General features: G+C 34.5%; 3 protein-coding genes and 2 pseudogenes across 7 annotated transcripts; 2 read left to right on the top strand and 3 right to left on the bottom strand.

Annotated features, from left to right (window-relative positions):
• Positions 1 to 37,474: 37,474 nt before the first annotated feature.
• Positions 37,475 to 40,765, bottom strand: LOC143585422 (protein-tyrosine-phosphatase IBR5-like). Its single transcript, XM_077067215.1, has 5 exons — positions 40,388 to 40,765; positions 39,598 to 39,697; positions 38,311 to 38,368; positions 38,086 to 38,192; positions 37,475 to 37,974 (listed from the first exon to the last, which is right to left on the bottom strand). Exons 1-5 carry the CDS (start codon positions 40,625 to 40,627, stop codon positions 37,664 to 37,666), a joined length of 816 nt encoding a protein of 271 aa, XP_076923330.1. The 5' UTR covers positions 40,628 to 40,765; the 3' UTR covers positions 37,475 to 37,663.
• Positions 40,766 to 43,439: 2,674 nt separating this feature from the next.
• Positions 43,440 to 49,205, bottom strand: LOC143587400 (transcription initiation factor TFIID subunit 6-like). Its single transcript, XM_077068704.1, has 13 exons — positions 49,113 to 49,205; positions 46,789 to 46,971; positions 46,596 to 46,682; positions 46,372 to 46,473; positions 46,176 to 46,284; positions 45,923 to 46,026; positions 45,708 to 45,845; positions 44,794 to 44,889; positions 44,601 to 44,722; positions 44,378 to 44,510; positions 44,174 to 44,293; positions 43,965 to 44,079; positions 43,440 to 43,894 (listed from the first exon to the last, which is right to left on the bottom strand). Exons 2-13 carry the CDS (start codon positions 46,912 to 46,914, stop codon positions 43,509 to 43,511), a joined length of 1,638 nt encoding a protein of 545 aa, XP_076924819.1. The 5' UTR covers positions 46,915 to 46,971; positions 49,113 to 49,205; the 3' UTR covers positions 43,440 to 43,508.
• A 7,518-nt stretch (positions 49,206 to 56,723) lies between these two features.
• Positions 56,724 to 61,075, top strand: LOC143587381 (uncharacterized). 3 transcript variants are annotated; one of them, XM_077068695.1, is made up of 8 exons: positions 56,724 to 57,207; positions 57,548 to 58,103; positions 58,951 to 59,067; positions 59,172 to 59,350; positions 59,443 to 59,536; positions 59,628 to 59,705; positions 60,588 to 60,689; positions 60,775 to 61,075. In XM_077068695.1, the coding sequence occupies exons 2-8, from the start codon at positions 57,627 to 57,629 to the stop codon at positions 60,907 to 60,909; spliced, it is 1,182 nt and encodes a 393-aa protein (XP_076924810.1). In that variant the 5' UTR covers positions 56,724 to 57,207; positions 57,548 to 57,626; the 3' UTR covers positions 60,910 to 61,075. The 3 variants fall into 3 exon arrangements, with proteins under 3 accessions (XP_076924810.1, XP_076924799.1, XP_076924805.1); XM_077068684.1 differs by having other exon boundaries at positions 56,724 to 57,331; positions 57,425 to 58,103; XM_077068690.1 differs by lacking the exon at positions 56,724 to 57,207 and adding an exon at positions 57,282 to 57,300 and having other exon boundaries at positions 57,425 to 58,103.
• A 2,859-nt stretch (positions 61,076 to 63,934) lies between these two features.
• LOC143587372 (BTB/POZ domain-containing protein At2g04740-like) lies at positions 63,935 to 67,201 on the top strand (annotated as a pseudogene). The gene is made up of 5 exons (XR_013144880.1): positions 63,935 to 64,385; positions 65,617 to 66,368; positions 66,457 to 66,491; positions 66,571 to 66,705; positions 66,782 to 67,201. The product of XR_013144880.1 is annotated as a BTB/POZ domain-containing protein At2g04740-like (transcript).
• On the bottom strand, positions 67,141 to 71,666 carry LOC143587359 (fimbrin-5-like; annotated as a pseudogene). Its single transcript, XR_013144878.1, has 14 exons — positions 71,580 to 71,666; positions 71,316 to 71,486; positions 70,518 to 70,768; positions 70,246 to 70,417; positions 70,041 to 70,079; positions 69,893 to 69,961; positions 69,697 to 69,813; positions 69,412 to 69,623; positions 69,160 to 69,318; positions 68,256 to 68,455; positions 68,019 to 68,172; positions 67,755 to 67,851; positions 67,561 to 67,652; positions 67,141 to 67,468 (listed from the first exon to the last, which is right to left on the bottom strand). The product of XR_013144878.1 is annotated as a fimbrin-5-like (transcript).
• Positions 71,667 to 72,089: the final 423 nt, after the last annotated feature.

Genomic DNA, 72,089 nt, shown 5'->3' with positions numbered 1-72,089 from the left:
TTTGATAGAATATGGTCAAAACCGATTCTTAGTTGAGCCGGTTCATGTTAAAACGGTTTAACAGTGGGGAAACCCAAACCGGATAAAGTTTTTTTTATTTACTTTTTTAGAGATTATTGATGGTCGGTTAATTTGTATATGTTTTAGCTTGTTTATTATTTAGTTTTAACTGTTTATTCTAGAACTATCGATACTTCATACGTGTTTTATTGGATTTCAGGTCACAGGCGTTAAAGTACTCTGTTTGGACCTGTTGTGACACGGAATGAAAACCCGGGATGTCCAGCACGCGAAACGATGACATTTTGTGAAGTTGGCTGTATCAGAACCCATCGTGGTACGCGATGGGTGTGTTGAAGATCCCATCGCGTACCGCGATGGGAGGTTAATGAAGTTTGACTCATGGTCAACAGCGGTATGCGATATGTTATAGTGTGCAGACGGGATTTTTAGTTTATAACTTCTTTTTCATCAAGAAAAAACCCTAACTTGGTTTTTACGAACAAAAGGCGATTTCCAGCAGTCCTATAGGCGATTTCCACTATCATAGCTCGTGTCAAGATCCTACATATGATTTCTATCATCCATATAAAAGATTCAATGATGTCTAGGCTCGGCTAATCTCTTAGAATCGCACCCGGGATGTATAGTTTGTAACCATTTACAGTTTTTCTCATGTGATTAAGAATACTTATCTTTTGTTATTGATGATTGATATATGATTATTGATATTTAGTATTTCTGTGTGTTCGGTCGGTTTAGGTTTACGTTAGTCTGAACGATCTGTTACCAGTTGCTAGGTAATTAGTCCTATAACTGTTTGGTTAGATTGAATACGATAAAACGTACAATTACCCTTAACTGAGTCACACTGGCAATAACTGTTTGATAACCAGTGTCGTGTGTAAAGTAATTGTTGACGTCTAAGGTTTTGTCTGGTTGATCAGTTTTCAGTTAATCGTTGATAATAAATATGTTAGGTTGCATGAGATACTGTTTGGTTGCTTACTTGAATTCCCGGGTATGGTTTGCTTTGTTAACTGCTTAATACTTGTTTGTTTGCGCGTTGCTTAGTTCTCTTAATTCAAACTATTGCTTGTGTGATCAGCACTAAAAACCAGTACTTCATAATATTAAAGTTGCTTACACGAATACATTGACCACATACTCCTTGTGATACGATACCCTACTTGCTCTAACTATTTAGAATAATTAGGTTTTTGATTGACTCAAACGACGGTCATCAAAATGGCGTCGTTGCCGGGGAGTTAGTGCGCTTAGTGTTTTTCGTGTTAATTGATTTTTGTGTTTATTTTTGTTTTAATTTTAGTTTTTAGTTATCTGTATTTTACGCGGGTTGTGTTAGTTGTGCAGATTACAGGTTTATGCACACCCGCCATTCGGGCCGACAGTCTCCATTAGCTTACGAGCCCGAAATCGAGAGGTTAGCTCGGCAGAACCGAGTACAAAACAGAAATTCTGAGATGGAAGACCAAAACCAAAATCAGAACCGAAACGAAAACCAGAACCAAAACCAAGACCCACTCTCACAGAATAACCAGTTTCACCCAGATAACATACCTCCACCACTCAATTTCAATAACCAAAACGAGCAAAATAACCAAAACGCCCAAAATAACTCAGCTCGTGCATCCAGAACCCGAAAACAAACCCGACACCGAAACTTAAACCTCAACTTTGACCAAGCAGGACCATAAGTTCCAAACAATAACCCCAACCGCCGAGTTCGGATAAATACTGGCTATGTTCGATCGAGTGTTCCGACTGAAGATGAGGATGAGAGGGAAGATAATAATAGAAACGAAGGTTTTCGGGCAGCTAATGATGAGGTAGATCGATGGGTTAGAAGGAATCGGGCGGCTGAGCCCGAGAACGGGTTTGGTGAACCAGAGATTGAGGGTGATAATAATTATCAAGATGAGGTGGAGGAGCCTGTTAATCGAAGACGGGCTGAAGCAGACAACAGAAACGGGAGAGGTCGAGAAAGGGTAAATCGGGCAGAACGGCCCGAAAAAGTTCGTGGTATTCCAGTTAACTGGGGCGGTATGGGAAACCCCGGGGGGCAGAGGAGAAGTTACATAGCCCCGGCTCATGGTGTTAACAGTCGGTTCAGACCTGCTATCTCAGATGGAGCATCCCCGTTGGTTCCACAGGAACGAGTGCAGGGACAACCAACTTTCAAGTCCCGGCCATCTTACATCAACATCGTTCTTCACTTCAACGGGATGGCTTCGGAAGACCCGTATTTACACTTAACTGATTTTTCGGCTATCTGCGGGTCTATCGGTGACGGTACGTTTGATCAAGATGAAGTCCGGTTGCGGTTATTCCAATTTTCCCTAAAAGACAAAGCGAAACTTTGGTTTAACTCGCTGCCGATGCACAGTATCAGAAACTGGGCCGAGATGCAACAAGTTTTTCTAAACGAGTTTTATTCAGAGTCAAAGACTACCAAGGCCCGTTCCGACATTCGTCACTTTTCACAGTTACCTCACGAAACCTTTACTAGATACAAAGACATGATCAGGAAATGCCCACATCAATTATAACAAAAAAATAAACCGCTACACATTACAAAAAAGTGAAAAACAGAGAAATAACAATACATTGTACTTTTTGATGTTAATTGTTGTCGACTTTGTTTGGTATTTAGTTGTTTAGTTGGTTTCATCGGAAGTATTAGGTAGTTCTTCACAAGCGAGTTCTTAATAGGTAAATGTGTTCCTCTCGTTACCTCGTTTACACTTCTATGCTACAAGTGTCTTCAAATGAAGATGTGTGTTGTCTCCTTTCTACCGGATTTAAATGGTCCTTCAAACAAACGCGTATTTCCATCAGCTTTGGGGTTTTTTAAGAGATATAAATCTACCACTGGCAGATTCCACAACTACCTTAGAAGCTTGAACAATTAGCAGATCACAGGCCATAACGGTTAGAATCGTAAATTGGAAAACATATTTAATAATTTTTGGTTAAACTTGCCATTTTCGTTTCTTGTAAATTTAGCGTGTTTTTCATACACAATTATTCTTTCAAATAAAGTTTCAACCCAACAAGATTTAGGCATGAGTTCAATGTGGGACATAAGTAATTACGAGAGACATGATTAAAAATTAAAATAATTCATAGTTTATAGGTGGTATCATTGAAGGCAATATATGTCCTCTTAATTTATACACGGATAATTTCGAACAAGCTAAAAAATATGTTTTAAGTGCTAAAGAACTCGTAGGAAAACAAAACTCCTAATAAATAAGTAGCTGAATTTTCAAAACCTTAGCATGTAGATTATATGTTCGATAATGACTGAACTCTTTATCAGAAACTATGTAACTATATTACGTCTTGCAAGGAGGTCAAGAAAGATACCTGAACTTTCTCTTTTTCGTAAAATTTATACAAACATATGAGATATGTGATATAATATATATTTTGTGTCATTGTGTGCTATAACGTATGAACTTAATGTTTAAAGCTTATATCATCACGAAATTTATATTTTATAAATATTGTGAACATTTTCATGGTGATGTTGGAAATAAAAAAAATAACTATCATATTTGACTCAACAAAATATTTATCAAAACGTAAATAAATCTAAACACATTGTATCGATATATTCCAGAATTTTATGATGCTTTATATTGTATTTTAAGGATGGCAAAGAAAAGGTAAACGACGCAACTTTATACCAAAAAACATAAAAGCCATACCATGAGACATGTTTGTTGACACACATTTGTGTTTCGACCATTTGTACATTACTATTAACAACTCGTTTTGAACAGTTTATATCAAAGACGTAAATAAAAAAAGCATGTCACGACGACATCGTCAAAACTTTATAAAACACACTGTCAAAAAATATACGAGAAAAACAAATTATACTAGAAATAGTTATAATAAATATATTAAAAATCTCATGCGTTCTAAAACTAAATAAACGTGTAACAAAATGATGGTGCATTAAAACACTAGTGCTATTAGCATAAAAGAGTGTATTGTGAAAAGTATCAAATAATGTTTCTGTCTAATTTTAATTCTCCGTAATAGACTTAGTTAGATTCTATGCGATATTTAAATATTTTTTTTAAACTAAAAATAATAGACAAGGATTCTATATCCGACCAATTAAAGAAAACATATACAATGAGCGTTAAAGAAATTCAAGGTTTTGTTGGATTTCTGGATAAGAAAGAATTCCCGACAAGGTTGGCACCTGGTTTTGACCTTTTCTTCTCTAAACTCCAAAGTCTGTTTAAGTAATATTTTAAGGATGGAGTTGTTAAACTAAAGTCGTCTCAAAGACAACCTACCAAATCAAATTTTCAATTGCCATAGGACTTGACGCTTCAGGAAACTAAATCATTCAACACACATTATTTTACTTAGTAGCTTCAAAGTCACAAAAGTGACATTAATTGATGTTTTAACAAAATGGTTGTAAATTATTACTGCTCCATTGATTTTGTTGGCACTACCGCTGGATAAATGGATTACCGATTTAATCTGTTGGCACTATCGACCGATAAATGGTTTTCCAGCTCGTTCATGTCTGACGTGTTAGCTAGATAAATTTACTGGTTTAAAGACTTTGAAATAAAAACTAACAAGATAAATTGTTAATTTTGAAATTATAAACAACCGACTAAATACTTTTTTCTATAAATAAGAAAATCTGGATTTTATTAATTTAAACTATTATTCATTGATCCATAATAATGATATTGATAATGTGACCAATGATACTTTTATATTCACTTTTATCATCCAAAAAAATCTCACTTTAAAAGAGAAATAACTCTCGTGACTTTTATATATGCCATTTCAAAACATATTATAACCCCTAATATAGAGGAACATCAATCAACTATTCACTATAAGCATACACAGTAACTTTTTTGTTAAAATGAAATTGCTACTAGCATAGGAAGTTACTTTTCTATTAAAATAAAATTGCGATTAACATAGGAAGTAAAAGTTACTATTATGAGAGAAGAAAATCACAGTATAAATTATTATCATAAAATGTTAAGTTTTATCATTGAACTTCAAAAATACAAATTTAAAAATATTGCCATTTTGCATTAATTTTATAATTCTAAATAACTAACTATGAACCAAAAAAACTGCCTAGGGCAGTGTGACTTCTACACATTTGAATGGCCTAGCTATTTCAAAAATAATTGCAAGAACTTAAGAACAATCAATAATGTCGAAGAACACTATATTAATTTGTATCCAAACAGACGAATTAAATGCCTTTTTTCTGGAAAATTTACAAAAACAGGCAAATCACTTACTTTCTGTAATTATGACTAATTAAACCCTTGTTACAAATTACTCAAACTCCCCATACTCCCCATATCCTTTCGCCAATGAAACTCACTATCTTCCGTACCGAACCACCCTTTTCATCTCCACCGTCCATCTTCCTTTGCTCTATCTCCACCAGTTCCTGACTTGTGTTCTCCACCGTACACGGCGGCGCGTGTAAGTCAATCGAAGTGGTGGAGGTAGGAGAAGCTAAAGCTAAAGATGAAGAAAAACACTTACTATTATTAATAATATTAATATTATTATTAATAATAATATTATTGTTGTTGTTGTTACTCTTTCTTTCCTTCTTGTTCTTGCCACTTTTCTTATTATTATTATTATGAGCCAATCCATCTTCATAAGCATCAAGAATCTCATGTATCACTTTCCGGTTTGGCGAAGCATCCCAACGAACCCAAAAGCTAGTATAACATCTAAAGCAGTTGCACTTAAACTGCGGCGCGTGGTCTCCACTGCTGCCGGACTTGGTAGTAACTTTTCCGGTGGGGTATTTGTTGTTATTATTATTATTATTGTTGTTGTTGTTGGTGGTGGTGGTGGTAGCAGAGATGGACAGAAGATAAGCCAAGACCTGTTGGTCTTGTGGTGGGAGAGTGGCGGCAAGGGTGGCTATGGCAAAAGGGAGGAGTGAAAGGTGGTGGTCGGAGGTGGTGGTGGATGACGGTGATGGTGAAGGGTGGATTTTGCCTTTGGTGTGGTAGAGTTTTCTCATGGTGTTGGTATGGTGGTGTGGGATTCTTTTGAAAAAATTGTGGTGGAATAATGATATGTTGTTATGTGATTCTTTAACTTTTTTTATTTTTAGGTTACCAAATAAAGAGCTTTACAGGAAGGTTAGATATCAGAATTAATAAAATGAGTAGGTAGGGTTACACCCACTTCGATGCTTACTCGCACTTGGGAGAGTGGACTTCAGTTTTTTGTATATTTTGTTGGAATCATGTCTTGAAATAAACGTGATTATTATTTAATTTCAAATTGCTATATTCTATGTGTAGATATTCTTTTTTTTTAAAAATTCACCACTTATAGTAGGCTTGGGTTTGTACTGAAGACCTAAATTCGATTTTTACTTGTATTATTTTTGGTGGCCGGATTATGACAATAAAAGATTTGAATTAGATCTTATGTAATGTTGTCGATTAGAATCCCAAACTCACCTGGATTTTCGTCACACAACATATTAAGCTTGAGAGTTATGCTTTTGTGATGACATAACGATTGACAAGTGACAGTCAGCGGTAGGTTTTCCAGGGGAACGCTGAAGCTAAACTTTAAAGCCAACGTGGGTCGGCAACATAGTCTAGCCATAGTAGGATAATGACGCTCTCCAAAATAGTGAGTATGGTGGCCTAATATACAATTAAATCGTTGTTTAAAAAAATAAAAATAAAATTGGGTTTTAATAAATTCAAAATAGTTATAATTTATAAAATTATATTATCTACAATGTATTTTTGTTGTGTGATAAGTTGGTGTATGCCAGTTATAACTTAAGTTGCGTATTTAGTAGCAAATCTGCATAAAACATATATTTGTTTATGTTTATATGCAGAGCTGGACTACTGGAATTATGATATACGTTACGAGATATAAGGAGAACGTGAGAAGCGCAGAGAAAGTGAATGTGTTTGCGTTCATTGATGTTCATTCGATAATAATATGTATACACGACTTATGAACATAAACTGACACAAGTGGATATAAATAAATGAACACAACATAATATAGATAAACAAACATAATTGAACAGAAACCAATTAAAAGTAAACATGAACGATGGATATAAAAATTAATAATAGTACTATAAATTATAAATGTGATACTTTTAATTTCCTAAAACTAGAGTAAATTATAATAAGCTTAATTTTTTGAATAATATAAAAATGAAGGAGCTTAAACCGATATAAACTAACAAAAATAAATAAACCTGAACTATGTTCATAAATATAGATAAATGAATGATAAATAATTACATATGTTCATATCCTTTCTTTCATTGAAATAAACCTGTAGTTTTGTTAATATTAATTAGTTACTAAAATCAAACAGTTCGAAAAGATGATTTAGTGAATATTTAATTTGTTTACATGGTATCGTAAGAAATACGATATGAAATAAGAAGTATGTTGGTTGCTAAATAAATCATTAAATCCGTATTGCAAGACGAGAGTGAAGTGGAGACGTGAGGTGGCGGCGCGTGGGAGTGGAGTGTGAAAGAAGAGGGAATCAAACATTTTTGAGGAACGACCAAAGTAAATGGATGCCTTTCGGCGGGACATACATAACATAAAACAATGTCTTCTTTTGTATCTCTTGTCTTAATTGTTTTTCTACTCTTTTGTGAAACTTACAAAGTTTCTACTCATAGGGCTTAGACTGAGGGGTGTGGGGGCTTCAATGGGGGCGCTAGAGCCCTTTCGCTCGCGCCCCCATGCGCTAACACCACACCACCAGGGGCGCTAGCGGGCAAATAAAGGCAAGCGTGAGCTGGTTAGCGGGAGAAGAGAGAGAGGAGGCACACCTTTTGATGTTTTTGGGACCGTTGGGGAGCCGAAAAAAACAAAAAAAAAATATATTTTCTATATAATTATACTCCATTTCACCCATTTTAATACCAAAACTTCAAACCTTCACAAAAAATCAATTCATCTTCTCAACTTTTTTTTTAAAAAATGGCTGGAAATTGGTTCCCAAACCTTGATTCAGATTATATTGACGACGATTTATGGTCGTCACCGCACCAACCGATGTTTTATTCGGAGCCGCAAGAATCATCCGGCTTTCAACCATCCAACACACAACCGTCTCCTAACTTTGTTGTTCCGGAGATACAAGAATCACAAGGTGAAGCTACGAGACCAAAAAGACGCGTCCACCGGAAAAAACCAGTTGCAACGGACGGGTCGGAACCGGCTTCGACTCCGAGGACGAAACGGAAAACCACTCCGTGGTCATCGGATGAGAAGGAAGCCTTGTGTCGGGCTTGGATAGTCATTTCTGAGGATCGGCGTTGCGGTAATTGTTTTAACGTTTTTAAAAAGATTTTTAATAAAAAAGTTAAATGGAAATCTAATTTATTTATTCATTTTGCAGCCGACTACCAACAGAGAAAGATTTTTTGGACAAAGGTTAGGGAGACGTTCTACATGCTCGTTGGGAGTACAGAGCGGAACGCCGATATGATTTCGGGTCGGTGGTCCGAAATCAGAAAATTTGTCGGCTTGTTTACTAATCTTTTCAACAGGAACAGCGGTCGTATGAGACCAAGTGGCAGTGATGATTTGGCGGTTTACAATTTCACGGTCGAAGAGTGGAAGCAGGAGTGTTTGCGGAGGTATGGGATGGTGAAGACGTGGGACGATTTAAAGTTGTGGGACAGGTTGAAAAGGTGTTCCAAGTGGGTTGAGCTGGTGGCGCCGGACTTTGATGCGGAAGTAGGGCCGAAACGGACTAAAACTAGTTCGTCTGGAGCGTATAGCACTTCAACCGGGTCGGATTGCCGCGTTAGATTCGACCTAAACATTGCGGAGGAGGAAACGTCTTCACCACCGAGGAGGCGGCCATTGGGAAGGGACGCCAAGGGGAAAAAACCGGCTGAGGGGGAAGCCGTAAACATCGCCAATCTTGTTGAATCCCTCAATAAATTCAACAAAACCATGGAGGTGGTCTCTTATGATAAAAAGGAAAAAACTCGAATGAGAGATTTGGACTTTCTTACTAGAGACTTCAGTAACCTAAATCCGGTCGATCAAATGCTAATGGAAAAGCAAAAGGAACGTATCCGAAAGAGGTTGATCGAAGAAGACCAAGCCGAAGAATAAGAAGAATGTTTCTTTTTAGTACTTTAATTTTTATTTTATTTTTAGATATTAATGTATTTTTTTATTAATGTGTGTTTTTTTTAATAATTTATGAGGTTTTTTAATAATACGTTGTTTGAATATATTTATAAAAAAATAAAAAAAAAAAATTTCGCTGGAGCCCCTGCTGGAGCCCCTCCACACCAGGGGCCAGGGGCTCCACCAGGGGCTCCAACACCCCCTTATCCAGTTTCTCTCTCTGCCACACGTCATAATATTATTGGTTCTTGGCTCTGCTGGAGCCCCACTAAAGCCCCCACACCCCTCAGTCTTATAAAATTATTTACGTTCTCTTTTTCATACTCAGGAACTATGAACTAAATTCAAATTAGGATGAGTTTGATATCGTACAGGTATCGTAGCGGTATCGATATTGAATTTCTTGAAAAACTTGGTGTCGGTATTGAAAATGGTCGGTTCGGTACTGATACTGAAGACCAAAATTCGATAAATACCGGTTCTGGTACCAATCCCGAATATTCCAATCTCGATTTTCATATAAACTTGGTACCGATACCGGTAAATAAATGTTTGTTTCGGTACTAGTTCGATATCAATACCCAGTATCATTTGCCCAACCCTGATTCATATATTATATCAATGTCGGGGCATTGACTTACGATTCCGTGGAGCTAAAACAACGTATTACATTTTTAATTGTTATGTTTTTTTCTCACTAGCAACTTGAATTAATCATCTTGATCACAACCTTTTTCTTCTTCACCCATGTAGCCAAATCCAATCAGTTCATAATGCCTTTTATTCTCAAATTGATAGAAAAAACTAATTCTTACGTTTTGTATAATGATAAACTTAAAATGGATTTTAAAGTACCTTTTTCTTAAGTCTGTTTCAAACATTTTTTATGTTTAAATACTTTTTCTGTATTTGTACATTCTCTAATTCATCTATTTATTAAAAAAAGAAAAAAGAAAAAGAGGGAGTCGTGCTTAAGTTAATACTTTGTTTTCGAAAGAAGTAAAGTTGTTTTGTAAAATTAGGGATCAAAACAATTAAAATAACTTCTTTAATATAAAAGCCTTAATAAAGTATCTTAAGTCTTAACCACTTAATTAACCTAGTTCAGTTTCATGGAAAAGCATGCCCACTTTTGAGATATTTAAGGAAATTTGTCTGGTAGATGCCTTTGCTACTATGTACAAGATGATAATACACCAATTAAAAAATAATGTAATTAAAAAATAAATCATACGACTTTTTAGTCCTAAAAGATTTAAAAATATTTTTTTATTGAAATACAATGTTTATATATCTCCCATAAATTAAAAAATAAATACTTTAGAAGGAATAAAAATTAAAATCTATTTAACTTGTTTAAAACACATACCTAGCATGACCAAATACAATTAGATTAAATGTACAATCAACAAGTTGTTTAAACGATAAGATACGTATACATCCACATATGTGTCATACATAGTCATTGTGTGCATGCTATTCCACACAAGCGACCACATCTCTCATAATTATAAAAATATTCGTCTTTTAAAAATTGTTTATCCAAGAAAACCTTTTAAATTATTATTATTAGTATTATTATTTAATACCAGTAAATATTTAGTTCCATTATTTTGTTAAAAATATATGTTTTTCTAAATTGTTATTCTTCACATGTAATTCAAACATATCACCATCACCACATTGATTATTACCATAAAGAAACAAGATATGAAGCACCCAAGCCATGACTATTTTCGGCAACCTATGAGGTGACACCTTCAAAGAGCACAGATATCTCGAAAAGAAAATCTCAAACGAACATCGATCCATGAAGATTACTTTCTTAAGAAGAAAACCTCAATAAAACTATGTAGTGTAAATGTTCTTGGGCTCCTAACTACTGGTTATGAGGTTCATTTTTTTATAGTTTTATAAATTTCGGTAATTAGAAGAAAAGTTTATAATAACGGGGAGAGAATCAATGACTAGTGGTTGGAGAGGTGATTGAAGGAGAGGAGAGACATAAAAGATAAGAGAAAATTTCTAAAATATTGAGACAGATTTTGTTTTTGTCCTCACAAATCAAGAGTTTCAGAAACTTTCTTTAAAATATGTCGTCGTCGCTATTTTTCAACTCGCTCGACGTGTTTGCTAGCCCCAAACAGGTCGTCGCAGACGAGTTAATTGAACAAAAAAAGTCATCCCATACATGTTTGTTGAACAAAGCAGGTCGTTCAACCAAGTTTGTTAAATGAAATCGGTCGTCCAAACAAGCTTGTTTTAACATTAAGGTCGTCCTGGTGAGGTTCGTAAACAAGTCGTCCAAGTGAGTTGTTGAACAAAACAAGTCGTCCCTCTTACTTTATTAAAGAAACAAGTCGTCTCGCTCGCCTTAAGAATCACATTGCTAACAATTTTTTGGAGGGGACATTTATGGAAATCTGGGCTTGTGTGGTTATAAAAGGAATTTCTTAGAAAAAAAAAAACATTTTGAGAATTTACCAATAGATAATGGTGTGATGGCAATTAGCGGTGTTATGGTGGTCATAATGAGAAAGGCAACATAGGTTAGGACATTGAAATATTAATGAGAATGATGAAGATAATTAAATGTTATCTCAACACGACTATCATCAACCAAACTAAGTAAATAACCTATTATACTAGTACTATATATCTGAACACAATATTTATAGGGGTATGAATTTTCATATTACCTAAATCATCATAAAGGAGAAAAATCCTTGGAAACATGATTTAAATATGGTGATTGTCAAACGTCCAATTATCAACCTCACTGGTGTAATGCAGGTGTGTCCTTGTCTTGAGAAGATGGTGCGTATATATGAGGTCGTGTGGGAATCTTTAAAACCAAAGTAGGGGTTTTCAGTTTTCTAAGGACACCCGTCATTTTTCTAAAAAAACCCTCATATACGCTCCGTATATCGCTATACGCCCATATAGGGTATACGGGGGCGTATTGGTCCCCGTATATGCCCCGTATAAGGCTATACGGGGTGTATATGGTGTGCTAGGGTGTCCCTAGTAGGACCTCCAAAGTATTCGTCAATTGAATTGATGGTAATCATATATGCATAAGTGATTGCCAAATGAATTGGCATATCAGTTAGTGAATTATGAAGTAACTGAACATCTGCTCAAGGCTGACACCTACATTAGATTAAAGTGGTCGATAATTGGTTTGAAAATGACCCTATTTGTGCCATATTTCTCAGAATTTGGTGTTTCGAAAAAAAAAAGACCCAATTACAAATTTTGTCCTTTAAAAAAAGCCAAATTACGGTTCGTGTCCTTTTTTTAGTTTCTTTGCAGGCGGTGTACTTTAAACATTTTTTTCCTGCACGTTATGTCCTTTACGCTAACTGGGTTAGAAAAACTCAGTTAAGTATGACATGTGCCAGACATGTGATGGGGATAATTGTAATTCTAATGTATATTTAAATTAAATAAAAAAGAAAAAAAATATATATAATATAATTAACTTAAAACAAAAACAAAAAAAAAACATTATTAGTTTCTTTCTGTCTGCACCTTCACCCTCAACCCTCACTTTCTTCTTTTTAGTTCTAAACCACCACCACCACACCATTACCATCGCACCACCAACGCAGCACCACACCACCACAAAAAAACCCCTTTAATTACTAACCCGAGGATGGTTGGAGGAGCTCTGTGGCGAGGATGGTGGTGTTGGCGGAGTGTGGTGGCGACGGCTATGGGCTACGGTAGTGGTGGTGTATTTGGGTGGATTTAATGTGGTGGGTGGCTGGAGGGGGTTATGATGCGGCGACTAGGGTTACGAATTTGGGTGGGCGATGGTTACGGCCAGTTACGCTAGGGTTACGGCTAGGGTTTTGATGGAAGTCTTAAACGGTAGGGTTACGGAGGTGGTGGTTCAGGTGGCCGGAATTTCGGAGGTGATGGTTCAGATGGCCAAAAAGGAGGTGGTGGTTCAGGTGGCCGGAATTTCGGAGGTGATGGTTCAGGTGGCCGGAAACGGAGGTGGTGGTTCAGGTGCCGGAAACCGGAGGTATGGGAGTGGTGATAAACTTTTTGCAAGTGTAGACGAAAAGACAAATATGCCCTCACATGCGCCTCACGTGATGGTATTTAACTGAGTTTTTCTAACCCAGTTAGCGTAAAGGACATAACGTGCAGGAAAAAAATGTTTAAAGTACACCGCCTGTAAAGAAACCAAAAAAAAGACACGAACCGTAATTTGGCTTTTTTTAAATGACAAAATTTGTAATTGGGTCAAAAAAAAATGAAATTTTGGTTTTCGGGTTTGTAAAAACCACTAAATTTTTATATATATATATTTTTTTGTTGATTTTTACATTAGTTCGGTTCGTTTTCATTTCTTTTGGTTTACCATTTGAGCTTGAAGTTTTTTAGTTTGAAAATTTTGACCTAAAAACAACTACTACAATGAGTTTCTCTTAAAATTTCGAGTCTGATAATTTTTAATTAATGTTTAATTAATTATAAGACATTTAGACGCAAAACTTTTAGGTTACGTGGTATATTAGTCTCTTATAGATTACTTAAAATCTGATTTTTCGGTTCCAACAGGTTTGGTTTGCTTTTTGGCTGAAGCAAAATTTTAAACGAAGCAATCAATCATTTTTTTAATATAAATCCAAATAATTGGTTTTTGATTGGGTTTGGTTAGGGTGTGGAGAATATTTGAAAACCGACAAAGCCCGAAAATCGAACCATAACCATAACCGAGAAAAACATAACCGAATTGTAGTTTCGAATTTAGTTTCCATTATTGTTTAAAAAAATCTTGCTTATTCGAATAACCGAACCAAAGTCAGTCAAATAAATTAAATAGTAACCAATTTAATCAAGTTTACAGGATAATCAAAATGAATAAACCGAATAAAATAAATTAATCGGTTGTATAGGGTTTGGGCCAAAAATATTCAAAACCGAATAAACCTGTGAACACCCGGAGTTCAGTTATTTCTATTTGATTATGTAGTTATTTTTGTTTTTTTCACACCAGACTTATCACTAGTATAAAATGACATATAAAAGAGTGAAAACAGTTGCAGTAGTGTCAACTAAAGCCATAAATGTGACATGACTAAACATCACTCTTGCTGTAGTATCCCAAATTACATGAAAGACATTTCTCGTTCGAACAATATAAACCAATAACGTCAACCATCGTCTTATAAGTATCTCTTTATAGTCATAAAAGTATGCGTTACACATTAACTCAATTGTGTTCGCCCTTCTTTCAACACTCCCTCAGATCCTTCCAAGTGTTGGCTTTTTCTTATATGAGGCGAGACTTGACAGTCTTATTTGTATTCACCGCCACTCTAAGTTGAGACTTAACACTTTTATATGTATTCAACCGAAACTATAGGTTTATAGCTAAATTTTGTTGCTAAAATCTAACATTTTCGTTTGTTAAGAAAAGTATTATAAGATGTCAACGTAAGTGATAAGCTCCAAATGTTAATTTTGGTTGTCCATTTTGTGTTAAGAATTTAAGATAAAAAGTGCGAAATGGTCAATGATTTCTAATGAGCCAAAATGATAGGTTATTCTATAATGGTAAGTGACACGTACGTTATTTGGTTCCACTCGGATATGAATTTTTCTTGTGTCAAAGTTCAAACGTTTGACTAATTCAGTTCACCAGTATCCTTTCATCCTTGAATTAGTCAAATGAACGAGGCAAAGTGATAGGTTACTAGTACCGCGTTAGAGAGCGACTAATCAAAGTATTACCACCTTTTAATAAAATTCCACGTACTCCTAGTCCTCGACCATCTTGCCTTTAACTTTAACTTTGACTTAAATATTGTTTTTATATTTATATCATATTATATTATACTGTATTCTATTTTATTTTTGGGAACGGCACACTGCAGATAAATAGTTAATTTTCATATGCCAAATCCAATAAAGTTGTATCACGTTTATTTGAATGTAGTCACTAATATTCAGTGTTTGGATGCCTATGCATGATTGTTTTATTTTGAGGTGGATGGGGTCTTGTATATAATAAAAACGTTATTAGAAAATACATAATGAAATTATAATTTGGTTATAGTTCTTTACTTCTTTAAAAGTTTTCATTTTTTAAAATGAGTTCATAAGATCGATTAACTCACACACTCTCGGCCTAATTTTTATACCTAAATCTACACCTTTTTGTCCACAACGAGACCTAAACCCTTACCAGTTACCACTTGGGGAGGGACACATTTTTCTAACACGTTGGTTACATCTTAAACAAAAACATTTCTAAGCAACTCTTTTTCAATGTAACAGATTAAACTATTATTCAAGCATTAAACGTCAATTTAATTAAGCAAATACATTTCATGCAATTCATTGTAGAAAAGCATATATCAACATTTGTTGTTGCGGTTGCGGGTGGTAAACAAATTATAATGTAATAAATGATACACTAACATAAGTGAAAGATTTTTATTATAGTATACACCATGAATTCTACAAAAGTGAGAAACCATCCAAGTTGACATATCTTTTATCCTTGTTCAAAGTATCAATGTAGATGGGAGTTAACCTTATATCTTCTTTCATAATTATTATCATCATCATCACTAAAATCATATATGACCCTTAACATTTTTGGTATATCAAAATCATGAAAGTTATCACACGAACTACCATATACATCATTAATCCAGATGTTTATTGTAAAAATGCTTTTCAAATTCTTGAATTTGCATATTTAATTTAGCACCGTTTTCAAACTCATAATATTGGCGCTGTGTGATATTTGCTTTTTTTAGTCAATACATTTGTGAATCATGCTAACCATTTCATTGCATTTTCTTAAGTAAAAGAGTTCACATTCTCCAAAACTAGATCAAAAATCTCTAACCTAAACTTTCGGAGTTGTAGCTTGGTAGAAATAATCAATGAGATCGTGTTCATTAAATCTTGACCTTCACTTTGAAAGTTTGAAGACATTTTGACATTATATTTGGGAGTTGTGACCTCCTAAAGTAGAGTCATCAAATGTAACAAAAACACACAAATGACCAAAACTCAATTTGTTTTCCATTAATAATGCACTAAATTAAATACTATTTAATAAAAATTTGGGTTGTTAAGTTTGGCTAAGAAAGAGGCTGCGGGTTGGATTATTTTTGTTACTTTGTGGGTTATATGGAAGCTTCGAAATGACAAAGTTTTTTCGACAAGCCGGCCTAAAAAATCGTAGTTGTTTGATGACGTTATGTATTTGTCTTGTTTATAGTTTTCGATCAGAAAGAACAAGTGTAAAATAAATTGGACATAGTGGGTGCAAAACCCTCTTTTATTCATGTAATTGTTTTGTTGTTGCCCATCTAAAGTCTTGCTAGTTGGTGATTAATAAATTTTCCGTCGTTCAAAAAAGAATAAATAAAAACATTCATTTCAACTATGATGCCATTTTCGTTCTTTTATATAGATGTTTTAATCTTAAACTTATAAATGAGTCAAATGACAATTTTGTTAAGTAGAATTATTAGTTAGGGAGACCAAACATATACCAGCCACATTTTAATGTCCAAATTATAAGGTTCTCCTATAATCTCGCATCTCAAAACCAACAAGCTTTTATCATCATATATTCACATTTTAGGTAGTCACAAAATCAACCAAAGATTAAGATTCTTCAAAGTCAATGATATGACCCGAATCGGAACAATTGCCATTTGCCTGAGCCTCTTAATGGTGTGCTCGTTATTCATCAACAAAGTCGACGCCACGGAAAATGGTGAAACCACGGTTCAGAGTGCTCAAGATAAGACTGCGGATCCTAAATCGAAGGGTCGTAAAATGGAACCGGGGCAAGCAAACCCTTATACGAGACCTTGTTCATTGCTTAATCGTTGTAACCGAGGTTGAATTGTATTTTAGAAACTGGTGAGTTGTTTGTTAAATTGTATAATGTGAAGATGCATATAATGTAAATGTAGATTGTTGTATATATCGAACATCTTGTATGTGGATTATATGCTATTAGATATATATATTACAATGTGTAAAGATTTGTATTGAAATGTGAATAATAATGGACGCATACAAAACTCTACCGAGCATTGTGTATATTAATAATTATGCGTGAAATTAGATTATTAATTACTAAATTAATAATAATAGTAACGATAATAACAATTGGTAGGTTTATTGTTATTTATGAAGGGTTTGTTAGTGTGATATTTTTGTCTACCCTCCTACGAATACGGAGCGTTTATTGTTAACAAACTGAACTAGTAAATGCGTTTTCGTTTAATCTCTTGAATCTTTTCAAGAATAAGGAGTCAAAAGGGGGTATTCGATGACACCTTAGGTGAATCCCTTGGTGGTGAATGGTGAAAGGAAATGGTCCGTTCAAGTATCACAACACGTTATGGGCACATTAACTATGAATGAGAGAGGATAACATACTTACATGTTGTAAATTTTGTTTTTGGTGTGTTTTCTTGTCTGTTTGTTGTTGGTTTCCTGGGTTTGGGCCTAGTATTGAGCTGAACGCTTTGGGCCTGATTATAATGCGAATGCCGTTCAAAATTATAGTTACAAGACTTATGAAATCAGTTAGACCGAATTCTTTTGTCACACATTTATATTCATGTGTTATATAACACACACAACACATAATCCTAGTACTGAGCTGAACGCTTCGGGCCTGCTTATAATACGAAACCGATAAAACCTATATCGTTTTGTTATAATGATTCCTAAAACTGATTTTTCTCATTTTCTTGATTTCAACACTTTCGACTCGATCAAGCACTATAATTTCAGATGGTCTTTGTTCCTCTAAAATTAATTCAATCATAAATCCAATCAAACTCAAGTTTAGTAAGAAACTACGGTAAGGTCGCCTAGTAGAGTACCCCTAAGACGGATTCGATTGCTAATCTATTGTTCTCAGATACAAATGTACAATTCTACCTAAGTATTAGTATCGTGTATATTCAAGATGCTCTGCTCGATTCAATTTTAAAATCAAAGTTGACCTTATGTGACCCTCAAGTATCTGATGATTTGCATGTCATATGTTTCTAAAGTTTCATTTAGTGATGTCAAATGTACAGGTGTGAGATTTAAAGACAATGGTAACGCTGGCTTACTAATATTAACATATATCGAATTTGAAAAGGAGCCAGCAGCCACTTCCTCTTTATTATCTTCTTGGATGACATTAATCATGTGCAAAATACTTTTTCTTCTAACCGGCCGACTATTATGCTTAATCTTTCTAGTTATTGTAGTACAGTTGTTTGTGAAGCCAACGTGGTCCAACAAATCAGTTGTTCATTGTTCTAGGAATTTCAGTTTAGTAATTTATTGTGTTCATGCATGGTCATTTTATTTTGATTTTTTAATTGTTCATAATACATGATATGTGGTTGTTTTTTTATGATTTCATATGAATTTTCATTACATGCTTTCTAAGTTTATAGACGAATGGTTTTCTGAAGGGGACGGACACTGATGAAAGAAATAAAAGAATATACATCACAAAATATAACAATAAGAGAATATACATCACAAAATATAACAATAACTTACTTGTATGCTTGTAGCAGCAAGAAAACTCAAGCGTTAGCTCAATATATATTCTAATCAACGAACACATAACCCATATTAGTTATTCTTATGTCAACATCAAACTCGACACAACCAAAATACCATCAATGATATATTCAAACCAGACTCATTTTAATTTCTTATATTTTGACGGTTTACATTCTAATTAATTTAGTATATTCTGAACTTCTTCATTGAGCTGTTTAATTAGTATTAGTTCACTATATATTGACATGATTGATATGTTGCATTTTATTTTGAACCATTTAGCTATTAATTTCTTATAATTTTGATCTTGTTTCACCCTACGACAACTCGAATAAGATCGGGTTGACTGAAAACACTTTTTGTCTATATTTTAAAATCTTTTTATGCAAGTCTTTTTCTGCCAATGTACCTAAATCAAAATTGTTAAATCATTGTGAGAATCAAGAAATTGCAATTCTTGAAGTTCATGCACATATCATTAGCCTCTTTTTATATAATACAATTAAGGATATCATATATAAGTATAAAAGACTTAGCCCACACAATGTCAACCTAATGCACAAAAAAGTCAAAATGCAAAAATACAAATATATATCTTCGTAACGCTCTTGCTTTTTCGGTTTTCTAGCCTTGATTGGTGCCGGTTTTTATTTATAGTACATGGTTTAAAAAATATATATATCTTTGTAACGTACTACAGAGTTAGGAACGACTAATGTAATACGTACAGAATTGATAGTTTGTAAGTTACTATTTGAACATTTAAATTTTAATTGTAGGATATGCATAGGAAATGATTGATAAGGATCGGTGGAAACTGGCCAACACATACAGGTTGGCTATTGAATGACACATTGGGTCACGTTTAACTATTAACCACTTATAATTTTAGCATGCATTAAACAAGACATAAATGATAACCACACAACCTAGGCTTTCGAATCTTAATATCCACGTACCAATAAGCTATAACCAACGTCCTCCACTCCTATGATGATCGGTCTAGAATAGATATTTTGTTGGTTTAAGGCATGTGTATGTGTTAGAAAGTCCAATATCGTAAGTGGTCTAGCTAGTTAGTTTTTAAGAAGATTCAATGTTACATGTTGGTTAAGTGGATGATATGTGGATTGAAGTAAAATTGTGGGTGAATGTAGTTAGTAATGAAGGTATTATAAATAATGAAAACCCCAAATATATTGTATATATATTAATGATAAGCCGTATAGTGGATAATTAAAACAAACAAACAAACAACTTAATCAAATCATATTTTAACTATATGATAATTGTTTAATAATAAACTAATTGATATATATGGTATGGTACGCTGGCATACGAAAGGTAAGTAAGACACGTATCCAAATGGATTCTGAAACAAAGCTCAAACATGGGCTCAGAATCAATCAACGTTTGTCATTGGCAATCGACCCTCGTTCTTATAATCTTAGTAGCATTGCATCAATGAAAGAAAAAGAAATTTTTTTTACATCCGTTAATTAAAATTGTTAGATATACACCGGTCCTTTGTAAATTATAATGCATATGTTTGTTTTTTTCAAGTCGTTCCTAACTCTGTTTGTTTTTTACATCCGTTAATTAAAATTGTTAGATATACACCGGTCCTTTGTAATTAAAATTCTACTGGACGTATATACTCCCTCCGTCCCATTTTAAGTGTCATTGTTTAATTTTTCAAGTCTTTCTTGTTTAAATTTGACCGACAATTTTTTTGTTTGTGTTATATAATACTTGATGTAAAATATATGAATAGATTGGGTTTTAAATGTATTTTACATTGATATAATTTTCATCAAGTATTATATAACACGAACAAATATATTTACGGTCAATGTTGCAAAACAAAAACTTGAAAAGTCAAACCAAGGCACGGACGGATTGAGTACTTTGTTTTGACTTCTTTTGAACATGGATACACATGTTTGTATTTCATGCATAGGTGGATATAAATAATAAAGAGGCATTCATCACAATGTTGTAGATTTTATATAAAAACTTGTTATATATATATATTCTCAGGTTATTTCCTTTTGGGATAGTGACCAAAATAGTTTTTTTTACTGACAATATCCCTTGACTAACTCTTTTAATGTCATTAATTAATTTATGTAAAAGTTCATAGCTCTTCATTCCATATATACATGTTTATGCACGTATATTAATATTTGGTGTATTTTGATACATCATACAGTCAGATCGTACGTATAATATCAAATATAAAAAAATCTTCATGAAAAAAAACAACAATTTTCGGCTATAAATACATACATCACAAAACTAGAAAAAAAAAACCTATGAAATAATTAACAAGTGTCCAAAGTGGATAACGAGATAAACACAAAAATGTCACATTGTCACGTCAACGACAATATTAAAATAAACTTTATCCAAAATTTGTCATCAATGATTACTATTCCACTGTATAAGATAACAACATAATTTACCATCACACCCTCAAATATACACCTTATTTACCATCACATACCACTCATTAACGCCTTCAAATTACCTACCACATGCATTTTTCTAACCTCCTTCCTACAATAACTTTTACCACCAACCACCGTCGGTAAATACTCAAACCCTAACAAACTCTCACCGTTAAACCCACTATCAACGGTAACGGCAGGGGCGGATCTACGGTGTTAACGGGTGGTTCCTCGGAACCACCCGAGTTTTGAAATAATAGTGTAGTTATATATAGAACATAATAAAGGAACCACCTTATAAATTAGAAAGGAATCACTCTATAAACATTTGAAGCGCTTGTCTAGATGGTAACATGTTGGTTTTGTAACCCAGAGGTCGCAGGTTCGATTTTGGTTTTGGAACTTTTTTTTTTCTATTTTTTTTAATAACTTACCCAAACATCAGTTAGGGTTTCAAACATAACCAGCCCACGATTAGAGCCCCTCTCCAGCCTCCACAGTCCGCCCCAGTCCCTGAACCTCTTCAACTCCTGACCGCCGGCAGCCTCACTCCGTCAGGTCAGCCACTCGTCCCCGTCACTCCGACCATCGCGGAACGCCGTCAACCTCGTCTCTGTCTGCCACTCAGCCGTCCCCGTCCTCCTGCCATTGCCTACTCTTACTCGAATCCTCTTATCCTCCCACTTTGAAGGTAAGTTTACATTCATGATTCATTGTTAAATGTTAACTATTCTTAATTGTTAAGTGTTAACTACTTAATTGTTAAGTTATTTGCTAAATTTAGTTTTAGTTTGTTAGATTGTTGGTTTTAATTTGTTAGTTTGTTAGTTTTTGTTAGTTTCTTTTATTATTTTATCGTATTTTTGTTATGTAATGAACTTTTTCCCGAACCATCGAACCGACCCGAACCTCAAACCGACCCGGAAAATTTTTACCCGTCTTTATGAAATTGAAACATCTAAAGTAGTGCACCACCCGAAAAAAATTCTTGGATCCGCCACTGGGTAACGGTTGAACTCACCGTCGCAGGAACATAGTTTGTCTTACGTTTGTATGATCCTAACCATTTTGCTTGCATGTAACTGTTTTTTCTCCACGGTGAAACCATCATGTCTCTAGACTTTAATGAGTCTCTCATTGCGGCACACATTAGTCTTACTAGCTTCTTTAGTTCGTTTGGTTTTATTATTGTGATTTTGGGTATTGTTTCGAGTAATGACTTTTGGTTGGTCGAGCGATTGTGAATTCGGATCCGAGTGAGACTTCGATGATGTAACGAGTGCCGGAGATTAGAATGTCGATGTATTCGTATTCGCCTGCTGGATGGCTGCCGGTTTTCTCCCATCGAGATTTGCATAGACCTGTAAACAAACCGAACGAAATGAGTTCTAGGTCAAAACCGATGAACAATAATGTCTAATTGTACACAAACTAAACATAAACTTTACATACATGCTCGAACTTTAACTTCTAGACATTTAAATAAACTGGGAATTTCGGGATATGTAACTTGGATTATCTGAGAGTCGTGTAACACTTTAAAATTAAATTATTTTGTGGTTCTTCAAATAAATCAACTGGATAAAACTTAAACAAGATAAAAATTTGTAATGTGACTGGGTGAATTTTTGAACTAGTAACGTGACAAAATGATCGACGACGAAAGGGCGTTACCATTTCGAATTTTAGATAATCTTAAAATCCGCGCATATTTTGACATGTGATAATTCATGTGATAAAAACCAAAATTCATTTTCGACCCCATCTAGGGACGCTGCCCCTTAGACCCTATCAAGGGCTGCCCTTGGACCCCACTACCATCGCGCTCCTAACCCTGCCCCTTCAAACCCTAGTTTATTAGGGACTTTGCCCCTAATATCATAAGATAACCTCTAATAACGCACCACACACCTCATAACATTTTTAATGTATATCAGTCGATAATATTCAATTACACTAAAAGATTTAATAAAATAATATTTTAAAAATTAAACAGCTAATTTACATTGTAAAAATATTAATTAAATCTTATTTAGTTAAAATAAATTTTTAACTTTAACCCCTTAAATTTTCTTTTTAACTTAGTAACACATTTTAGCTCATGTTTGATTAATGGAGTGTTAGGGATTTCATATTTTAAACGAATTATGACTAATTAACTTTTGAAAAAGTTAAAAGACGTTTGGTTGATTATGAGGGGATAAGTTAATAAGTTACGAAATTCCATAATTTCTGGAAAAAGTTATTTTTGAAACAAAATTCTCACCGGCATCAAATCCTCCGTGTCGAAGTCCGGTCATCAGCTGCCGCTTAAACCCATCCGACGAACAATCTTCAACATTCCGGCACACCTTTTCCACTTCATAACAGATCACTCGTTTCTCACAGTCATCACCACCGACCAGATCGATCAGCATTTCCATGGTGTCAATATCCACACCATAATAACTCTCCACCTTCCGATCACACTCCATCTGATCCACATGATCATCTCCACCGTTGCCTTCACCTTCAAAAAACGAGTCAACAAGATCCGAAAGATCAGTCACTGAGTAATTATAATTATAATCACCCGAATGCTCACTTCTACTGCTCTGGCATAACCGTGCTCTAGTCCCTCATCTAACGTTGTGGTTATCCTCTTAAACTTCACCGGAATATTCGCCATTTTATAATTATTTACTATTATTATTATTATTCGGGTTTTAAGTTCTCTATATATATGTACCATCTGACTGACGGAGAGATATATGTAGCTGGTGAAACGAGAAAACGACAAAACGTACGTGAGGAGGAAACTTGGGGAAGTGGGTTTAACGGCTATATTTGTCGTACGTTTGGTTAGTGATTTGGTATGTGGTAACGGTGGGAATTTAACGGCGTTAGGAAGGGTACAAGTGTCAAAAGGATTGATTGATTGATTGATTAACATTGAACAGTTTAGAAGCACCTCGTGCCGTTCACGGCGGGTCACGTGGCAGTGATTGTCCAGCACACGATTTTTTTTTTTTTTTTTTTTTATGAATGTGTCCTGCACACGATGCTAGTGGTTTATCCTCTATCTGACTTCTATCCGCCAACGGAAATAATATTAATTGTTTAGTGTTAATTATTTTTTAATTATTTTTAATAATTAACAAAGTTTGATTTAACTAAATAAATAAGGGAATATATCTTTTTTTGGAATGTGAATCTTTCTTTTGGCATGTCTAAACATGTTTTTCTTGTTTTGTTTGTTTTTTAAAAAAGTTTAGGTAAAGTTAATGTTTTAGATAATGATCAATATTGATAGGTAAAACGAAAACCTAAAATGTTAATTACCTTTTTTGGGATAGTACATAATGAAATCAAGTACGATAGTACATATTGAAATCTAGTACATTCAAGTTTGGATAAGTTACGGAAAAGAAGGAAAATAATCACAACTTAAAATATTTGATTAGGTTAGTTACGGTATGATCGTGTTATGTTGACGGGTTTAATTGTTTAATTGGAACATAACTCATATTTCTATTAATGTAAAAACAAAGCTACACTAGCCCGCACACACTTAAAATTGCGTAGCATATACATGATCTAATTAACTCGTTTATCTAACTTTGGCATACAAGTTGATGGGTTGGTAGGTAATCAAGTAGTACAGGTGTAGATGATTTGCTCATGTCACCGGTAACAGGATTACTGTTGACAGTTGATAGATAATAGTTAGACCACTTCTTACTTAATGCTTGGTTACTCCAAATCACATAAAGATAAAGTTGTTAATTGTAAAGTAGCTGTTGATCGCACATTATTAACTGGGCAAGGAGACCACAAAAGGGTTGGTTCAACGAGACCCCTAGTAGGGGTGATCTTCAAATGGGGTGTTGCTCCCTTTAACAAACTTAATTTTTATTAAAAATGATTTTTGATGGTATACATGTCTAATACCTCCTAGCGGATTTGATTTGTTGTTTTCATAACCGTATCAAAATCGGTTATCCCGGACCTTTTGTATCTCACGTAAACATTTGGTACACATGTGTAACCCGGTGTAAAAAAATAAATGAAGAGGTAGGTCCCAGCAGAGCCCAGTTGGACCCACAGGACTCACCTTGAAGAGAGACGTCTGCGCAGAAACCAACTGGATCCACAGGACCCACCATGCTCAGAGACGTGACGTCCTTACGCGCAGTACGCAAGCTGTTCCCGCAGGAAATGCCTCCCAATGATGAAGTACTCCGCCTGTTCCCGCAGCTGCGGATACAAGCCATCAGGGAAGGCCACCCGCACAGCAAGGCTACACGCACAAGGCACTTAGCTCTCAATAATTCAGTAGTCACCTGAGGGAATGAGCAAAGCCGGGAACAATCCCGCACAAAGGCGGGAGGGGGAATACTCCCGCCCAAATGAGCCAGTCCGTACGATACTGGAAGATCTTTTGTACTGTACCTGACGAGGTATGGGCAAAAGATCTGACCAGAGATACGACAGCCCATTGACAACAGTATGGCGAGCAGCATGCTCTTGTACTGTATGTCACTATTAGCCGCTGCCTACTCACCAACTCCTGTCATACCACGTGCATAGCCTGCAGTTGGTGGAAAAGGAATAGTACACAGCAGGCCTGGTCACTGTCAGCTGCTGCCTACCCACCAACTGCCAGCATGGCACGTGCGCAAGCCACAGTTGGTAGAACAGGAACACTATTCAGCCGGCTATATCCTCTTGGAAACCTACCTTCGGCTATAAATACCCCAAATGGTATGATCATCTTATCTTATCTTGTATCTTATATCTTATACCTGATATCTGCTCTAGCAATCTCTTAATATACACTTATATTCAAGAGCACTCTAGTCTGATTCTCACGCCGGAGGGTGGTCACAAGGAGGTACCCCCCCTTCTCAGTGACGAGCTCACGGTGTTTGTTTTGCAGGTTATCAGAAAAACCATCTTTGCCGGGTCTAATCCCTCGTGGGAAACATCTATTTAACCCGGGCAGATTATCCGTAATCTGCCCGGGGTCGATTAGTGTTTCTTCAATAAATGATCAATAATCTGCCCGGGGTCGATTAGTGTTTCTTCAATAAATGATCAAATATATGAATTTTATCCTCATTTTACTACAAGCAAAAGTTAAACCACTTTAAATTTCCACTTGAAGAAGTCAATAAACTTACCTTTCAATCATGCAATTGTCAATGCTACAATAGTAACTTATCTGTTACTTATTCCAAATACATTTTCAAAGCCACGTTTGTATTGTGAGTTAGGATCAAATATAAAATTAGATTTACCACCGGTTTAGTATCTATAAATAATTTGATATCTTATTGAAAACACTTCTTCACAAGTTAATTAATATTTAAAAAATAAAATCCTATTGGTTTTTTAATACTATAAATTATACGACTTGTGATTATCCAATACTCATTAAAAAAAGAATATAACCAAATCCCTTAGTATAATGATATCAATACGTGTAGTAAAGGTGTTTCACCTCAAGTGATTAAACGTTCTAGTTTCACAAAGGATGTTCATGTAGAGTTAGGGGGGAGGGGTGGTTATCACTCATCACACACCCCACCCAATCAAGTGGTGTAACATCACTCACTCCAAATCAATCACATCTGATGGTTTTTTACTATGGGTGGTGTTGTGGTGTTTGATGTGTGATGGATGTGATGAAATAATACACCCAACGGCTCCATTCCTTGGTTTTCACCCCATCTCACGCGTGATGGCCATCATGCAAATCTCATCACTCAAGCTTGACAAGGCACTGGCAGCGGTGTGCAAAAGCCCATCACGCACCGCCTCGTCCCCCCTTAAAAGTAGAGTTATTGAATGTTATAGGAATAGTTAAGACATTAATTTTGTAGATATTTAATGACTAATAAATAATAATACAACATTAGCAATTTACACAAGAATAAAACTTTAACCCCAGTGGAATTCACTTACAAGGTTTACGAACCGTATACAACATAATTTAAGTACTTATGATCTATGGTGCGTTCACATAAGTAACATATAATATGGCTAACCAAATTAGATTGTAAAACTCACTCTGAAATAATCAACTTATGGTTCGATTATATTTTTTATTTTACTTTTCGGTAATTTAACATATATACATATAATCGGTATATGTATATCTATATTTATCTATATAATATAGAAAAGTCTAGCATCCCACGTGTCGCCTCTATATCATTTCTCATCATTTTTCTCACACGTCTTTCTCTTATTAAATATACTACTCTCTTTTTAATAATGATTTATTTTTAAGTTAATACTAATCAAATACTAAAACATATTTTTTTTTAAATTACCTCTTAATTTAAAAAAAATTGAAATCTAATTATGTAAATTTTGTCTTCAATCAAATAAAGTCAAGTTATGGCAATAGTGAATTTTCAAAATTCAATGATATATTATTTTTTGCATATTTATTTGTTTTGTTTCATAATTCAAACCCAGATTATATGTAAAATTTTAAGTTGTACATAAAAGTTTAATTTTCATATTTTCCATCTGGTGTAGTAAACATGTTCTACCTTCTAAGCTAGTTATTATTATACTAGTTTGAGGCCCGTGTATTACACGGGTAATTAATGAAAATTTTATACTTTAATCATTAGGTGAAATATAGTTTACATAAATTACATAACTAAGATTACACAAATATGTTACAAATAAGTAAAACATTCATTGTACACTACATTTGTGATTGTATTGGTTGGTATACATTGTTTATCACAAATCAAAATCTTTAGTCCACGCCTGCTTGTAACTTTTGATAAGGTAACATATATCTATGCTTAGAACTCTTGATATAGCCATGTATAGTTGTCTGTGTGATAAATAAGATTCTTCAAGTACATATCAACCCTAGATAATATTTTTTTTGAACTGCAAATTTCAATAGAATAAAACCTCAACCCCTCATACCAAGTACCTGGCAGGGGGGGGGGGGGGACAAACGTCCAAAAACATTACATAGACAAACATTTTCATTTAGCCCAATTTATATCTAAACAACGCGATCTATGTTTTATCCACAAATAAATTAACACCTTAATTTCTCCAATCACTTTGTCAATCCTTATGGGATTTTCTTCAAAGATCAACTCGTTACGAGCTCTCCAAAGACACCAGCAAGAGACCATTACTGTAGACCGCACCATGCTCCTTTTGTGGTCAATCATCAGAACCTTCTTATGAACACTAAGAATGTCTTGAACCGAACCATCATCAAACTGCGGGATATTGCACCATCTGCTGATGTAACTCCAAATCACTGAAGAAACATAACAAAAAAAAATCCAAAATCTGCTGATGATATTGATCAGCCCTAGATAAATGAAAATATATCCATGAAACTAACAAAAAAAAAATATTCATACACAAAAAATATCATACATGTTAATCAATTAATATAATTTCATTTGAGATCATCTGCTCATGTTCATCCCAAATACATGATTATCCAAAAACCAGATTACCTGAACTTTGATGATATAATCATCCTTATAATCTTTAGAATTTGAAACTGATTGATCATGATTAAATTGGTGTCATTAATATTATGTATATGACAAAGTTATACTTGATTTTATATATTACAATGAATAATTGTATAATCAAGCGACATATAAAACCGGAAATTAAAATATAACAAAATGATTTTTTCATTTCATATTAATGGATAATGACAAGGACATACTAACTTTAAAGCCATATTCAAATAAAATTGATTATTTTGAGTTAGCAGAATATTAGAAGATTTAAAGTTGTATAAAGTGAAGGTAGTGATTCTTATTTATAATAGTTGAAAGTATTGGATAAAGAATGTTTAAATTTTGAATACTAATACCGTGTTATTCTTATATATATAGGGTAGAGTTAATGTAAAAAACAATATTTTTGTGAGAAGAATAAGAATAGATCTAGGCCCTTGGATCTATGATCTAGTGGTTGAGATTGGTAGTTTCTAAATAATTGTATTGTTTCCTATTTACATGGTATAGTGTGGTATAGTGTTATATTTGGATGGTTTTTTTTATTTTAAAGCTCTTCTCACCCTTCTCACAAAATAATTGTTTTTTATTTGAACTCTTTTCTCTCTCTCTCTCTCTCTCTCTCTCTATATATATATATATATATATATATATGAATAGGGTTCAAATAAAAAACAATTGTTTTGTGAGAAGTGTGAGAAGACTTTAAAATATAGGTAACCACCTAAATATGAAACTATACCATTTAAATAAGAAACTATACAACTTTTAGAAACTACCAATCTCAACCACTAGATACTAGATCCAAAGGTCTACATTTATTCTTATGCTTCTCACAAAACTATTGTTTTTTACGTTAACCCTACCTATATATATATATATATATATATATATATATATATATATATTAACAACTTATAGAAATAAAAAGCAAAGATTTCGGATTTGTTGAAAGCATGGTAAATGACTTTTAACCGGATTTACTATTTTTTATATTAACGTGAAATATATATTTTTGAAGCATTTTGGTTTGATTTATAGAAGAAAATATTGAAAAATAAATATTAATTTTTTTATTGCTAAAACCCTTTATACTAAGCAAAAAAAATCATATAAATAAATGACATATACTTCAAATAGTAAATCGGTATGCATATAGATTATAATTATAATATTCAACTTCAATAATTTAATGCTAAATATCAAGATATATATAATAGGTATTCTCCATGTTTCCAATATTTATACAAAACGTTTGACGAAAACTAAGAAAATCCCCATTTTCCTGAGTTCAAATGCGTGCGAGAAAATTTTAAATCCAAATTTGAGTCTAATTTTATATAAAAAAATAATTAGGCAATGTTGCTCGAATCCCAGTTTAAAAAACAATTCATAGTTTGCCATACAAATCTAAATTCATCGACAATGATGCACATTTTATTTGCTTTAACTTGCAATTACATGTGACTTTAAAATTTTATTTTAACAAACATGCAACGTCAATTTTAATATTTCTTATTTCACCATTAATGTTAATGAATGAATCGATGAGCATTTACATATAATAAAAACAAATTTGAATTCATATATTGAAATAACTTAAAAGATAAGGACCATATATTGAAATAAGTAAAAAAAAGGTGAGGAGTGCTAGGATATTGACAAGTGGCAAAAATAGATAGTCTTTTATTAGAATAGATAGATATGTATACAAAATAACCAACTACCTTTATAACCCAACCTTTATACTTTTAAAAAATATAGATAACATACTATATTTTATAAAAGTTTTGTTATTACTTTTATAATAAAATTTTACTTTATTATAAAAAACTTGTTTTGTTGAAGTCAAATTTGTATTTATTAACACAATGGCTTGAATTGACCCGGTCCTAAGGTCAACCATTAACCTGGTAATTAATCAAATTAAATTCACGTATAACCTAGAAAGCCAAAAAGTTTGTAATGAAAATTGGTTTGTTATGAAGATTTTTGCTCACAGTTACATATTTTTTTTGTTTGTCAGACTATATATTAGTAAAAATTTCTAAATATTTCAATCTTTGGTCCTCATATTAGAATATTGGTTGTAGTGATATTGGATTAATCCTAAATATAATTACATTCCTTCTAGTTCTTAATCATTTCCATCTTTAACCGCGTTTCTCTATTACTTTACCTTCTTAACCTTTTTTACTGTCTACTTCATTCTCTTTCACATTATCACTTTAAGTCATCAATGTTTCTTTTTCATGTATTAACATTTACAAATATAAATTAACAAAATAAATTTAAAGTAAAGTATATAATTCACCTAGACATCTCTTATGTATCATGATAATTGAGATATTTCAATTATACTCTGAAAAGTTTAAATGATAATTTATAGAGGAACAAGAAAGTATATGTAGTTTTGTGCCAAATCAAAACAAAGATTGGTGAGCCATCCCAACGCTTCCGTTGTCAATTATAACTATTGCAATTATTCAAGTACAACAGCACTAACATTGTCAACATAAATTCTACTGGCAATAACTCATTTATTGTTGAACTTTCTTGTTGCTACTGGCTACATATGGCTTAATTGTCTCATATTATCCCACTTGCCACTTATGGCTAAGTTGTTGTTGATCTTAGTTAACCAATAACAACTTACTAGTAACTACTGATAATGTACGTATAGCACCAACTAACAATCACACAATCAATTTCTTACGATTTTTGATCAATGATGCAAATCTAAAACAACTTACAATGGCTTTGCCCCTTGGATCCTTTCAGTGACGTCGCCTCAGAATCTCAGATTCGATCTATCAATGGGTGATGCCCTCTTAGAACACCCGAGTCACTTATGGGCTTTGTTCCCTAACTATTGGGTTCTAACAAGTTTTTACTTCAAACCTTCTAATTTATAACAATGTTTATTTGTATTTTCTTTGCTCTTAAGTAATCCAGTTAAACTAAAAGAGTCTTGATGTCATTAAAATCATCAACAAAATGTATATATTCATAAGTGAAGAAACGTGGATCGACTCACTGGTAGACGATCTACTTTCCTCGGGTGTGATTATGCTATTTCACCGATGGTTTCTCTTGGATCTGATGGATCTGTGTTCTTCCACCTACAAAATGAACAGCACCGTAAACTTACCTCTCAGAAAGGGACAAAAGGGTCCTCTTTGGGGTAACCCTCCGGTGTGAGAATAAGTATTTGTGGGAGAAGATAATAATATGTGAGAGTAAGGAATTTGGAGTGTATTGCTTAATAGCTGAATACTCTGTTATTGTATGTGACTGTGTGTTATGATGTCCCCTCTCCTTGTGGAGTTGATGCTGTATTTATAGTGCTAGGGTTTCCAATGATTGGGCTCAGACCCAATTAGGGCTTTGTTGGCCTCTTCCAGTAGCTTTGCGCCACGTGTCCTTTGGGACACCTGGTGCTTTTTCATTGGTTATAACCACGTGGTGGCACATAGGTTTTGCTGAGTTGTCCACCTTTCATTGGTGGCTGTCAACATCAGCATATGACGAGGTTGATTATGTGCATGTGTGATATGCGCCAATCCTGAGGATGCGCGAGGTCTTCTCTTTATTCTCACGCGCAGATGTTTCATGCGCAGATGTGATATGCACGAGCATGTGATATGCGCCGCGCGCTGATGCGCCACGCGCATATGTGATATGCGTGAGCATATGTGATGCGTGAGCATATGTGATGCCTGGGCATCTGTGGTGCCTGGGCATATGATGCCTGAGCATGTGTGGTGCCTGGGCATATGATGCCTGAGCATGTGATGCATGAGCATATGTGATATGCGTGAGCATATGTGATATGCGCCATGCGCGTAGGTTTTGGCTTTGTGCCTTCATAATGTCTTGATTTCAAGCCTCTTGTCTATATCTTGTGGGTTGACCCGCCTTGCTCGGTGTTGAGGCGGGTACATACCTCTTCAAGCCCCCCAGTCTAATGTGTGTCTTGTGTCGCGCGAGCGAGGCAAGATAGATATTAGACTTAACAGTTTGCTCTTTTAGTAGGGGTTTGTCTTTTTCTTCATATTATTCATCGTTGCGCGAAATTATATCCTTTTTGTTGCAAACGAATCGTCTCTGTACGTGGTTGGTTGTTGCTGACGTGGGTCAGTGATGGAGACGTGTCAGACCTTTCGTGTGCTCGAGGTGCTACAGTTGCCTTTCGTGTCCCCTCACATGCTGTCAGGGACACGTGTCGCGCTCGCGTTGGCCCGTTCCTGCGAGTGGTGGCGCGTGAACTCTGGCAGCAGCTGTAAAGTTTATTATCGTGTCCCCTCACACAGTGTCAGGGACACGTGTCGCGCTCGCGTTGGCTTACAGTTGCGAGTGGGGGCGCGTGAAGTCCGATCAGCACCAATTTTTCTCTCTCCTGGGCCTATAAAAGCCAGCCCTTAGAGTTTTTTTATCCTTCATCTTCTTGTTTATTCTTCTGAGTTCTTTTCTTTCTTTATTTCTATTCCGATTACGTGTCTTCTGCTTCCAGGTCTCTGTTCTTCAGATCATCCTTTGTCCGTTTTACAGTTGTATGTCTGATAGCTCAGACAACGTGGTCGTGGGTTCGGGTCCCACGGATGGCGCCAATGAAGAAACATGGATCGACTCACTGGTAGACGATCTACTTTCCTCGGGTGTGATTATGCTATTTCACCGATGGTTTCTCTTGGATCTGATGGATCTGTGTTCTTCCACCTACAAAATGAACAGCACCGTAAACTTACCCCTCAGAAAGGGACAGAAGGGTCCTCTTTGGGGTAACCCTCCGGTGTGAGAATAAGTATTTGTGGGAGAAGATAATAATATGTGAGAGTAAGGAATTTGGAGTGTATTGCTTAATAGCTGAATACTCTGTTATTGTATGTGACTGTGTGTTATGATGTCCCCTCTCCTTGTGGAGTTGATGCTGTATTTATAGTGCTAAGGTTTCCAATGATTGGGCTCAGACCCAATTAGGGCTTTGTTGGCCTCTTCCAGTAGCTTTGCGCCACGTGTCCTTTGGGACACCTGGTGCTTTTTCATTGGTTATAACCACGTGGTGGCACATAGGTTTTGCTGAGTTGTCCACCTTTCATTGGTGGCTGTCAACATCAGCATATGACGAGGTTGATTATGTGCATGTGTGATATGCGCCAATCCTGAGGATGCGCGAGGTCTTCTCTTTATTCTCACGCGCAGATGTTTCATGCGCAGATGTGATATGCACGAGCATGTGATATGCGCCGCGCGCTGATGCGCCACGCGCATATGTGATATGCGTGAGCATATGTGATGCGTGAGCATATGTGATGCCTGAGCATCTGTGGTGCCTGGGCATATGATGCCTGGGCATATGATGCCTGAGCATGTGTGATGCCTGAGCATGTAATGCATGAGCATATGTGATATGCGTGAGCATATGTGATATGCGCCATGCGCGTAGGTTTTGGCTTTGTGCCTTCATAATGTCTTGATTTCAAGTCTCTTGTCTATATCTTGTGGGTTGACCCGCCTTGCTCGGTGTTGAGGCGGGTACATACCTCTTCAATAAGTAAAGTATGAATTAATATGAAAAGGTACGGCTCGGTACTCAACGGCAACAAAGACACGATTTTAAAATACCTTTTATTTTTTTTTATTTGGCTTAAAGAGGGGATTTCTAATAATAGTTGAACAATAATATTATGAAACACAACCAACATGCATGATTGATGTATGGTAATTACTTCAGTGTTGTCATATGAGAAATATTACATTCGGTGTTGGCCGGGTGCTGTATTTTGCTTTAGCAATGTAAATTTACGTATTTTTCGTCTGGAAATTTTGAACCCGACCCCTTCGTTTATGAAAATTTATATATGTATTAAATTCGGCCCCTTCATGTTTTCGTCAATTACATTTACAATTCTACATTATCAAATACCAAATGAAAAGTATAACGAATCTGTAGATATGTATAGAGAAAGTGACCACTAACTCTAAAAAAATGTTGTACTTTTTATAAAATGAGCCGGATTTATAAATCACATGATGCATGATGGAGAAGTCAGATCAGTAAACAAATTTTGTATGAGCATTATGCTTAATAATAATAAAGGATTTGTTGGGTACATTATAATTCATAGATGTCCAGGTACAATGAATCTCTATCAAACGCCCCCATGAAGCATGTCTAAGTGCATTTGAACCATGTCGAAATTGTATAATATCGTTTAATAAGATAAATTCAAGATTATATATCATGTGTTTTGAATAAATCGTGGAGATGACGTTCAATGCAATTGTCTTGTATGTAAAGGATATCATCATTGATGTACGCTTGTCTTTAGTTCGATGTAAACATTATTTTTTAATGAATGTACAACAGAAAACTGATATATATCTATAACATCATTGATTGGGTTATAAGAAAAAGAACTAAAATATGTTATTGGATGGGGAATATCATATATAAAATTCTTCATCTTCATTAAGTTGACATTCCCCAAAGAGAATGAGTATAGATTGCTTGATTCATAGTTTATTCCTTTTGCTAATGCATCCTAGAGTTTTAGGTTGCGTAGATATATCTTATTCAATTCTTTGATACATAAAAATATACAAACATGTATTTAGGAGAGAGTCAAACTAGTGCAATATCTCTTCATGCTTTATTCTTTTACCAGATTTATCATTCCACATATTAATTTACAGTTTTACATAACTCGACTAGTGTCACTTTTGAAACACCATTCAGACCGTTCTTTATTTTATTTGGTTCATGGATTATTAAACTTTCATTTTGTGGATGAGTCCTATTCTGTTTTTCTTTAGAGTAAATTGCACTTTGCGTCATAGCTGTTTACGAGCGGGAATCACTTGCGAGTTGCGACCCTATTTTAAAACATGAGCATTGTGAGCCCATGTGGTTGTCGGACGGGATTAGTTTCTGTCATTCCGTCATCCAAGTATTAGAATTAAATATATTCAAATTCAACAATATTTTTTTCTCATTTTCTCCGTTTATTCCTTAAACAAGAAATCTAAGAACGTATCCAAATTTTTACATATCTTTGCTTGCGTTAAAACTAAATTTAAATGTGTAATAAAATCCTTCTAATGTAATCATGGTGGAGAATTCGATCACAGTTTCACGCCGCTCTTGATAACCTCTTTGCAACAAATGTCGTCAGGTTTTGTTTATCGTGTGCTCATACTTCTTACCTCCATCAATAGTGATATACCCTTCCAATTTCTTACTCTCAACTTTCATATGCATAAACTATCTACTAGAATCAATCCATGTATCTTATTTGGATCACTCATTGTGGTAGTTACTAATGTCTATATAATTATTATTTTCCTACGAGTGACATTTCTATCCCCACCCATCCACCAAATGATTTCCAACCCTTGGGAACTTGTTTTGATCATTCGTATGCGTGTTTTTCTTTAGAGCGTATAACACGGTATTTTCAAGCAAACCCCTCCTTAATTGGTGAACCCATTGGCATTACAAAAAAAAAAAAAAAAATTGAACTCATAAGTAATTAATTTTTTTATATAAAGTCTTCAATATAAATAAAGAAATTATAAACAAAATTAAAATCGAATGAGCTCAATATGATTTTTTAACTAGTATCGGCCTATATTAGCCCAACTTGTTAGCTGGTAATGGGCTAAATAACTTAAATAAAACCCAATGTCCCAACTACAAAACTGAAACCTAATGTGATTATTTAACCAAAACTAACTGATTTTTGAGAATTGAGTATGCCACTTATTCATGGCTATATGATGTTACATTTTATTACGTGACTCGACTTGACTCAACCCAACCTAACCCGAAATAGTTGACGGCAGAATGGCAGGTAGCTATAAATCCAAACATTGAAAAGTACAAACATACAAAGAAAATCCTTGTTCCACCACTGAATTTCGATAACTCCAACCACATCGTGACAGCCACTTATACGGTCATTCCCATTTTATAGATACCCGAATTGGTATTACCAAACCGATCGATAAGTTTAACTTTCATGTCATCACATCTGCGGCTTTCCTATATATAATAACCAAGCCTTACATGATCCACACCAGAACACAACTATAAAGGATGAATACAATGCTCTTTTCTAGTTACATTTGGATTTTCCTTCCTAGACCACTAAGTTGCTAATGCAACTTATATAAAAACAAGCTTCCTTGTAATGGGTCTTCAGCTTGTTCTAAGGCGGGTCTAGTTGCTGATAAAATTGTGTGCCGTGGCAATGTCATAGCCTGTTACCATTCAGATAATCTAGTACAAAGTGTACCAAACATATCGAGATTTTTACTTTGTTCAAGAAGAATGGTGATAGGTTATACACTTATACATGCATTCATGTTCTTTCAAGCTCGTAATACACTAACACCTTCATCTAATCATTTTGCAAAGACAACGAAAACGAGTAAGCCAAAGCTAAAATACTAGGCTCTTACCACATCTTAATATTATAAACTGTATTGAGGGACAATCTAAAACGATGTTAAAATTACGCCATAAAACACACCACTACATTGCTTAAAAAATCCATCCAAAAAATCATCAGCAGAACATTAACTCAATCATAATAATCCGAAGAACATGTTTTATTTTCTCTAAAATTTCATATAATAACTATTCATGATTTAAATTTTGAACCCATAATCTATCACCAACATTATTGTCATTAATGCAAATAAAAGAAAAGAAAAAGAGTGCAAGGAATGAATATAACAATGTAAATGGAAGCCTAATAATAATAATACTGAAATCTCAGGTGTGTTAGTGAGGTCTAACAAGCCTAAAGCCTTCATTCATCATTTACATTCAAACTCATTCACCAAACCCATTTCAAGATCCATCCATCCATCCAAAACTCATTCATGGTTTCTCATAAAATTTGCACAAATAAAGATACCCCTTTCAAGATCAATCCATCGACACATCTGTCACATTCGGGTTCACATTACTCGGCCCAGAAGATACCGGATTTTGTGGGGCAGCAGCTTCAAAAGTAAACCCGGTTGGCAGAGGAATATCTGCACGAGCAAAAATAGAGGTGGCGGCGGTAGGAGTGGTGTTGAAAGCTGGGAAGGCGGTTGGCAGTGGCATGGTGGTTGAGTTTGTAAACCCGAAGCTGAACGGGGCTCCACCACCTGAGATAGACGGCAGAGCACCGCCACTGGCCGCCATACCTGCCTGAAGGTTCTGTGCATACTCTTGTAGTTGTTGCATAATGTCTACAAAAAGATTCATGACATGTAATTGCTGTAAAGACTTACAAAGTACGAATATATCTTTTATTATTAATATTATTATTATTTATTATTATTATCATTATTATTATATACCTGGATTTAAGTCAACAGGCGGTCTGCGTTCTTTGACCCATTGGTAACTCTGGTCAAAAGTCCACCTTCGGCTCTTCATTAGATATGCCATGACCACAGCTGGTGACCTGTTAAAAATACACAAACACGATTCTTATAAAAAAAACCCAACATATGTGCAAATATAAATATAAAAATAGAATAAAACATAACAGCAAAACAATTTCAGTTTCACCAAGAATTCACCTGTTTTTTCCTGACATGCAGTGAACAAGAACTCGAGCTTTATCCTTTTCACATTGCTCTGTAAAACAAGTTTGATACCAAATTTTAGTATACTCGAAAAACATTTTAAATGATAATATCAACAAATATACAAAGTTCTATATTATATATGGTAGTTATAGCACTGGCTTGTGCAATGGTAAGTCCTCTGCATAAGCACAATGTATAGAAGTACATGCATTCAAAGTAAATCACATTCAGAGATTATGCAACAGTATAAATTAATTATCACTTGCTACTTTTCATGACAGATAAGGGAAAAAAGAATATGTATAATATGTATATGTATGGGGGCGTGTTCAATACAGAACCATTTTAAATAGAGTATTGTGGGATCTGCATAATTACTTGTAAGTGCTGCTTCAAAGATATAGTGAGAGAGAGAAAAAGGAAAAAGAGGTGGTTATGCATTACATAACGGCCTTATGCATCGCTGTTTAAACCATAGGCACAATGTTTCTCGCAGTTCTCTACTTAAATTAGTTCTGTATTGAACGACCCTTTATACACATATATATAAACATGCAGGGGAAAGATCTACGCAGTACACTAAATATTGCGAGAATAAGCTTCTTAAAACTTTTTTAAAATAGAAGAAAGTGCTTGAAATAAAATGTTTATTCGTCTCTCCTGTAATTTGAAAAAAAATATATGAACACGTTCCGTTTATTTATACAACCTACACATGTGTAAGTCATGTGTAAGTTATATTACCTACACATAACCTATATATTTGTAGGTAAATGGTTAAACCAATTAAAACATATGAAGTCAGTCAGATGGTTTTTTATGTACATAAACATAGACATTTGTGTGGAAAAAGTACCAAGTTAAAAAATATGAACTATTGATTTAAAATTAAACAATTTAGGTTACTTTGTTAAAACAAACAAATAACAATATAACAGGACCACACATTTAAAAATACGAGGATACTGATAACAAATTATAAGATTTCTATGGAATTTTAACAGAAAACCTGTTTAAAACCAGATCTCCATGGAGTTTATATATCTAATTATTTTCAGCAGTCAGACCTCTGCATCTATAAGCAACCTTGAGAATACAACGAGACCGAACAATTTTAAAAATATGAAACTCTTTTCACTCTATTAAATCCATATGTTGACGATTATATTATATAATCTCTACATCTTATCATATAACTAATCAAAAAATTTGGTCTCTTGAACATAGTAAAACAAACTAACAACCATAATCTTGTAAAATTGTAACATGTATACATACCTAGATACTCGACTGCATTATCGAACGCTAGAGTCGGGCTATCGGGAAGGCAGTGATAAGTAAATGAGTTCTTGTAGAGATTCTGACACGCTGCAACAGTCTGCAAATACATAATATAACCACTCACTATTTCAGATCTTTATTACAATACATAGGACCACAAATCAGCAATAAATGTCACACGTAGTAATCGGCCAACAGTTTAAAGTCAATACATCAAAAAAGATGCTGTCAGTCATACAATCAAAGCCCCGTGTACAACCAAAAAACTTTTCATTACTTGTTTGTTCACTTGTTGAACATAAAACATCAATTTTATAATCTATAAACACACCAATTAACAAGCATGATCTTCATTCAAATGAAATATCATCACTGTCAGATATAAAGGGCTTTGCTGAACGTACACTTTCCTATTAATACTAATGAATTCACGACGATTTCAAGAAAACCTATGACCACTAAATATCTAAATGCTATATCTTGCCACAACTTATATTATTAATCTGTGTACATGTTCAAGTAAGCATTAACACCTATTAGTTCTACTTCGGGCAAGATCGCGCCTAAACTTAGCAACCATTTAGCAACCATAACTAACTTTATAACGTCGAATATCGTAACAAGTTAATCGAAGTTCATACCTCAAAAACTTACAATAATGGCCAACAAATATACTTCAAATCATATCCAATTCAACTAACAACTTAATTAATAATAATAATAACACCACTTAATGCCACATCAAATTCATTCAATAATAATAAGAATAATAATAATAATAACTGACATTAAGAATGCGAGTGATCCCAAGAGTCTTAAGAAGCTCAGAGCGAGAGGCGTTGTCGTAGCTGCCAAGATACAAAAACTCCGGCAATATCTCCGACGGAAAGGCGCTGAGTTGAACTGCCAATGATTTCTCAAGTCCGAGGGGCATACGGTGGCCGCAGACACCACAAACTTCACCCTCTTCGTATTTGTGGTAGTGCCCACAAATCCCACATGGGTTTTCTCTCTCACGCTTCCTCATCGATGGAACTTATGTGTAGATCAAAACCCAGAGTTGGATTTGAGCGAATTGAACTGGGTATGTGATGAATATTATTATTATATGGTGGTTTGAGAGATGGGCTTGGCAGACGTGAGTTAAAGTAAAAATTCAATTGGGAAGATATTTGTTGAATTTTGGAATGAAATCAATCAGGGTTTATATATATTTGTTTGATTTTATTGTTTTGGATTTCCTAACGCCTAAAGTCAAAATATAATCAGCTACTTTTACTTTTGGACAAAAGTTTTTATGAAACTTTTACAATTTTCGTTACTAAAAAACTTGTTTTTTTTTTACTTTTGGGCAAAAGTTGAAAAAGTCGTAAAGTTGTGACTTTTGAAACTTTTACAATTTTCATTAGTAAAAATCTAGTTTTCTTCGATCAACTTTTCAATATCAAACACCTTATAACTATCTTTTACTTTTTTCAAAAGTTAAAAAGGCAAAAGTAGTCTTTAGAAAGGAATCTCAAACACCCCCTTATAATAACTTTTATAAGCATACAAAAATATAGGAGCCCGACCCGAATACTTGAGACGGGTGGGTCTTGAGATAGTAGGTCTAGTATGTGATTAGTTTTTTTTTTTTTTTGATGGGGGGTAGGGGGTTGAAGACGAGTGGGAATTAGGTGTTACTGATACCCGTTGGTTATCAATCTCGTTTCCCTTAATATATTAATATTTTGTATAACTTTTATAAGTGTAATTGAATATTTTATATTTTAAGTTAGTTATTAAGTGAATATAAGATGAGATTCGGAGATATCTCGGTGAGTAATTTTTAAACACGTAATATTATAAAAACCGGCGTACTTGCGAATGTGATGGGTGTTAAGTAATGGATACTTAACGTGTGTAAGATATAGTTTTCTAACCGGGGATGAGACTGGTTAACCCAGTGTTTGGCACATTGGCATTCCTGTAATCATTTTTTTCTATTTTGCTAATCTTTATGTAAACAAACTATAAGCTCCACTCGCCGTTTCTTTATGTTTGTGCTCTTTTGTTCATCGACTAAAAGTTTATGTTCTTAAAAAGAAAACGCATTTTTTACGAAGAAAATTTCAGTTAAATAAAGTGATCAGAAAACCCTTGTTCGGTGGATCCGCAATGCAATTTTCTCCCAAGTTACAACTATTGAGTTATTGGAAGAAAAAAAATATGTAAATAGAACAAGCTGCATAAATAGGTGTCATAAAGAAACAAACCAATTGGTCTATTTTAAAAGTATGTGCCAAGATGGACTTGACCATGGCCCAAATTGAGTAATTGACACTTTGATGGGAATGTAACACTAGCCTTGGATGTGGATGTTTGGATGAGGTTAGATAGGGTCTCCTCGCTTTAACAACATTTGTCATCAATTCATTCATTTATATGAATATGACTACTTTTTCACCTTTTCTTCTATCTTGTTATTCTTTTTTATCATGTATTTTGTCTTTGTACAAGTTATCATAACATTTGTATATGGTCTATAAGGACCTTGAGATGAGGATCTTGTTTTATGTTAATCATGGTTGCTAGGGGTACATCATTAGTGTATATATGATATATTTTATCTCTTTCCACTAAAAACTCTTTGATAAGTAATAAGTTGCACACAATGAACACGACAAATAAGGTTTTGTATTCTATTTTAGAATCTATGTGAAGTTGAAGAAATAGCACGAGTCGGTTAATTATGATGTTTTCATTTTTTATATATTGGGACGGAGGTGTAGTGTGGTAATTGCTATGTTTTGTCATTTTTATTTTGGTAACAAGTTATTTATGATGTTACGTGATACTTAAAACAAATTATTGTGTTTTTGTTTTCTATTTTTTTGAAAGGAGTCGTATAAGCATGACGTGATTAGTTTTATTATAAGTTGCGTCATTATATGTTTCAAAAAATGAATATAACATTAGTGCACTAATATGTTTTATTCATAATTAAAATTCAAAGAAGATGGGAAGAAAACATTTATGTACGTACTTTTTCACATGTGTTTTTTATATTTTTATTGTTTACTCTAATTATTTTATTCACTAGAGTTGACACAATCATATTCATTGTTATATGTTTATGTATATGGAAATCTGTTTATGTATGTAGTCTGGTGCTTCATTACAAAACTTATTTTCTTGTTGTAAGTTATTCAAAAATCTCAATATTTTCTTGTCTTTTTTCTAATTAAAGTTTATTCTTGCGCTATTACACATTGTTGCATTTGACATGTATTGAAACATCGTTATTTCTCAAAACATGACATGTGATATTTTTCTCTTTGTTAAATAGTAGTCTTTCCACAAGTTTTTTTACCACATATTTTTCTTCATTTCGCTCACTCTCTTTTTTGTTTCACGCATTTTCTATCAAAGGTTGAGATGACAGTTCCAATAGGATCACCGTCTTCATCATCAACATCGTTCAAGAAACAATCGAGAGAATGGATTAAGAAACAAATAATCTTCTTGTTGACAATTTCAATTATGAGATTTGCTTGTTACCAACTTGATGAACTTGTCAATGCTATCAGCCTATCATGCACTAAATTGCTCAATAGAGTTTAAATCTTAATTTCTTGGATTATACATAGTTTGATTATGTTCTATTGTTGTAACATAATTGTTTTCTCTTTTATCATATTAATAAAAAAAATATAAGCAACTTAAAATAAGATGGTATTTGATAATTCACTAAACTTTTATAGTTTACTGCATTTTATTAATACTAATTAAAAATAACAAGAATTTACTGCATGATTAAACCTAAAAGTAGATAACCGAACTCCAATATTTTAAGAAAAAAACATTCAGATTTAAAATCATAACACTCAACCTGTTCATCTTTAACTAACAATGTTACAAATTCAAAATTACAGAAACAGAGACATCTCAGGAGCAGGAATGAAGGACATAATGCCTTCACCAAACACTTCAAACAACGAAAGCACAACCTGTCCTGAATTCAGATCATCTTTCCAAACCTGCTTAAGATGTGCAGGTGTTCTCGATCCATACCTGCTGCTATCTTTCCGGCCTTGTCCATTATTATTTTCATCATCTTTATCTTCAACCTCATCATCATCCGTTTGCATTTGAGCCGACGAAGTTTCAGCCTCCGGTTCACCAACAACATTAGCACCAGTTTCACCTACTGTTATGGCAGTATTGTTAGATGATGAAGCCACCGGCCCATCAATGACCATTTTCTTTGGAGAAGACTGTTGTTCCAACTCTTCTGTATCCGCCTTTCGTTTATCTATAAAAAAAATATATTAATATTTGTTAAAATTATTGTTTTTTGTTAACTAATGTCTATGATAGCTTACGTGTTTCACTTGAACCAATGACCCGTGTATTGGTCTTCCAATAAGAACTGGCGGGAGGTGAAGGTAATATTGGAAAAAGCTTCAACAGATCATACACGGATCTACCTGCAGCACCCTGCAAAAAAAAGTAAACAGATTATATGGCCATATATAGGGTTGCAAACGAACAGATTTTGACTCGCTTAAAACTTGAATCGAGCGAAACTGACCAACAATGCACCATATAATCGCCAAGCTTCGTGTCTTGTCATTTCCGTTTTTTGATTCTGAAGTATATCTTGAAGAAACGCTAAATAAGCTTCAAGATTTGGCAAAAGAACAAGGCGAACCTACAAAAAAAGAGTTGAAAAATATATCAAATCAAGTTTGTTTGTAACTCTGTATATGTAGCAAACACTGTAAATTTTTTTTACCACATGAGAACCAAGAGCTGCTAGTCCTTGAATAGCACCATAATGTTGATTCAACGTCCGTTTACAGTCCAAAAACGTATGAATCAACGTTCTAGTCAAACGTGACTGCATACTACTGTAATTATGCCCAAACCTGAATAAGATATTACAAAATTTACTATCTAAAGCATGTCATCAACATGAACATTGACCAGATAATAAAATTAATTCTAAAAAGTCTGACCTTTTGCATATAGAGGCAACAAGTTTAGCAGTAAAGTCTCTAAGCTCCCAATGATTATCAGCACGAGTTCCTAACCGTTTTGCAATAACACATGTTAGGACAGCTGGCATCACTTGGTGCAACTGCATGATCATGAAACATGTTAGCAATGTTCATAAAATACTATTAATTAACAAGTCAATTATTGACTTACATAAGGTTCAACATGTATGTGTGGATTCTGGAGAAGACTCCAAACGAGGCGCATTGATGCAAAAAGCAGCTTAAAATCAGTTATACCACGAGAAACCTGAAAAAAAGTAGATATGTAAAATGATAAAGAATGGGCATAACCCGTGCGTTGCAACGAGATATTAAAATTCGTAAGGCCTGTTTCGATGACATGCACACCACTATTCAACCCACCGAAAAAACACGCGTAGATAAAAAATGAGCACATAGAAACGGCAAATCCCAAATTTATTAAAAATCATATTTTTAAGGCTGTAAATGAAAAGGTAAAAAAAAAACAGGAGGCAACTTTGACGGCGTTTACGTTTGAGCTTCAATGCCTTGTACATTATCGTGAAAACTCAGTTTTGAATAAAATTTTTATGAAAACGTAGATAATAGATAAAAATAAACACATCACAATGGCGTATTCCGAGTTTTATAGAATATTATATTATAGAAGTTATAAGAGAAAAACAAAATATGTTTGAAAGTAAGTATAATATAAAAATAATAATAGCTTTTAGGAGTTGTATTATGTAATTTGGAAACTTGAGCATGTTTACCATTACTAAGGTATCACGTTTATCATGTAACATTTCTGCGAATGAATATACATGGATAAACAATGTATTCAATTAACTACTTCAATAAATGAAAAAAACAAAGTTACCAATAGTTTAATATATGGGCCAAGACTGGTGGTTGAATCAATTTAAGGGGCATATAAACCGACGTGATAAAAATGAATTTAATGGGTGCAAAGACAAGGTGGGGCTGAGAAAATTTTGAAAAAGTAATTAAAGCAAATTTAATAAAACCACTGTTCATAACGCGTTGCTAAATGTATATATATACTATTAGCGTAGCCTTTAATTTTGTTTCATGGAAGTTTACCTCATCTTCAACAAAGCATGTGAAATACGGAACTAAAGGATGCAGTCCAGAATCCGTGGCCAAACTGACTAGTGCTTCTTTAAACAGAACAGAATCGGGCATGCTTATTACCAGCTCAGTAATTTTTGTAAAGTATAACTGCAGTAACAAAATGAAATTTCAAAATGATAAAAAAGAATATACATACATACACACACATACACATATACATATACCTGAAGTTCTCTGGATAAGACATGTTTTACAGGCAATCTAATATCAACAGGCAGCTCCTCACTCTTCTGCTCAGTGTTTTTGGTCTCAGGTAAAGTATGAATAACTGCAGATGATCCATATAATCTCCAAATGTCAGCTCTGTGACAGAGAACCCATATAGAAAACATAAACTTTGAATTTGAGTTTTGTACAGAAGTTTTAAAAAACAGTTTTTAACTACATTGAACAAGGGAGGGTTTTAAGATATCAAACCTTCAACAGGGGCGTTTTCAGGAATAGCAGGTTGTACACCTTCAATGGCAAGCCAGTGACAGAAAAGTGAAGTGTCTAGTGGTGCTTTTGGCAATGGGGCTTCAATAACCTTATGTTAGAAAAATAAACATAAGTTTAGGTTATTCTATAATTTTAATTACAGAAAATCACATGTTGAATGTTTTTTAGTTCTTACGTCTTTGAAATCCACATCCTTGTCCTCGATGTAAAATAAATCATTGTGTCCAATGGCTCTTTTGAACTTTAAAGGATCTCCAGATGCAAATCCATAGATTGGCTGAGCTGACAATAATATTGGTTAAATTTAGAAGAAAACATGTTATTACAACCAGATTTATTGTATTTTTGACATTATTTCTAGAATATCATTTGAAGTTAAAAAGAAAGCTGGTGATTTACCTCAACGTTTCTCATGCTAAGTGCACTGTCCACATCATCTGTAGTCAATGTGGTCCTTTTTGAATGATGCATGCATTTGATCCCTTCCTGCAGTTTTAACATTTCATATATTATTACTATATTAAGTTTTTAAAAAACATGTGATGGCGACTGTGATTATAATCTGTAAGAAAACAAACGTATACTATATCACCTGTATTATTTCACGCATACGATACTCTACATCAGGATCGAGAGCCAACGCAGCATCTGGAGACAAATTATTTATGCCGATGCTCTGTGCTATGACCTCAACTGTCTCTTTTGGTACAATGCTCATTTTCTCCTTTTTTTTTAATATGGCGATATCACAGGGGAGATCAGACTCTAGGGCATTCTGCAAAATTAAATGAAACACTTTCGATTATGGGTTTGTATGTGCAGAAATATAGTATTACTATAATATCTGGCCCTTGAAGAGTCTAAGCAATAAAAAAGCAAAACCACACAGAAATCATAACAGTTGTCAAGCTGTTAAATCAACCTCAAAGAAGAAATGTAGCATATGGATGGAACAGAAACAGACTGGAATTTAGACTTATAGTTAAGCAAAAGAATATGGTTCCTTAGACTGAGTGTTGTAGTGCCGCCAAAGTGGCGTGAAAAAAGGCACGTCAGCAAGGTTAACGCCCACCACCATAACACATTGAACCACATGGGGCATTGCCCCTTCCATTGCCATCTCCTTCACAGGAGCTGCCCAATTTTATTGTTCCTGAAGCCAACTAGATTTAGTCAACTCACCATTTCATTTTTTGTATTTTAAAAAAAGTTCACTCACTCCGCACCACATTTCACCCCACCATAACACACTCTTGTTTGTTAAATCTCAAGGCCCTCTTTGCCAAGGTGGCACCTACGTGTTGTGACACCCCCCCCCCCCCCTCCCACAACGCCTAGTCTTAACTTTATTAAGAGAAAGACAGCATTTGCAAATATATGTGTGAAATATCCTACTTTACGAGCTCTTGTTAGCTAAAACAGTTCACTGAGGTTATAGGGTACTCCCATAATACTGTCTGATGATCTTGATAAAAGAAAGGAAACATTATATGTAGGTATATGCTAGCGACACACAGCCCTTTATATCTTCTTGTTAGGCTAGACTGTCCTTCTAAAGCGTTCTAATTTGAAAGTTTTATACAGAAACATTTGACTAACTTTATTAACAATATTGCTCTAAATTTTAATAAAACCCATGTAGGGTAGTTAAGCAACTTCCTATGTGTTACTTAGGGATGCTTAATGCCTTAATCAGCTACCTACAAGTTTCCTGCTTTGCTTTATTAGCAACTAATCAAAGTGAGAAAAAATCAAATTTAAAAAGCATGATTAGTATTTCAAAAGCAATAATGGATGCTTATGCTAAATGCTAACACTATCATGAGCACATAAACATCCCTTTTGCTAAAACCTGGTTTCTATTTAAAAAACTTCTGTTGTAGTAAATCTTCACCGGACTAAAAAGGCAAAATATTGTAAAACTTAATGATACTTCTAACCTTAAAAGAAATGTTGAAAGAAACAGGTTTGTGATGTCAAGAGTAGGTAACAATGTTTCACTAATACCCATATAATCGGTTTAATCTTATGAACATTTCAGGTCGAAAAACTCGCTAGAAGCGTCTTGGGGGGGGGGGGGGGGATGGCGACGGTCCCCGGCCCAATCACCCCAATAGGCCTAAAAAAATTATATATATTTATTTAATATATAGGTATTGTTTTTGAAAAAAAATGCATTTTTAGTGCTTAAACTTTCAAACCAACTACCCAATTCATTTAAGCTAATTTTTATATAAAAAATTTTTGCACAACCAAAACCATAACCCAATAAGCCATTTAGAAATTTAACTGTTTAAACCCAATAATTAAATAAACCCTTTTCCTTAAGGCCCAAATTTTGTACCTTCGGACGGAATTTTTTTAACGATTCTCGGGGACAGCCCTGAGATTCGTTCAAATAATACTGTAATGGCACTTTAGAAAAGTCATTTCTTTGTAGTTATAATAGGACATGGTTAACAAGCAAAGCCAATTTGAGTTTAAAAGCATCTTCTTTTGAGTTAATAATATGCTAAACCACCATACTTCCATACCCTGTTCGGTTTAAATTCAACCAATACACCATCAATTTTAAGTAAATAACCTAGAGAGCTTACAGATTTGATTCGGGTAACGTTTAAATTAGCTACACATAATTACAGGACTCGAATTCAGTGAGGGCATTTTATCAAACACTTGGTGTGCATAATAACAAAAACAGCTCAAATTGTACCCTTTACGCACATAACGAAACACAATAACAAATCTGTATAGAAGCAATTGATTTCCCTAACAAGAAGCAGCAGATCTTATATGCGAATTAACAAGAACAGCCAATCTAGGGTTTTATTGAGGTTGTAAATTGTAATAATAACCCGTAAGCCGAAACTATCAAGCTATACGCAAACTGAGACAGCAGCAAGTTCGATTGCTTACCTATTAACCGCTTCCGGAGACTTAACGGTGACGGCCGTCGTCGGTGGATTACGGTGGTTCCGGTCGAAAGGTACCGAGCGTGTGATCGAGGTTGAATATATATATAGCCCAAGTATTGGTGAATTACAATTCAACCCTCAACAAACCTGATTAGTTGCGGCGACATAATTTGATCGGTGTCAGTTAAGTTTGTTATGATATGGTTACTAAATCCAAATAATAAATTTGTAAATGCACAAAATTGTTGCAGCACACGTACGACTTGTTACAGTCGTACGATCGGTATGTGTTAACTTTGTTACCGTGCCGACGCTAAATCCAAAAAATAAATTTGTAAACGCCCATTTTTATAAAAAACTTCAACAAAAAGAACAAAATAATCAGAATTCTCAAATTTTGCAATCTAAATCAAAGTTTCATGCATTTAAAGATAATGATTTTAGTATGTTATACACATTTACTAATAGTAATATATAGTTCATTACATGTTGATGCATTTAACGTATAATTTCATATAAAATATTTTGTACATTAGAAACCATTATAAAAAAGGGGTAATGATAAATTTTTTTATAGTAATAGATTTACCTTTTTAAATAGTTCAAAAGAAAATAAAACAAAATAAAACGTAACGATAGGTAACCTTGTTGTCATCAGATACATGAAAGTAGATGAAACGATAAGTGTTACAAATTTACATTTAATGATGATGATTTTAGATTGTTGGACACGTTATACAGCATACGTCAAGTCCAATACACGTTACACAATACGTTTGACACTGTTTTCATTTAAAGTATTTTGTTCAAATAATATAGCACAAAAAAGGTTTAGAACACAAATGCAAACAGGCTAAGTATAACAAACCACAAAATAAATAAAAGGAAAAAGTAAGAAAATGAAAGAAGAAGAATTCCATCCCACATTGGTGGAGGAAAGGAAAGAAGAGACTTCCACCTTAGTATTAATAGGTTTGTAAGTTTCTTGTCCCACATCGCTAGATTATAAAACTAGTGAGCTCTTTATAAGAAAGAAAATTCATATGTTAATGTTCTTATAAGACATATCACATCCAGTGGTCCTAGAGGATGGTGCGAAGCACCCAAACGGGCACGGGCGAAGTGCGATGGGCGCAATGTGGCGCTTTGATGGCGCACTTTGCACTTCGCACGCTCGCATCGCCGCGAGTCGCATTAAGGGCCTATATGGCGGCGTAGCGATACGCGATAGGCTGATATAGCTAGTGGAGGTTACGCAGAGGACACGTGGCGTGCCACGTAGCAGGCCTAGGGCTGACTTGACATAGCTACAAGATTCTTCGCGATACGCGACGGCTAGGGGGCCGAAACTTACTATAAATAGAAAGGAAACGGGACATTCACAATTCGCTCAAAATTTCTTTCCCTCTCTGAATTTACACACACATATATTAATAGTATAATACCGAGTTGTCGTAACGATACCCTATCCGATCGAAAGAAATATACACGAATCCGAAAAATCTGTCTGTTAAGGTATCACATTGTGTCATCGTGTAAAGTTTCTACTTTCGTGATTATCGTTATGATTATTGGTTTTATACTAATCTAGTTATAATACTACATTGTGTTTATCCTATGTGCTTAATACCAGGAGGTGTTCTTTAATTGTAAACTTGCAAGGTGAGACATTCGAGTTTTTGTACAACTCACATTTGTGTGAGACAACTGTTTTTCCGACATTGTCATAATGATTTCAAAACATATAAAACTCATGGCGGATGGTCTAAATGTTTTCAAATGTATTTATAAAGTATTTTAAATACGTTACAGTGATTAAGTCTCTGTAGACTTACGGGATGATTACTACTGGTATTGTGGGGTTTTGTATACAAGGCTTGCCTACTGGGTTATTACACGTTACTTATTGGATAAGTGTTAGCCAATAAGTAATATGACAACAGTCATAGATACGGTCGAGTGACAAGTACCTTTCGGTAATGTAACATCCCCAAAATTTCAATCCAAATTTAACAACTTAGGAAAGTTGAGGGATCAAAAATAATCTCAAGATAAGTAATGGGAAAATATTAAATAAGGAATTATAAGAAAAATAAGGAAATAAAAATATTTCCTAAGTTAAGTATTCTTATATGAAAGAAAATAATAAAACTCCATTCCACATTGGAAGATGTAAGAAAGTGGAAGCATTCCACTAAGGTATAAATAAGGAAGATGGAATCCATCCCACATGGAAAGTGGTAAAGAAATGGAAGCTCTTTATAAAGGAGATTTTCCATAATAATATTCTTTTATGAATATCATGCACCAAGTGGTCCTAGCGGAGGGTGCGTAGCACCCGACGCGCACAGGCTCGGGCTCGGGCGAGGACGATGGCGACGGCGAAGAGCGTTGGGCGCAATGTGGCGCACTTCGCACGCTCGCATCGCCGCGAGCCGCCTTAGTATTTTTGGACAACGAGAATTAGACCAGAAGTGACAAGCTACAAAAGATGAAGGACTAAAAATGAATAATAATATATATGGACCCATCGCGCTACTCGACGAGTCCAAGAAAACGGCCATCGCGTACCGCGATGGGCCGTGATGACGCAACATACACGTGTCACACCGTGGTGACACGTGGCAGCATAACAGGACACGTAGCAGAATGTGTCAGACCACGTGTCGGTCGCGGTATGCGACGAAGCCAGGAAGAGGACCCATTGCGTACCGCGATGGGATCCAAAATCAGCTACAAATAGGAGGGGGTCTGGCTCATTTCATACACACCACAACCACTCTCTCTACCTCGGTTTGCGTGCCGAACACCATTTTGCGTGCCACCGACCCGACAATCATTACCTCGTAATCCGTGCCAAATACCCGACGTTTTCCTCGAAATGCGTGCCACCAAGAGTAACCCGACATTCTGCCTCGAAGTACTTGCACGACCCGACGACTACACATTGCCTCGATTTGCGTGCCAAGGAAGGTGGATCAAGAACGCCTCGAGAAACGTGCATATAGAGTAGAAGTGCTGCCCGTATAAACTCAGGAATATCTAACTCCAAATACCCGTGCGAGGTAAGGGGTTCTGCCTAAGTTATTATTATATTATTATAAATGGATTAGACCATAGTCAGAGGTATAGCCGAACCTTGATTACAATTAAGTAGTATATAATCTTTCTTAAGCAAATGTTATAGTCAAAATAGTATTTCTTTATGACTAAGAAATATAATACAAGAGATTATAGTTATGAAATTAATGTTTCTTCTTGAAGAAGAAACTCAGAATAGACGTTTATTCCTGTAGAAGAAACGTGGCATATAAATGGTAAATAAAGAAAATGACTAAAGGTCTAAATGTTTTCATCAAGGTTAAAGCTATACGAAATAGACTAAATGTCTTAAGCTAGATCGTTGATCTAGATATTTATACAAAAATGTTATTTCGTACTATAGGTCCGAGATAACAAAACAAGAAGCAGAAATCAGAAAACATGAATCAGTATCAGAAACTGATTATAAACAGACAAGGTGAATACGCCCCAAACATTTTATAATGAGTCTGAATGTTTGCATAGGATTTACGAATCCTTAAAACTTTGTGTACAATAATAAGAAACGGACACTCTGATTAAGAGTATACATGTGTCTGGATCCAAACATACATGGTGACTCGGCATTTCCCCGAGGCCATGCATATCATCAACATGCCTCTGAAGGTCTACGGGGCTGTTCAGAGAAATGATATTGTGTATATAATTAATTGTACATGGTACTTAGGGTAATTTGATCCCAGTTTAGTTGGGTGCCTAATAAGTAGTCACAAAGGTATTATTGTTGGATTCACAAAGGTATTGAAAAGAGATTTTAGAGTCAGCGTTATTCACCAGCTTTGTGCTGACGTATTATCCCGCCCATGTTACAGGGAAACAAAAAAGGTTAAAACATATAAGCAAGAAGGAATAGAAGATTGAAATTATAGTCATTAGATGTTATATGATGACTCAGATATTTTATTTCAAAATATTACAAAGAGTTATGTTTTCTAAAGAAATGTATTGTAAACAATGGACGGGTATTTAAACCCGACTTTTTAATAAGTTTTCAAAGTAATAATATTTTATTAAAGACTTCCGCTGAAATAAAACCCGCAACTCTGATTTATTTACAAAACAGGTACCAACTATTGGTCACACGCCTAGGCCCTAAGTGAGGGTGTGACAGGTAATTTGTAAGCAGACAGATGTGAAAACATCTTAATGATGTAACTGTAAAATGTGTCATTTACAAATGAATGTACTCACCGGTATTTCTTGCTGATCAAATATTTTAAACATGTTTCAGGTGACTTGTTAGAGATAAATGAATGATGCATGCGGGCTTCCAGCTTAAATAAGTGGCTTGTCACCAGAATAAAGAAACGTGTTTTGTAAATTAGGGTTTAACCCTATAAAACTTATGCTTGTATCAAAAGAGATTAAATTCCCGGTTTATCATAATAATAATCATGGTGTTTTTATAACTCTGATGATTTTTCCTAACTACGGTTTTGACGAAATTTTCCGCTGCAAAATAATTTAATAAACACCGATACCACCAATCAATGTTCACGGCTCCCCTCCCGGGGTATAGGGGTCGGGGGCTGTGACACTAAGTGAGCCTGTTTAGCTAATGGCAACACCAAATAAATTGTTTACATTATAACACTCACGTAGTCACATTTCACGTTGGATCCTTGCTAAAGGATAGCCACTTTTGAAATTGTCAACATGTCATGAATTTATGATAGTTAGATGGAACTTAAAGCAGATAAAAATCAATATGATACAACTCTTTCGAGGAAGCGGTACATAACAGTATCACTTATGTTTAAGTCAAATTAGTTAATAGATACAAGTGCCATAACATATAATAGTTGCGTATGTGGGGATAATGAAAACTGAATTGATTAATTGCATTCATAAAAATTACATTTTATATAGATTCGAAGAAACCCTCGAAACCTAGACTGGGTCGTGGGCTCATACTAAATACTAAATTACTAACAAACCCAAAACAATAATATTCTCCCTCATAGTCGGAGCAAAGGAAACCATAAGCTTAGACTAAAAAAACATTAAAACAAAAATAACAGTGCTAATAAACCCTAAATAATACAGTCTTCAATTCCGTCCATGAAACTTCAGCCATATTTCCATGATCATGCAATCTTCAATGACAATCCACAATTTTGAATAATTATGCAGTCCTGCAAGTGGTGTAGGCGGCGCAACATGGTGATGGACCATAAAAGAGCGGTGGTGGTTTGGCTAGTGGCTAGAGGATCGTAGTCAATGGAGAAGCGGCGCCAAAAGAATAGCTAGCTCAACAGATAACCTGCGGCTTGAGACCACGATCGTGCAAGTGAGCGGCACACCAAATCTGTATGTTTTTTCTTGTATACGACCAATTAACATATTTGAAACTAACATATTCTCATTGCACTTGAAACTTCACGTGATTTGGTTCACAATTCATGTGTTGTATATGATTTATATCATGAAGAAATGAAGAAGAATGAGCCAATGAAAAAAGGAACACCCGTCTTGATCCGTCCGGTTTACCAAACTTAAACATAAGATATCAAATATTGGCGTATTGACAATGTCAATTATTTGAAGAAATAAAATAATCAAATAATTTTATAGGTGGAACAATATATCTTTCATTTCTTTCTCAAAGAGTTATTTTTCTCTGAGTTCAAATACAATATTGTTACGAATGTTATTAAGTTTACTTGATGGTGTTTTGAATGATTATTCATTCAACTTAAGGTAACAATATTGGTCTAAGAGCATACACCAATTGTTTTCTAGACTAGAATTACCATGTTGCTTATTGAACAATTGAACTTAGTTTCTCTATGAGGTTGTTTGGCAATCAAGTGTGAATCTATAAGAATCTGAATGATTAAGAGTTAGTCTTTAAACTATTTAACATATTTTTGAAACTTAACTATTAAGAGGTTCTATGAGTCATTAAGAGGTCTAACCAAACACACTCTACCTTTGACCGATTTAAAGGTAGCTTATTAATGATTTCATTGTAAGGCTGTTATATTATGTCCCGATTCAATTCGTATAATCAAAATGATGTATGTTTTAGTTCTAATTATTTGTTATTGTTCTTTAATAAGGGTTGGATAATTGATAAACGGGCTTGGAGTTGGCCTAGCGGTTGATGGGCTTGGACACCAGTCGTAGGCTTAGTTGGTGTAGAAGTTGGGCTTAAAGCTAGTGGTTGATGGACTTAAAGTTAGAAGGTTGTATTTCCTGCTGTAATATATATGTTTAACTTGTTTTAACAGTTCGATCCCTGGTTATCTCCTAACTTTTATCTTCGTGCTTGTTGAGTCCAGGGTTCGTCTTCATGATGTTTGTTAGTCTTTTCCATGATGGTTGATTGTGTCATTAGTTTGTGTTGAACTAAAGATCCGTATTGTGTTTCTGGTTATTTGTTTGATTTAATAAGAAGATTGTATTTTATGACAAAGGCTACCAAACAACCCCCAAGCACCAAAAATTACCACACATACACATTTGCAAAACTAAAACCAAACGGTTTTATATTCCAACATCCAACATTTTCTGTTTATTAATTTTACTATCCTGCAAAACAATAAGGATATTACAAAGAAGTCTTGACATGGATCACTAAAACTCTAGATCTTATCAAACAAAAGAAATTGACATAGGATTCACATTTTAAGCACTCTAAATCATTGACACTCAAATCTCATTTAAAAATGAGCATGATTCATACATGAAACGTAAAAGCCTAACTCTAATTATTATGAATGAAGCTTCATCCGAAAGAGAGGTGAGAGCACGTTTGTGAGATGAAAAAAATATATTGACAAAATTATTTCTTAAGAAATGAATAATCATTATATATTTAATGGTTTTGTCATAAAAATCCTTCATGAATATATATTGGCAGCATTGGTCCTCATTCTTCCACTTCTTTCATCTCCGGCCTTCTAATTTTAGTTTTGATCAATCCTAGACTCCTTGACAACCTTCTTCGACGACATTTATGGTGTTTTTTTTTTCTGGTATGAAGCGGATTTTTAAAATCGAAGCTTTTTCTTGTAGCATGAAAAAGTATTTTTGTTACGATTTTTTGAAAGGCATACATTTACATTATCGGATTTTAGAGTAAGCTTGAATGAAAAGAACCATTCGATGTATATTAAATTTTATTCATCTTGTCAACATCCAAATTAAATAACGTTACATCCTAAAAATTTAAGAATATATACACCTGTCTTCAATTTATTTTCTATACGGTTGAGCTGTTACAAAGCAACTCGTTTAAAATGCGAATACATAACTTTTATACACCGACAATAAGATTAAAAAATCTAACATATATATTTTTATAACATGTTATAAAGACTATAAAGACAACTCGCTTAAAATACAAATTTACAATAAACGTAAAGTAAACCAACATATTATAAAAACTTGTTTAAAATACGAATACATAACTTTTATGTACCGTCAATAAATTAAAACATGCAACATATTTAAACAACCCTAAGGCGAAATTATTCTTATTCTTTATTCGAAGTATATTTAGTCAAATACATGTTAAAAATTAATATATTACCTTGTAAGTTTCCATTAAAAAACACAAATTGCATCTCTTTACCTTATGAAGTATGAACACATCTTTGGAAACAATCAATTCAAATAAAACACAAAAATAGAAAATCTCTCCATATGTTAATATCTTATTACAAATTTAAACTTTATTAACGTTGAAAAAATAATTTGTAAGAAAGAAAACTGTGATCCACCCTACACACCTACCACAACTTCCCCACCCAGTCCCTTTTAACACCCACAATTCAACATTAAAATCTTCCTATGAATTAATCAACCTTAAGCGGCCATCTTCTTAAAATCTTTGTACTAATGTTACCCAGTCACTTCTTCCCTTATTTTTATTATTTTTTAATCCCATATTCACCCTAATTAGCTCCCCATCTACATCTATTCTCATAAATTTGGGGTATTTATTAAAGAAACTGAAGATTTGACAGGCACCCATTTGGGGATTTGTGGTAAAGATTTGATCTTTGATTAAAATCTTGTACCCAATTAGCTCATGTGAGGTTTTCTTGAATCTTTGTGGTGTAAAGATTGGATTTTTACAGGTTTCTTGAATTGCCCAGTTGGGGATATGTGGTAAAGATTTGATCTTTGAATGAATCTTGTACTCAGTTAGCCCTTGTGAGTGTTTCTTGATCTTTTTTTGGTGTAAAGATAGGACTTTTACAGGTTTCTTGAATTACCCAATTGGAGATCTGTGGTAAAGATTTGATCTTTGGATGAATCTTGTACTCGGTTAGCCCTTGTGAGTGTTTCTTGATCTTTTATGCTATAAAGATAGGATTTTTACAGGTTTCTTGAAACACCCAAAAGTTTCTTGATTGATTATAGACTTATAGTATTGTAACTTAAGTTTATTTAAGGATCCATTATGTTTGGGACTCAAAGCAAGAGGGATCTAGCGGATGAGGTACAATCGCAAATACCGATCTTGAGACCGAGTATTCACGCCAGGAGGGCGAATATTACTGTGAAGTTTCAAGATCTTTATGGGTTTATGGTTGAAGGCAATGTTGATGATGCAAATATATTGAATGAGGTGAGAGAGAAAGTGAGGGAACAGGGTAGGGTATGGTGGGGATTAGAAGCAAGCAAAGGGGTAAATTGGTATTTGCAAACTCATGTAACTTCTGCACTTAAATCATCTTTGAAGTTTTCGGCTTTAGTGAATGGTATTACTCTCAAGAAGCTTATTAGAAAGGGGATACCTCCGGTTTTAAGACCGAAAGTTTGGTTTTCATTGTCTGGTGCTGCTAAGAAGAAATCTACTGTGCCTGATAGTTATTATAATGATCTGTTAATAGCTGTTGAGGGTAAAGTCACCCCTGCTACAAAGCAGATCGATCACGTGAGTTTTATGCGTTCTTTATTCTCGTTATATCGATATCTTTTTGGCTCAGTCTCATATTTTTGCGGTTTATTATGCTATAAATATGTTTACATGAACTGGAGTTTGTTGTATGACTATATGTGTATTTTTTATTGGATATATAATAATTGTTGCTGATGGTTGCTTTAAAATTCATACACCTCAATTTTAGGCTTGTAAACGAATCGAACAAACATAGATGAAGCATGTTCGTGTTCGTTTAACTTTATTCGAACAAACGACCGAACACGAACAACTAAACAAATGGGGGTTTCTTGTTCGTGTTAGTTAAAAAATGAGCATGTTCATGTTTGTTTGCGTTCGTTAACAATATAATCAAACGGTTCACGAACATAAACGGACGAACATTGCTGAAGATGAACTGGCATAACTAACGAACATAAATGGGCCTAAAAGAATTATTAAAACTAGACTAAGTTGTAATGGGCCGCCAAACAAAACTAAATGAATATATTAACAAATGTAAGCGAACTTACTTAAACAAACGTAAACTGACGAACATAAATGAATGTATACGAACGAACATAAACATAAACGAATTTAAATAAACAAATGTTGAACATAGAAGAACGAACGAGACATGTGTTCGTGTTCGTTCGTTTAATTAAATGAACAAATTGCTTTGTTCATGTTCATTCATTTATTAAATACACGAATATAAGCAAACGATCTGCCGAACGGTTCACGAAATGTTCAGCGTTATGTTCGTTTACAGGCTTATCCAATTTGTTTACTTTTTAGTTTTAATGTAAGCTTGTAACTTTTCCACATGTTTTAAGTACTAAATATCTCTTTATAAATGTAGGACCTACCACGAACCTTCCCCGGTCATCCATGGTTGGACACTCCGGAAGGTCATGCTTCGCTGAGACGGGTTCTTGTTGGTTACTCGTTTCGTGATTCCGATGTTGGTTATTGTCAGGTATGCATCAATAGGCACTAGAAAAACTAAAAAAGTTCAAACCTTTTTCAGTTTTCTTGAATCTTTGTTTGCGTTGACCAAGATATGTAAATGACTAATTGCAGGGTTTAAATTATGTGGCTGCATTATTGTTACTTGTGATGAAAACAGAAGAAGACGCATTTTGGATGTTGGCGGTTCTTTTGGAGAATGTGTTGGTTAATGATTGCTATTCAAATAACTTAACAGGCTGTCATGTAGAACAAAGGGTGTTTAAAGATTTGTTGAAAAAGAAATGTCCAAGGTAATAATCTTGTCTTTATGTTTAAAATGTTGTTGATTATATATTATTATAAAGTTGGCAGCTTCATAAGCTTTGACGGTTGTGAAATGCAGTGTTTATGCTCATTTAGAAGCTCTTGAGTTTGATGTCTCACTTGTTGCAACCGAGTGGTTTCTTTGCCTCTTTTCAAAAAGCTTGCCTTCAGAGGTAAATATTAACTCATGCATACACCCACACACATACGGTATACCACGAATATGTATATGTTTGTATCTAAATATCTACAAAACTTACGCAGACAACCTTGCGAGTTTGGGATGTTCTGTTTTATGAAGGAGCAAAGGTTTTACTTAACATGGCGCTTGCTATATTCAAGGTGATTCACTTAATTATATCATTACTTACAGACTTATATATTCATTAGAAAATGAAAATTGCAACTTGTAGGCTTGTTAACAAAGCGAACGAACACAAACGGGTCATACTCATGTCCGTTCGTTTATCTTTAACCGAACTAATGATCGAATACGAATAGTTAAACGGGCGAAGTTTTCTTGTTCGTGTTCGTTCTTTATGAAAATAAACGTGTTCGTGTTAGTTTATGCTCGTTCGTTAATAGTATAAACGGATGCTTAACGAATGTAAACGAACAAACTGAACATAGGTGAACATATATAAACCAACATAGCTGAGCAAACACCAATTAAAGGTAAACGTGAATGTCAATATATTGGACATAAATAGTTAATAAAACTAGACCAAATTGTAATGGATGATATTTTAATTTAATAAAACTAGATTAAATTTTAATGGGCCTAACAATTCAAATGAATACATAGACGAACAAACTCATACAAGTGTAATGCAACGAACATAAATGAACGTACGAGACACGAGTTCATGTACACTCGTTTAACTAAGTGAACAAAAAGTTTTGTTAATGCTTGTTCGTTTACGTTTATTAAATAAACGAAACTCCCGCCTAAAGATTTAGAAATGGTTCACTGAACGTTGGGTTCGTTTACAAGCCGAGTAACTTGGAAACTTGTAGTACTTTCTAGAAAATGGCAGTGTCTGAAAATTCGTGGTCCTAAAAGCTTTGCTAAACCTTCATAGATTTACGGACAAAAACATTTTTCTCTAAACATATCCAAAAACCAAATCTTGTAACATGTTTGGATGCATGTTTTAACATGTTTCAGGTAAACATTAACATCATTTCGTTCACAAAGTTACGAACAATTTATTATTATTGCAGATGAAGGAAGACGAGTTGCTAACAGCAAATCATGTTGGTGATGTGATCAATATTATACAGAATACCACTCACCATCTCTTTGATCCTGATGAACTATTGACAGTAAGTCTACCCTCCTTATGTTCGACTTTTTGAACCTATATTATAAGGAGAAAATAACATTATATTTTGTTACTTATGAGTGCAGGTTGCATTTGATAAACTCGGGTTTATGAGCACAAATATATCCAAGGAAAGGAAAAAGCAAGAACCGGCAGTAATGGCAGAACTTGATCAAAGGTTAAGACGGCTGAATTCTAGTACTCTGGATGAGAACAGCTGACATATGTTGTTTTAGGTTTAATAAACCTTAATACACTTGGACATGTTGTACAAATGCTAAAGGCTGTAATGTCTAGCATGTTTGTTTATGGTTGTTATTTATGGTTACGAGGTTACTTGCCTCACAAAGAATTTGTGTTCAAACCATGTAGTCTCTCTTGGAGTTTATGTTTGGTTTTCTTTCGACTATTGACCCACTAATCAGTGTTCTTTTTTTTTGGAACGACCAACTAACTAACGCCGGGTACTCCGTACGCGGTCCCCATTGGCTAAAGGTAGCCCGAGCCGGCCATTAGTCCGGACGGACGGAGCCCGTAGCCCTAGCGGTCCACCTATTGAGGGATTCACCGGATAAAACCTGACCCCTACGACCGCCAAACGGCACGACAATGAGGAGCCGGTAAAACCGGGTGAGATCAGGACTCGACCCCTCATCCCTCATATCTCTAATACAAATTGGTGATAGTGAGGTTTGAAACCCCTACCTCTCACTTGTAAAGTGAATGATCTATCATTGAGCCACATCCAATTTATACAACTAATCGGTGTTCTTTAGTCATCTTTTTAAGTGTTAAAAATAATTATATTTTCTAATAAAGTTTTATGCTTTGAAATTTGAATAAAATTAGAAAAGTATCTTATTATCTTTTATGTATAGATTATAAAATATCATTCATATGAGTTTCTTGAAATCTTTATTAATGAATCATATTTTGCAGAAAAGGAGGTTATAAACCTAAGATTTGGTTTTAATTTGGTTGTGTCTAGATTCAAAAATTACAATATATAAAAGTTATCAAAAAAATATTTGGTTTTAAGGTGTATTAATTTGGTTGTCTAGATCCAAAAATTACAATATATAAATTATTGTGAGAATCAATTTTACAAAACACCAAGTTATTGTGAGAAAATAAATTGTCAATATAAGCTTTAATATTTTATACCGTTACTTGCACGTATTAGTTATAATAATTACACATGTATAACTGCGCAAGTTATGTATAAAAATTCAAACTATTCCATTTATATTATCTTTTTTTCTTTTTTGAAATTTTCATATAAAATAACGGAATAAACTCAATAAAAATCATGTCATAATTATCCATTTGCCAACAAGCTTTAGCTCTACTAGCAAGATTAGTCAACATTTTTATGTTTCAATACAATAAGATTTTATTTGTAACAAGTAGTTTTGTTAATTGAATAATTGGTCAAAAGTCAAAACTGAATTAACGACAATACTTAAATTTTTAAGAATACTTAAATATTTAAATATTCAAAAGTAATAAATTAATAAACAGATTGATACATAAAAAAAAGACCCAATTACAAATTTTGTCCTTTAAAAAAAGCCAAATTACGGTTCGTGTCCTTTCCTTGCAGGCGGTGTCCTTTAAACTTTTTTTTCCTACAAGTTTTGTCCTTTACGCTAACTGGGTTAGAAAAAGTCAGTTAAGTATGACATGTGCCAGACATGTGATGGGCATAATTGTAATTTTAACAGGGGAATATATTATATATATTTTCTTTTCTTTCTCTCTTCTTTCTCTCTAAGCCATAAATTCCGGCCACCTCTCCTCTTCCTCTCCCGCCGCCTCCTCCCACCACCAACCTCCAACAGCCGCCTCCACCGCCAGTACCACACCAACCTCCCTCAACGCCGCTTCAACGTCCGCCGCCATACAACCTCAGCTTCCGAGTCGGCGCCGTTTTCCGGCAGCCGGAGAGCCCACCGGAAAAACGCTCCGCCTGTACCTCCCATTCCATCATCACCACCGCCATACAACCGCCGTAGATCTATTACCGGCGGCTAACTGTTCTTCACAAGGTACGATTCAATTTCTACATCGATCGATTTATGCATCGTTTTAGGTTACCATTCGATTTAATCTTTGTGGGTCAATTTCATCTGGGTGTTATTGATTTTTGTTTGTTAAAGCTTGGATCTTTACGGGTGTTCTTGATTTTTGTTAAAGCTTGGATCTTTATTGTTTCTGGGTCGTTTGTTCTGGGTCGTTTGCAATCTGGGTGTTTTTGATTTTTGTTAAAGGTTGGATTTTGAGTGTTTCTTGTTGTTTATGAACCATTGATTTATGTTTGGGATCTGTGAAAATGTATAAGTGATGTCATTGTTGATTGGATTAGGTTTTGATTGAATTTGGATCTGAATCGGTTGGGGGAAATGGAGCCTGAGGGGGTTAAGCGTCGAGGGAGGAAGAGGAAGAGAAGGAAGGAGTTGCAGGTGGTGAAAAGACAAAAATGCCCTCACATGCGTCTCACGTGAGGGCATTTAACTGAGTTTTTCTAACCCAGTTAGCGTAAAGGACATAACGTGTAGAAAAAAAAAGTTTAAAGTACACCGCCTGCAAGGAAACTTAGAAAAGGACACGAACCGGTTTTTGGCTTTTTTTAAAGGACAAAATTTGTAATTCTGTCTAAAAAAAATAAAAGGACAAATAAAAATAAATACGTCTAACCCAGACATTTGTGTGAAAATAAAGATTTAAGCCGAATAACACAATGTCTCAAGTTCGAATCCGATTCCAACAGGGTTTTACCGTAATGAACCTTTAGGTAGTGGGTTTTCATGGAACAGAAGATTGTGAGCTTGAGTTAAACAGTGTTGTCTATGATTGCGGACATACGGTAGATGTGGACAAAAAACTTGGTTATGAACCCAACCCAAAATCGGACCTAGTCCAACTCGGCCTGTGAGTACGGACAAGGTTTTGGTTCCTAAAAAAATCATACCCGTACTCACCAAAACCTTCTTCACCTCTACTATCCAGTCAAAATTCGGTTCCTACTCGACCCGATTATTAACTTTTATCGACCATACACGAAACCCAAAACCGGTTCATGAAAATAAACATTTTTAAAAAAATAAAATAAAATCATCCATTTTGTTAATCATCATCATCTTCTTCCTCCTGTAACCCCTTTCTTCTCTGTATAACCAATTGATAAACCCTAAACAATGAACCAACAATCTTATCTTCTTCACACCCTAAATTAATTGATTAATTAATTCCTTAATGTCCGATTTGGACGATATTGACCTCGACCCAGAAGACTTCTTATCCTCAATCCCCTTAAAAAAGGTCCCACACGGCGACGTCTTCGAAGCCTCACGCGCCGGCGACGTTGACCGCTTAAGATACTTACTAGACTCCGGCGTTAACGTCAACGCGCGTGACAACTGGGACTCTGTTGCATTATACTACGCTTGTCTAGCTGGCCATCTTGATGCTGCCAAGATGCTGCTTGAAAATGGTGCTATTTGCTCTTAACATACCTTTGATGGTGACAGGTGTCATTATGCTGCCTTGAATTTGAAAGTCAGGAAGCTTTTGAAGGCCTTTGAAGCACGCCCGCCTCCATTGGGCCCGTTGCAGTCGGCGTTGAGGGAGACGTTTATTGGGTGTGTAGGGAATAGGGCTTATTTGGAGCAGGTGGATGGGCAACCTCAGTTTGCAGGTGTGTGCTTGTTTGAAAAGATTACAACTTTGTTGATTTGTTGTTAGTTAATCGATTGATTTTGATTCTTGATTGTTATAATCTTTGTGAAGTTATATATAAAGATCAAAACTTTATTGTAATTTATGTTGATTTATCATTTGTTAATCACTTTGTGGGCTTGTGGCGGCTAATTGACTGATTTTGATTCTTAAATGTTAATCGTGTTGGTTTGTCATTAGTTGATCACTTTGGAAATAGGAGATTAAGTTAAATTGAAAAGATCAGAACTTTATTGTTAATCATGTTGGTTTATTATTAGTTGATCACTTTGTGGTAGCTAGTTGACTGATTTTGATTCTTGATTGTTACTTTATGGGTTAATTGAAAAGATCAAAACTTTATTGTTGGATTACATTGATTTGTCATTTATTAATCACTTGTAGCAGCTAACTGGATGATTGTGTTTATTGATTGTAATAATTTTCACGGATTAATTGAAAAGATTGAAACTTTATTGTTGATCATGTTGGTTTATCTTTAGTTAATCACTTTGTAGCAGCTGATTGACTGTTTTTGATTCTTTAATGTTATAATCTTCATGAAATAATAAAAAAAATTAGAACTTTGTTGTTAAGCATGTTGTCATTTATCATTAACTAATTGATTGATTCTGATTCTTGATCGTTATAACCTTCATGAAATTATATAGAAAGATCAAATCTTTATTGCCATTTATGTTTATTTATCATTTGTTAATCATTTCGTGAGCTTGTGGCGGCTAATTGACTGATTTTGATTCTTGAATGTTATAAAATTGGTTAATCGTGTTGGTTTATTATTAGTTGATCACTTTGTGGTAGCTAATTGACTGATGTTGATTTTGATCGTTATTATCTTCATGGGTTAATAAAAAAGATCAGAACTTTATTGCTAATCATGTTGATTTGTCATTAGTTAGTCAATTTGTGGCAGCTAATTGAGTGATTGTGAGTCTTGATTGTTACAATCTTCAAGGGTTAATCAAAAAGATCAGAACTTTATTGTTAATCATGTTGATTTGTCATTAGATAATCACTTCGTGGCTGCATTGACTGATGAATTGAAAAGGTCAAAACTCTATTGTTAGCTGTGTTGATTTATCAAGTAATCACTTTGTGGCAGCTAAATGACTTATTCTGATTTTTGAACTTATAGTCAATACTTTGCTTACTGGATGTTCTTGATATCTGATAAGATTGGGGATGAACAGGTAATGTATCTAATGGAGGAACCAGTCCCAGCTATTTTCCTCCAGATGTTATATTTTATCTCCATGGAAGACCAATTGAAGCTCATAGAGTGATCTTGAGTGCCAGGTCACCCTACTTTAAGAGAAAGTTTGAAACCGATTGGAGGGATCGTAAAGAAATAAGATTATCGAGAGAAAAGTTATCTTATCCTGCATTTTACAGCCTTGTTCACTTCTTTTACTCCGATAGACTAGAGATTGCTGTTGATGACATGGAAGATCTTGTTAGAATATGCAAAGTTTGCAAGTGTGAATCGTTACAAAACGTTATAGAAAAAGAAGTGAGACATCAAAAGTATGCAGATTATAAATCATTACAGGATATAGATAATTCCCAAAGACGGTATATTTTACAGGGTAGTTCTTTACCTGAAGATGATCGTCTTCCTGCTGCTTTAAAGGGTGTTCTTGAGATGTCTCTTAATAATTCAATCCAAGAGGAAAAAGATGATGATCTTGTGACACGATTTGGTTCAGTGAAAATAAGTGGTTTTGAAGATGATCTTGCGGATGTTAATATAAAAGTTGAAGATAAGGTTTTTCGTTGTCATCAAGTTATTTTGGCTTCAAGATCTGAATACTTTAAAACTAGGTTATCGCGTATGGAGGATTTTCTTGAAGGGAATGATGGTTTACATGATTACAATCTTCCACTTATTAAGGAACATGATCTTAGCACGGAAGCTTTTGAGAAAATGGTTGAGTACATGCAAGCTTCTTTTTTTTTTTCCTTATTTATGATTTGATAGTGTTTTGATTTACTAAACAAGGTGGCATGATTATACTTTTGCTTCTCTATAGGTCACTGATGGTTTGAAGGATATCAACCCCGAACAGGTATGTTACATTCATCTTTATAAATTTTTGTTAGCCAAAATTGTAATAAAGTGTAATTTTTAAAACTTAAAACGCGCGGGCTGAAGAAATGTTTGATGCTGCATCAAGATATCTATTGTTTCCACTTAAACGTGCTGTAGCTGATGCGTTACTACCTCATTTACAAATGGTCCCTCCTTCACAATTATGTCACTGGTTGATATTATCAGACATGTATGCTACCAACATTAATTATTTAAAGTTTATAATCATACATTATATTTTACAAAAAATCATTTTGTTTTTGTAGGTACGGTGTGTCGAAGATTCGAGAATATTGTCTAGATATGATAGCCTGCAACTTTGAGACATTTGCAGAAACTAAAGAATTTAGAGCAATGCTTTTAACATTGCCACCGCCATCTGGCGACTCATCACTTCGTACCACTGTTCCAAATGCTCCGGGAGCTGAAATGAAGATGACAGAAGGGAATGTTCTAGATGATTTGCGTGAAAAGTGGTTGGAAGTTGAAGCGGGAGAACTTGATAAACGTGACGAAAGCGCGTTACTTTTTGATAAACGTCTTGAAATGCTTATGTTGGTTGCACAACAAGAACAATCTGTGACTGATTATGAGTAATCATGTTCTTTAAAATGTGAACATATGTTAGATTTTAATCACTTAATCAATAATACACCAATTTGGCAAATTTGTTTTTATTTCATGATATATACGCCGTTAACTTGAGTAAAGTTTACATGTATTCACAAAATTTACTTATTATACTTATGATTTCATAATCATTCATTTTCAACTGTTTCATCTTTTTCGCTGGTCCCACCGTCTTCACTAGCAGCTTCATCCATGGCTGCATTCGGTTCTTCAAGTGGTTGGTCTTCTTCAGGCGGTGGTCTATCTTCTTCAGTTTTAGCTTTCTGCAACAAGCTCCAGTACATGATGCTTGCTGTCAATATCAGGATCATCTTTGGGTTGACCTGTGGTCAACAGACATTTGAACTTTAATTCACTGCTGCTTAAATAAAAGGTCAGTTATTTTCAAGATTTTAAAAAGGTGTAAACTTTATACCTCAAGAATGTCTTCAGGCAATAAGAAGATGGAGCAACCGAGTTTTCTTGCAACACTAATTATATACGTCGCGTTTAACTTCTTATCCTCCTCTGTGGTTTCAAGAACGTTTATAAAAATGTTAACTTTCATAAAAGTTTAATGAGTTTGAAAAGTTTTAACTTTTATAAAAATGAAGAAGTTTGAAAATCTACCCGATTCGCCCTTGGCAACAAGGCCCCAGTCTACAACCCTTTTTTCCACTGCACTAAGAAGCTCAAGGAAGAAAATACCGTCCGATAGTCGTTTATCCTATAGAATTAAAAAAAAATAATAGTTATAAAACAAGATTTAGGATTAATTAGTCTTAAATAATCATCTATTTTTTCACTCATGATAAAGTAACTTTTCAAGATTTCAATTTGAGGCATATCTTTACTTAACATGACAAAAAAAAGTCAACATGGTCAAACATTTACCTTAAAGCTTTCCATTGTCTTTTTCCTGACTGTTTGACTTTATTGTTTGCCCATCGAAGGATATCAGCATCAGTTATTTCTTTTCCTTGACCATGAGTTCTTAAGTTTTTGAGAAGTTGAAGCATGCTAAATCTCATTAACTGCCATAAGAAAGCTAGTTACAAAACCAAACAAAGTTAGTAACTTTGTTCATTCTTTAATAGAATAGAAGATATAATAAATACACATATCACTTACCTATAATAAGCTTCTTGTTTCCTGAAACAATATCAGCTCCAGCAACATTTACAAGTGAAAAGTTTAATTCTTTCCCAATCCTTACAACTTGATTGCAATTCTCAACTTTTCTAAAAGGCATCTTTATTGGAGGCTTTGTTGCTTGCCTCCACATAACCGACCCCGGTGCGAGTTTGTCAAGAACTTCTAGGAGAACCCATCTATATGCAAAAACGAAACACAAAATTAATGGTATGAAACATACGCCCCTGACCGTTTTAGGTGCTAAACACATCTTGTTTGTGGGTTGGCGGATCCAACCAGAAAATCATGTCAGACATATGAACCCGAACACGACACGCATATTTGCAGGGTGCACGAACATGACCTGTTTAGCTAAACGTGTTCGCGGGCTCAACCCAAAACTGACCGAACTCGTTTATATAGAACCCAAACCCGCGGATTCTGTGTTTGGATCGTGTCGTGTTAGAAATTCATACTCCTACTTACCACTAGATGTGTTCGCGGATTTCAAGCTCAAGTCCAGCTCTTTATTTATTTATTAATTTTATAATATTTTTGTATATTAAATTAATTTTAATTTCTATATATACCATAATTTCTACTATTTAGTTATTTTTATCATAATTTTGCATATAATAAATATTATTATATTAGTACACTTTAAAAACATTAAATAAGAATTATATAAATCATAAGCTCGTTTAGGCTCGTGAGCCAGCTTAAGCGCGATAAGTGAAGCTCGGGCTTACTTATCAAACAAGCTTATTTAAGAATCAGGCTCGACTCAAACTTTTAAAGAGCCGAACTCGATTAGCTCACGGGCTGCCTTGGCTCGTTTACACCCCTGCTTACCATTGTCATACAAACGCCTTCTTTTTTGAAAAAAATAAAAATAGCTCACCCGTTTCTAACATCCTCCCACACATTATTAACATGTGTTTCAACTCCAAGACTGTTAATCCACATTCTGAAACATCTTTCTTCTCTTGATGTGCTTTCATCATCAGTCATCATCTCTTGCAGAGATGAAGTCTTAGTTTTATCTATAGTAAGCCCATTCCTGTTATTCAAATCACACATATTATATCATATGATCCATAACTTTACATTTTATCTATTTTTTATATACTTGAAAACAAGTAACAAGATTCACCTATGTTGAAATATTTGCGCAACGAATGCAAGATTTAAATTTGTTGACCCCTCAACAATGTCCTTAGATGTAACATATCTTTTACAATCCAATTTCTCTGCTTGTTCAATAATCAACTTTGCTCTTTCTGTCGGATCTTTTGCTTCCAATGTTTTAGTGGTACCGTGTTCAGGGGCAAGAACGTTAAGCAAATGCGCGTACGCCTCACCATCCTATACGCGGTTTAGATGAATCAGCTAAAAGTGTGTAAAGACAGCATTTTTCATATTAATAATAAACACATACCTTTAGATCTGTTGAAAAGTTTGTAACTTCTTTTTTGTAGCCTGCTTTCTTTAACTGAAAGTTCATCCATTTAAGAAGAACCTTTTCTGGTGCCAAACCCATGAGTTCTTCGGCTTCCTGTAATTTAACATCATGTTTAAGATGTAAATCACGCGTATAAAACTATAAATAAATAAGTAAATAAAAAGTATGTAACCTTGCTATCTTCAACCATAGACACGAGCTCAGGGGCTTTTTTTAAATCAACATATGATAGAAGTTGTATCTGACAGCGACGACGGTTAGTTAGAAATATATCAATACAAGACTTGATTAACTTGACAACAATAAGCCCGTAAGTTTACCTTAACTATCTGGGATATCAACCCAAGTAATAGATGAGGCTGCAAACATGAAGCAAAAATAAGTTGGTACATAACTTGAGTAATATATGGAAATGGGTCAAACTTTATGGACAAAATAGGTTTTGACCGTTGACCCTTGACCTGTTACCCAACCCACCCATCGGACCAGCCCATTTGTGATGACAATGACATCTTCTCAACTTACTCTTCCTTCAGCCAAATCCTGCGTGCCAATGTTAACCACAGTGCAGCCTATAGCCTTTGCAGAGTTAAGACAAAGAGTGTGATTCTCATTTCTTTCCCATGGGTTAAGAACCTTTTTCGTGTTGATCGCTCGCTCGTCTATTGTACCGGGGACCGCAATATTAATCAGCTTACTACACCAACAATGGTTACAAGCATCAGTTAACATCACTTTTGTTAAATGATCGGATATGTGATCGAACATTTGAGTTGCTAATAATAAATAATTAATACCATAAAAGAACTCCATCTTTAGCAAGATCAAACAAAGCATTGGTAGCAGGGTCTAAAGGAAGAAACTGCTTCAGAAACTTATCTTCTCCAAGATAGTTGTTAATATGAGAAACATATGAAGCCTTTTCGGTCTCGCTAATGCTGCGACGAAGGGTGGTTGTTGATGATTTCACAAACGATGAAGTCGTTCTGAATGTTTTTGAAGTTTGCCCCATTTTCGCACTTGCTCGAGATTGTAAATTCAGATATACCTGCAATTAGACATGTAAATGAACCGAACGTTTAGTGAACCATTCATGAAGCATTCAGCAGTTGGTTTTTGTTCAACGAACATTGAACAAAAACTTTTGTTCATTTACTCTCGTTTGTGCATTCATGCTCGTGAATGTTCGTTTAGGTTTGTTCATTCACGTTCGTTAATATATATATATATTTAAACCTTTTGTGGCTATTATAACTTCTGTATGGTTACGTTCGTTCGCTTAAACTTTTTTGGTCAATATAATTTCGTTAGTTTATAACTTCTTAAGCACAACACAATGCTGTTCACATTTACATTTAATTGGTTTTAGATCAGCTATGCTTGTCATCTATAATCAGTTATGATCGTTCGTGAAACAGGCGTTTATGCTTATAACAGATGAACATAAATGAACACGAGCAAGAAACCGCGTTTGTGCTAATGCGTGTTTTCAATCGTTTGTTTGGTTAAAGTTAAACAAACAAACACGATTACAGGAACATGCTCCGTTCATGTTCGTTTACAAGGCTACCTGTAATGATACTTATTAAACTCACCCGAAGGAAGGCCTCAAAATCCAACTCTTTAGCCAAGTTAGAATAGGAGTCGCTTAAAATTCGGGTGACTTCATCCTGGCTTGACACCTCATTAAAGGGCTTTAATTTGGCCAAAACGGGCGGCAAATCTTGTATTGTGACCGTACCAGTTTCATTTCTTGCTGAAACAAACTATATGGGAATCAATGAAATTATACATATTTTTATATGATAATATATATGTATATATATATAATAGGATTAATGTGATAAATAATTGCATACTTTGGTTCTGAGTTTACGAAGCTCGACTTGAGTGAATTGGCTTTGCAGCCATTGATCATTGACAAAGACACCTTCAAAAGTTGACATATTTCACTCCGGTTGAGCAAATCTTGAAACCAAAATTAAACAACCCAAATGAGATAATGTATGTAATGATCCATGAACATAATAATAATAATAATAATAATAATAATAATAATAATAATAATAATAATAATAATAATAACATTATGAAGAAGATTGAATATCGAGTACCATGAGATTAATAAGAAAACAGAAAGCAAAAGCTTAACAAGATTGATCATGGATCAATGAGCCAGCCATGTGAGACAAGAGAATTGAGGTTCATTTTTCTCAATGGAGGGAATATCGCTTTGCCTATTGGACCCCCGTAAACTTTGCATTACACTCAAATTTTATATTATATTATATTATATTATATTATATTATATTATATTATATTATATTATATTATATTATTCATTCCTCTTTTATATTATATTATATTAT

The sequence above is a fragment of the Bidens hawaiensis genome, unplaced genomic scaffold, assembly GCF_021521415.1.
Source record: "Bidens hawaiensis isolate Kalapana, Puna unplaced genomic scaffold, B.hawaiensis_p1.1 tig00001575_1, whole genome shotgun sequence".
Classification (NCBI taxonomy): domain Eukaryota; kingdom Viridiplantae; phylum Streptophyta; class Magnoliopsida; order Asterales; family Asteraceae; genus Bidens; species Bidens hawaiensis.
Note: the sequence above shows the minus strand (reverse complement) of the source record. Positions and strands in the feature narration are given on the sequence as shown.

What these genes read in the sequence shown, in the direction of transcription:
- LOC143587381 (XM_077068695.1), top strand. Translation starts at nt 57,627, where the DNA reads ATGTTTGGGACTCAAAGCAAGAGGGATCTAGCGGATGAGGTACAATCG. An exon ending in CCGATGTTGGTTATTGTCAG is followed by an intron (nt 59,068 to 59,171) that starts GTATGCATCAAT and finishes GACTAATTGCAG; the next exon opens with GGTTTAAATTATGTGGCTGC. An exon ending in TTGAAAAAGAAATGTCCAAG is followed by an intron (nt 59,351 to 59,442) that starts GTAATAATCTTG and finishes TGTGAAATGCAG; the next exon opens with TGTTTATGCTCATTTAGAAG.
- LOC143587400 (XM_077068704.1), bottom strand. Translation starts at nt 46,914, where the DNA reads ATGAGCATTGTACCAAAAGAGACAGTTGAGGTCATAGCACAGAGCATC. An exon ending in TGAAAACGCCCCTGTTGAAG is followed by an intron (nt 46,027 to 46,175) that starts GTTTGATATCTT and finishes GATCATCTGCAG; the next exon opens with TTATTCATACTTTACCTGAG. An exon ending in ACATACATGTTGAACCTTAT is followed by an intron (nt 44,723 to 44,793) that starts GTAAGTCAATAA and finishes ATGATCATGCAG; the next exon opens with TTGCACCAAGTGATGCCAGC.
- LOC143585422 (XM_077067215.1), bottom strand. Translation starts at nt 40,627, where the DNA reads ATGAGGAAGCGTGAGAGAGAAAACCCATGTGGGATTTGTGGGCACTAC. An exon ending in TAATGCAGTCGAGTATCTAG is followed by an intron (nt 38,369 to 39,597) that starts GTATGTATACAT and finishes CTTGTTTTACAG; the next exon opens with AGCAATGTGAAAAGGATAAA. An exon ending in GCCTGTTGACTTAAATCCAG is followed by an intron (nt 37,975 to 38,085) that starts GTATATAATAAT and finishes ATCTTTTTGTAG; the next exon opens with ACATTATGCAACAACTACAA.